Below are 72,089 nucleotides of genomic sequence, written 5' to 3' on the forward strand. Positions count from 1 at the left end.
ACAATTTTTACACCTTCTTTAAACAAATGCATTATTTATGAACGATGCAAAATAGGTAAAATTTGTTCATTTTTGATCAAAAAGCATAGGCTATAGGCCATGGTTTTGATCGATTTTGAACAATTTTCGCACTTCCTTTGAACATATGCATTATTTATGGAGGATGCAAAATAGGTCATTTCTGGGCATTTTTAACCGAAAAGCATGAGCAATAGCCCATGGTTTTGATCGATTTTAAATCAATTTCATACCTTCTAAATAATTATGCATTATTTATGAAGAATGCAAAATAGGTCATTAGTGGCCATTTTTGATCAAAAAGCATGAGCTATCGCCCATGGTTTTGATCGATTTTGGACAATTTTCACACTTTTTTTAAACATATGCATTATTTATGAAGGATGCAAAATAGGTCACTTCTGGCCATTTTTGATCAAAAAGCATGGGTTATAGGCCATGGTTTTGATCGATTTTGGAGAATTTTCATACCTTTTTCGAATATATGCATTGTTTATGAAGGATGCAAAATAGACCATTTCTGGTCGATTTTAACCGAAAAGCATGGGGTATAGCCTATGGTTTTGATCGATTTTAGATCATTTTCATACCTTCTAAATAGTTATGCATTGTTTATGAAGGATGCAAAATAGACCATTTCTGGCCGATTTAAATCGAAAAGCATGGGCTATAGAACATGGTTTTGATCGATTTTAGATCGTTTTCATACGTTCTAAATAATTATGCATTATTGATGAAGGATGCAAAATAGATCATTTGTGGCCATTTATGATCAAAAAGCATGATCTATAGCCCATGGTTTTGATCGATTTTAGATCATTTTCATACCTTCTAAATAATTATATGCATTATTTATGGAGGATGCAAAATAGGTCATTTCTGGGCATTTTTAACCGAAAAGCATGAGCAATAGCCCATGGTTTTGATCGATTTTAAATCATTTTCATATCTTCTAAATAATTATGCATTGTTTATGAAGGATGCAAAAAAGACCATTTCTGGCTGATTTTAACCGAAAAGCATGGGCTATAGACCATGGTTTTGATCGATGTTAGATCATTTTCATACGTTCTAAATAATTATGCATTATTTATGAAGCATGGAAAATAGGTCATTTCTGGCCATTTTTAGCCAAAAAGCATGAGCTATAGGCCATGGTTTAGATCGATTTTAGATCATTTTCATACCTCCTTTGAACATATGCATTATTTATGAAGAATGCAAAATAGACCATTTCTGGCCATTTTTAACCAAAAATCATGCGCTATAGCCCATGGTTTTGATCAATTTTAGATCATTTTCATACCTTCTAACTAATTATGCATTATTTATGAAGGATGGAAAATAGGTCATTTCTTGACATTTTTAACCAAAAAGCATGAGCTATAGGCCATGGTTTAGATTGATTTTAGATCATTTTCATACCTTCTTTGAACACATGCATTATTCATGAAGGATGCAAAATAGGTCATTTGTGGCCATTTTTGATCAAAAAGCTTGGGCTATAGCCCATGGTTTTGATCAATTTTAGATCATTTTCATATCTTCTAACTAATTATGCATTATTTATGAAGGATGCAAAATAGGTCATTTCTTCCCATTTTTATCCAAAGAGCATGAGCTATAGCCCATGGTTTTGATCGCTTTTGAACAATTTTCACACCTCCTTTGAACATATGCATTATTTATGGAGGATGTAAAATAGGTAAAATCTGTTCATTTTTGATCAAAAAGCATAGGCTATAGGCCATGGTTTTGATCGATTTTGAACAATTTTCGCACTTCCTTTGAACATATGCATTATTTATGGAGGATGCAAAATAGGTCATTTCTGGGCATTTTTAACCGAAAAGCATGAGCAATAGCCCATGGTTTTGATCGATTTTAAATCAATTTCATACCTTCTAAATAATTATGCATTATTTATGAAGAATGCAAAATAGGTCATTTGTGGCCATTTTTGATCAAAAAGCATGTGCTATAGACCATGGTTTTGATCGATTTTGGACAATTTTCACACTTTTTTTAAACATATGAATTATTTATGAAGAATGCAAAATAGCTCATTTGTGGCTATTTTTGACGAAAAAGCATGTGCTATAGCCCATGGTTTTGATCGCTTTTGAACAATTTTCACATCTCCTTTAAACATATGCATTATTTATGGAGGATGTAAAATAGGTAAAATCTGTTCATTTTTGACCAAAAAGCATGTGCTATAGCCCATGGTGTTGATCGCTTTTGAACAATTTTTACACCTCCTTTAAACAAATGTATTATTTATAAACGATGCAAAATAGGTAAAATCTGTTCATTTTTGATCAAAAAGCATAGGCTATAGGCCATGGTTTTGATCGATTTTGAACAATTTTCGCACATCCTTTGAACATATGCATTATTTATGGAGGATGCAAAATAGGTCATTTCTGGGCATTTTTAACCGAAAAGCATGAGCAATAGCCCATGGTTTTGATCGATTTTAAATCAATTTCATGCCTTCTAAATAATTATGCATTATTTATGAAGAATGCAAAATAGGTCATTAGTGGCCATTTTTGATCAAAAAGCATGTGCTATAGACCATGGTTTTGATCGATTTTGGACAATTTTCACACTTTTTTTAAACATATGAATTATTTATGAAGAATGCAAAATAGCTCATTTGTGGCTATTTTTGACGAAAAAGCATGTGCTATAGCCCATGGTTTTGATCGCTTTTGAACAATTTTCACATCTCCTTTAAACATATGCATTATTTATGGAGGATGTAAAATAGGTAAAATCTGTTCATTTTTGATCAAAAAGCATAGGCTATAGCCCATGGTGTTGATCGATTTTGAACAATTTTTACACCTTCTTTAAACAAATGTATTATTTATAAACGATGCAAAATAGGTAAAATTTGTTCATTTTTGATCAAAAAGCATAGACTATAGGCCATGCTTTTGATCGATTTTGAACAATTTTCGCACATCCTTTGAACATATGCATTATTTATGGAGGATGCAAAATAGGTCATTTCTGGGCATTTTTAACCGAAAAGCATGAGCAATAGCCCATGGTTTTGATCGATTTTAAATCAATTTCATGCCTTCTAAATAATTATGCATTATTTATGAAGAATGCAAAATAGGTCATTAGTGGCCATTTTTGATCAAAAAGCATGTGCTATAGACCATGGTTTTGATCGATTTTGGACAATTTTCACACTTTTTTTAAACATATGAATTATTTATGAAGAATGCAAAATAGCTCATTTGTGGCTATTTTTGACGAAAAAGCATGTGCTATAGCCCATGGTTTTGATCGCTTTTGAACAATTTTCACATCTCCTTTAAACATATGCATTATTTATGGAGGATGTAAAATAGGTAAAATCTGTTCATTTTTGATCAAAAAGCATAGGCTATAGCCCATGGTGTTGATCGATTTTGAACAATTTTTACACCTTCTTTAAACAAATGTATTATTTATAAACGATGCAAAATAGGTAAAATTTGTTCATTTTTGATCAAAAAGCATAGACTATAGGCCATGCTTTTGATCGATTTTGAACAATTTTCGCACATCCTTTGAACATATGCATTATTTATGGAGGATGCAAAATAGGTCATTTCTGGGCATTTTTAACCGAAAAGCATGAGCAATAGCCCATGGTTTTGATCGATTTTTAATCAATTTCATACCTTCTAAATAATTATGCATTATTTATGAAGAATGCAAAATAGGTCATTAGTGGCCATTTTTGATCAAAAAGCATGAGCTATCGCCCATGGTTTTGATCGATTTTGGACAATTTTCACACTTTTTTTAAACATATGCATTATTTATGAAGGATGCAAAATAGGTCACTTCTGGCCATTTTTGATCAAAAAGCATGGGTTATAGGCCATGGTTTTGATCGATTTTGGAGAATTTTCATACCTTTTTCGAATATATGCATTGTTTATGAAGGATGCAAAATAGACCATTTCTGGTCGATTTTAACCGAAAAGCATGGGGTATAGCCTATGGTTTTGATCGATTTTAGATCATTTTCATACCTTCTAAATAGTTATGCATTGTTTATGAAGGATGCAAAATAGACCATTTCTGGCCGATTTAAATCGAAAAGCATGGGCTATAGAACATGGTTTTGATCGATTTTAGATCGTTTTCATACGTTCTAAATAATTATGCATTATTGATGAAGGATGCAAAATAGATCATTTGTGGCCATTTATGATCAAAAAGCATGATCTATAGCCCATGGTTTTGATCGATTTTAGATCATTTTCATACCTTCTAAATAATTATATGCATTATTTATGAAGGATGGAAAATAGGTCATTTCTGGTAATTTTTAACCAAAAAGCATGAGCTATAGGCCATGGTTTAGATCGATTTTAGATCATTTTTATACCTCCTTTGAACATATGCATTATTTATTAAGGTGGAAAATAGGTCATTTCTGGTAATTTTTAACCAAAAAGCATGAGCTATAGGCCATGGTTTAGATCGATTTTAGATCATTTTCATACCTCCTTTGAACATATGCATTATTGATGAAGGATGCAAAATAGGTCATTTGTGGCCATTTTGAACCAAAAAGCATGATGTATAGCCCATGGTTTTGATCGATTTTAAATCAATATCATACCTTCTAAATAATTATGTATTATTTATGAAGGATGGAAAATAGGTCATTTCTGGCCATTTTTAACAAAAAAGCATGGGCTATAGCCCATGGTTTTGATCGATTTTAGACAATTTTCACAACTCCTTTTATTTGAACATATGCCTTATTGATGAAGGATGCAAAATAGGTGATTTCTGGCCATTTTTAACCAAAAAGCATGAGCGATAACCTATGGTTTTGATCGATTTTAGATCATTTTCATTCCTTCTAAATAATTATGCATTATTTATGAAGGATGAAAAATAGGTTATTTCTGTCCATTTTTAAAGAAAAATCATGGGCCATAGCCCATGATTTTGATCGATTGTAGTCCATTTTCACAGCTCATAACAAAAAATGCATTATTTATAAAGGATGCAAAATAGTTCATTTCAGGCCATTGTTAACCAAAAAAGCATGGGATATATAGACCATGGTTTTGATTGATTTTAGTCCATTTTCACTCCTCAACAAAAAATGCATCATTGTTGAAGGATACAAAATAGGTAATTTGGAGCCATTTTTGACCAAAAAGCATGGGCTATAGCCTATGGTTTTGATCGATTTTGGACAATTTTCACACTTCCTTCGATCATATGCATTATTCTTGAAGCATGCAAAATAGGTCATTTGTGGCCATTTTGACCAAAAAGCATGGTCTATAGCCAATAGGTAATTTTCGGTCATTTTTGACCAAAGAGCAAGGGCTATAGCCCATGGTTTTGATCGATTTTGGACCATTATCACATATTTTCAAAACGTTGCATTGTTTTATGAAGGAGGCATAATAGGTGATTTATTTCCATTTTCAGACAAAAAAGCATTTACTATAGTGCTTGGTTTTGATAGATTTTGGACCAATTTCAGACCTTTTAAAAAAATCATGCATATTTTATGCAGAATTTATTTCTATCTTTAGCAAAAAGCATATATTATATCACATGCTTTTGATAGACTTTGCACCATTTTTACACGTTTTCAATAATGCTGCATTATTTTTGAAGGATGCAAAATAGATCATTTCTTCCCATTTTGAGCCAAAAAGCATGTACTATAGTGCATCGTTTTGATCCATTTTGGACCATTTTCACACTTTTTCAATAATAATGCATGATTGAAAGTAATGCAAAATAGATCTTTTGTGACCATTTTCTGCCAAAACGTAAGAGTGGATTTTTAAAAGACACATTAGCTAGTCTACACCATTTCCTGATGAAGACTAGCAGCCGGTTTACAGGCGAAATTTTGCGGTTACTCTACAAATGACCCTCGATCGTGTCACACATGAAGAAGTATAATTTATCAAAAATTCTAAATTTTCAAAAATGTCCAGAAATTTGTCATATTTTTAGTATTTTGCATTAACTGTTTCGATTTCTTAGAGGAAAAGAGATACAAAAAAACTAGCTGTCCTGATATCAAAGCCGCAATAAAAATAAACATAATTAAACATTCTTACAACCAAATATAGTTCGCAGCACAACTGTTTCGATTCTAGGATAAGTTCCTGCTGCTGAAATACTGGCCGTGACATTTGGTCATATTTTATATTACAGAAGAGAATCACGATGGGTGGTGTATTTTTTCTTACCCTAGCTTTTTGTTGGTTACCTTTTGTCATAAGAGGAGAAAATTCTGGTAAGTATAATGATAATTATTAATGTTAAAGTGTTACATTCTGATTTCTAATTCGGACTGCTGAAATTTCACTTAATGTATGCAGCACAAAAAGTGCCGGAAAACGCTGAAAAAAGTATGATATGACCATATACGATTTCAACTCATAGATCAAGAGGGTAGAGTGATTTTCACTTTCCGAGAAACTAATTAACAATGATAAGTTAGTAAATCTTCTGTTTATTGTTTAGCTTTTGTTTCTATTAGACCACTTTTGTCTCAAGTATGCATGGTTTAAAGCTGACCATTGTTATGCATACATGTGCAGTGCTGAAATTCAGAAGTTTTGGTATGAAAATAAGGAATTTTGACTAGTCACTATGAGAAAAAAAATTGAAAACACTATCAGCACGCCAATACCGTTTGCTTGGATAGTATATAAGAACAGAAAAGAGATTTCTCATACGCTTTAATTTGCCGCCCTGAAAGCTGGCACGTTATCGTATTTGTTCGTTGTGCCAGCATATATGGCCTCTATCTTTCCTTCCTTGCTTTTGTTTTCTTTCTTTCTTATTTAACTTTTATCTAAGTGGAACTGTACAACATACCCTTGCCTAGCTGTTTGTATCGGTACAAATGGCTTTTACCAAAAGAACATTTCAGGGGCGGTCACCAAAGGTTGGGAGTTTTACAAAAGAGGGTCATAAAGTTTTTGAAAACGTTACTTAAAAATATATAACCTTTGTTATCATCCTGTACATGTTTTTAAAGGTTAATAAATGGTCCATCGATAATTTAAAACCAAGTTATCATACATACATTTTTGGATTGGGTAATTCGTGCTAATTCATGTTAATTATTGCTAATCAGATCAATGTTTTGATAAAATGAAATATAACTTTGCTCCTACACACAATTTTGGAAACAGTTGAAAGTAAAGCTGAAGCTTCAAATAAAATGCAAGGAAAAAATTCGGTGGAATACAATATATTTGAGCATTGTAATGGTACTATCAAGGGCGGATCCAGGGGGGGACAAAGGGGGGGGGGGGGGTGAAGCCCCCGCTTCAGCAGAAAAAAACCGATGCTTTTTTATATTGCTTTTCGTTGTGTTAACGGAAGAAACTCAATTAACCCCTCCCCCCCTAAACTCAATTAGCCCCCCCCCCCAAATTTTGGCTGGATCCGCCCTTGACTAATGGGACACTTAATAGTTCAGGCCGGTTTAAATTTGAATCCTTACTTTGTATGTTACTAAAAAGGTACAAAAATATTAATAACATCTCAAATTCTCAAATGATTGACAACACTCTACTGCTTTCATGAATATATACATTATACATGTCATTTTTGTGCTCACAATTATTACCATTACATTCACACTTCAAAATAGCTTTTTTGGCTGTAGTGCAATTTAGTATGACACGACGTTCAAAACTTGCTTGTTCAGTGTTTTTGTAACACACCTTACAATTCCTTTTAGCTATTATGAAGGAAGGTTATTCTTCTTCGTTATTAAAAAGGTCCTAAACAAAACAAAATAGGCGGTTACCTCTTCTTTTAATATATTTTTCCTATCCCGTTTGATAAGATGGGCAGGGTGTCGCAGGAGACATATGTCTATATTTAACTATATTACGCATTAACGAGTTCCCTTTTGGTTTCATAGTTAAGTAAAACGTCACTCTATTTTTTGAATGACATTAGGCTGCGTTCATTATGCATACCGCAGGGGGGGAGGGGCAGAGGAAATTTCAAAAATACTCCAAAATTTCAAGATCCCCCCCACTTAATGTCAAAAAAAATTGTGCCCCCCCCCTCCTTTAGCAGGAAAAAATTGTACCCCCCCCCCCCCCCATATACCTAAATACACACACTTCTTTGTCCTGATACCTACACATTCCTATGCAAGCCATTGCAATGACTGCTAACGAGAGTTTCCATTTCCTCCTCACTGACGAATATTTTTTTGAAACTTTTTGAAACTTTTTTGAAAGGAACCAGTGAGCAGCACTTGATGCTAGGTTGTAAAACTTTTTTATTTTATATCTCCTACGCATTTCGTCTAACTCTGTACACTTCTTCAGGAAGTTTAAAAAAAGACTATCCTTATCTACATATAGGAAGTAGGGCATGTAAAGGAAACGCGTATACAGGACTCTAACAAGGGAGTAACATAGCTTACGGATGTTGAATAATTTTTTGATAATTTCGGGGGCGAAGTTATAGCTATAACGTGTTTCCTTTACATGATAATGATGATGACAATAGTGATAAAATTGAAGAAGATGATGGTGATCAAGATTACAATGTTATTTAGATAGTGGTGTACAATTATCCTGTTCATTAAATTCCTTGTTGAGTTTTATATGTTAGTTAATAGTCATTTGTTGTTGACAGAAAAATTAGCATCCCCCCTACCATTACAAAAATATTTTAACATCCCCCCTTGAAGACCTGAAAAAGTTCCCCCAAATTTCCCCTCCCCCCCCCCCCCCTGCGGTATACATAATGAACGCAGCCTTACCATTTTTATAATTATTAAATAATTTTAACTAAATCTTATACATGTATGGTTCATTGTTGTTTAGATTGTGTAGAGAGGTCTCTTGTAGGAAGCAACAAACTAAACATACCAGATAGCAGTTACACAACTTCTTCATATTATAAAAGTCTAGGCAACCCAGACGACGTTCGATACCAACCTCATAACGCCAAACTGAATAGCAAATATGGATGGGGAGCAAGAGATAATAATAATCCTGATGATTACCTACAGATTGACCTCGGTACTCCACGTATTATCACTGCTGTAGCAACACAAGGAAGTGGCTTATTTGATGAATGGGTGACAACGTATAAAATCAATCATACCAATAACCTTACAAAGTGGACAAGTTATATGGAAAATATTGGTGGGATTAAGGTAAAGTTCAACGCTTAATTTTAATTTTACATAAATCAAAAACGATTAGAGGCTTAAGCAATTCATCTACCCATCGAGTATAGTCTGAATAATAGCCCTATTGTCAACTCCCACCGCCATTTAAAGATACATGGAAACAATGACAAGGGTGGAAAATCATCGGGGGGAAAAGGAAAAAGTTCGAACGGGCGAATATACATAAGCAAACGAGTTAGCACGCATCAATTAGTAATTATTTTAATGAAATATAAGTAGAAGGATGTATGCAGTGTGTAAAGAGAAACGTACGTTTACCCTGTACTGCTTGTAATCATTTGTATTTAACGTTTGATCTGTCTCATTGGTTCTACTGAATACGATAGCAACGTTCACTTTACTGCGAGCAGACTAAAATGGCAAAATCGCTTCTTTAAAGAGTGTACTTTGGGGAAATAATTCGCTTCTTTCCAAATTATAACGCCATATCTTTTTAAAAGACTTGTATATATTAGCTGAGTGGATATTGTGACTATTTTAATGTTAATTATAAAGCCCTATTTGACACCTCGTTTTCATGTATGTTTTCAAAATGGCGGAGGGAACTGTGATTAGGGGTATTGACGTGACGTCAAATGAAACACGAAGCAAACGTTTTGACAAAATGTTAATTACATACCTACGTCTACCACTTGTGATAAAATCATTTTTTCTTTTCTTTTCAGCTCTTTCGTGGAAATTATGATCAAAGCCATGTCCAGAAACATCCATTAGATAATTATATAAAAGCCAGATACATTAGGTTCATACCAGTGCGGTATCATAAGCATAAAACAATGCGAGTCAATGTCTACATTGTCAAAACAGGTAAATAATTCAAATCAATTATTGGTTTAATTTTAATTTTTATATAAAACTGAATATGCTTTACTCCATTAGCAAAAACAGAATGGCTGCGATTGTTAATGTAGATATTTGATATTTAATAAGAACATGCGTAATAAGTAAATTACGAGCCTTAGATGAAACGACTGAAGAAGAGTGCCATACAAGCCTTTCACAACTTCAAGTCGCGTAAAAAATGAGCCAGCTCAACTAGAAACTGTGGACAGCTGTTTCGGCCTGTATTGGGCCTCGTCAGCACAGTGTATCTAGTGATCTAGTACTACTTTTTCGTGGGATTGCCAGCTCATTAGATACACTGTGCTGACGAGGCCCAATACAGGCCGAAACAGCTGTCCACAGTTTCTAGTTGAGCTGGCTCATTTTTTACGCGACTTGAAGTTGTGAAAGGCTTGTATGGCACTCTTCTTCAGTCGTTTCATCTAAGGCTCGTAATTTACTTATTACGCATGTTCTTATTTGATATCCGAGCCCATCCCACACGGCGCACTGCCACATCTATCTATTTGATATTTAATGATATGAGATAAATAATGGAATTATTGGCGTTAATTAAAGACGGCTGTTGGTCCATGATAGGACCATTAGTAAAACTAGGCTGCTCACTTTGGCACAGTTGGAGGTCCTAGTGAGTTAATTAATTACTATCTTGGTGCATCTGTGGAATCGTCTATCACTTTGGTGGTAAGTTAGGGCAATCCCTCCTAAAATGCCCATTTTGACCTTAAAACCAGAGCATGAATATAAATGTTTTAATGGCAAAAAAGAAGAAGGAAAAAAAACTAAAATAATTAACTAGTTTCTGTATACAATAGAGATGCCAGTTTTGAAGCAATTGTCGTGACAACAATATCTTTGAGAGCAAAATAAGTTAGTTGAGATACCACTAACACCAAAGGAGACTCTAGGCTAGTAAATAAGTTACTAGCTAGGACCGTACCTACAACTGTGCCAAGTTTGAACAAAATCGGCGAATCCCCATATACATGTATTACACCTTAACTGGTCCTGTCAAGGACACACCTTTAAATTATCAACTCATATACTTATTCTTAGAGCCTCTACGAATTACATCTGTTGTTCCGAAAGAAAGGTCTATAGAACTGCAATGGATGATTAGCCCATGCAGACGTGATGATCCCATTAAAGGGTTTACTGTCAAAAATGGAAGACGAACTTTCGACGTAACTTACAACAGCAGCAAAAGTTATACTATACAGAACTTAAAACCATACACCGATTACGAAGTGGAGGTTATAGCCATCACGAACTTAGGATACAAATTTCGGAGTGGAACGAAAAAGACTAAAACAAAGATTGCAGGTATTGTAATGACAAGCAATTTAGCAACTAACTAGGACTCGATGCTCGATTGAAATGCTGCATGCATTGATAAATATGTAACATTGCTTTTGGGTCATTAGAATTATTATTAACAGTTTTTTGTTGTTGTTTTACTGATCACATGTAAATTAAGCACCAGAGGCACATCCAGTAATAGAAGTTCTTCAACCACTATCATCACAATCAGTACTTATTAAATGGAAGGTAGGTATAACGGTATACCGGCGTGCGGCAAATGAAATAATCAAAACTTAGCTCATTATATATTGATAAAATAAGAATAGACCTACATATAACAAAGCTCTGCTTCGTAATTATAGGTTGCATTCATTAGAATTTACGTTGGTTTTGTGATACTAATTTTGCTAATTTCTTTTCTTATTACCGTTTTTCACATTTTTCCCCCTACTTTTTTTATTTTTCTTTATTTTTCTCTACTTTTCTTATCTTTTCTTTTCTACTACTACGGCTACTACTACTACTACTACTACGGCTACTACTACTACTACTACTACTACTACTACTACTACTACTACTACTACTACTACTACTACTGACACTTCTACGGATCCACTTCTACTAGTAACATTACTACTACGTCTCAATGCAACTTAAATTCAACTTTTTGTTTCTCCCAATATAACGAAGCTACAAAAATCTGAATTGGTTAACGGTCCTCTGAAAGGATACAACATAATCTACACACCAAAGGGAAGAAAGACCAAGACAGTCGACGTGGGTAATGTTACGACATGTACCCTGACGTCACTACTCAAGTATACAACTTACGTCATCTCTATAGCAGTCAGAAACACAAAGTACATTGGTCCGCTAAGTATGGAGCGAAGAGTAAGAACAATGGAGGACGGTAAAAAGCATATAATAATATTTAAGTGTTATTTTATCTTAGGCCTTGGCTAAACGAGGAAACATGCTTCCAGAAATATGTTTTCTTAAATGTTTCAAAAGATAGCAATTTTTTTCCCCGATAATATAAAATGAAACGTTTTTAACCCGTAAGCTTAAAATACTTTTCGTTGAAAGAAGCGGAAAAAATACATTATTAATTAAAATGATTAATTAACAGTAGTTAGTTTCCAGTCAGCATCGAAGAAAATAACTCGGAACGATAAAAGAAAATATGCCTCTCGCAGTCCAGTCTCGAAGTTATTATGAGGAATTCGAAAAAAAGCTAGCTATTGCTGTTCTAGACGTGTCATCATCAGTTTATCACAGGTCGATTAGAAGTTTCCGTTTCTGAACAACATCTCCAATCCATCAACGTCAGATATGCGAAGAATGTATACAACGAGTGGCAGCCATAATATGAACCTACTGTCGAGTATTCGTATTTTTTGCAGTAATTATGCAAAGAGTTGCATTCCACACGGAATATTTCCACGTCCTGTAGCTTTGAAAAGTAAGTGTGTTCTCAATTTTTTTTAATTTATTTTTTTGATGTATTAATTAATTAATTTTTAATTTATTTATTTACTAGCTCGATCATCACTCCTAACAAAGGTATACAGTAAATTAACAAGATATTTCTTTTCGAGGATGGGATGTTCTGCCCTCTATATATCAAATATATAGATATCATTACTGAAAACCCAGGCATGTGACTCATCTATACTACTTGTATGCCTGTACTATACAATGCAGGATATGTGCATTGTAAAATTATTTGATGACAAACGAGGTCATAGTGGTATAATATTCAGCGTAACAACGTTTCGTACAGCCGAGCTGTTTCTTTAACTTGCAGCTAGGGTATAGCCTGGGGAACACAGGCTATCAGTTGTCGTGCATACACTGTACGTAAAAGAATAGGACATCCAGCCCAGGCATTTTAATAGAGTGATTGGTAAGTGACATCATCTACGCTAATAGATATAATATAATATACTAGATATAATATACTAAAAGGGAATGGATACTTTGACGATGCGGCGGCAATCTTGAATCACGTGTGCAAAGTATCGTGGGTCATCCAGCAGGTGGGAAATAGACAAAGTTTTCTTGAAATAATGGCGTCGATTGACATTTACAGTTCGATCATAACAAGACCATATAAGAAGAGATGAATTTCATAAAATGCACAGCTCCACAACTGAGAACATTTTGCAAATATCGTGGGGCAGTCATTTCAGCATCTTGATGCATATTGAGTGTATTATGCTGACAATGATTTTGCAATGGCGGAGTACAAGCATTACGACAACAGACTCAGGTATTATTGAAAGTGTGATAAGTACATGTGACTCATCCAGCATTTTGTGCCTGTGGATCTCATCTATATTAGGATAAAGTTCAGAAGACAGGAGACATAAATAGAATACATATACTCATTTGGTATAGACATCCATTTCAGAAATTACCATCCCCCATCCCCCATCTCCCATCCCCCATCTCCCATCTTCCATCTCCCATCCATCCCCATCTCCCATCTCCCATCTCCCATCTCCCATCTCCCATCTCCCATCTCCCATCTCCCATCTCCCATCTCCCATCTCCCATCTCCCATCTCCATCCCATCTCCCATCTCCCATCTCCCATCTCCCATCTCCCATCTCCCATCTCCCATCTCCCATCTCCCATCTCCCATCTCCCATCTCCCATCTCCCATCTCCCATCTCCATCTCCCCATCTCCCATCTCCCATCTCCCATCTCCCATCTCCCATCTCCCATCTCCCATCTCCATCTCCCTTCTCCTCTCCCATCTCCCATCTCCCATCTCCCATCTCCCTCTCCCATCTCCATCTCACCATTCTCCCATCCCCATCTCCCATCTCCCATCTCCCATCTCCCATCTCCCTTCTCCATCTCCCATCTCCATCTCCTCTCATCTCCATCTCCCATCTCCCAATCTCCCATCCTCCCATCTCCATCTGCCCATCTCCTCCCATCTCCCATCTCCCATCTCCCATCTCCCAGCTTCCCATCTCCCATCTCCCATCTCCATCTCCATCTCCCATCGCCCATCTCCCATCTCCCATCTACCATCCTCCCATCTCCCATCTCCTCTCCATCGGCCCATCTCCATCTCCCCCATCTCCCATCTCCCTCTCCCATCTCCCATCTCCCATCTCCCATCTCCCATCTCCATCTCCCATCTCCCATCATCCCATCTCCCATCTCCCATCTCCCATCTCCATCTCCCATCTCCCATCTCCCATATCCCATCTCCCATCTCCAATCTCCCATCTCCATATCCCATCGCCCATCTCCCATCTCCCAAGCTCCCATCTCCCATCTCCCATCTCCCATCTCCCATCTCCCATCTCCATCTCCATCTCCCATCTCCCATCTCCCATCTCCCATCTCCCATCTCCCATCTCCCATCTCCCATCTCCATCTCCCATCTCCCATCTCCCATCTCCCATCTCCCATCTCCATCTCCCATCTCCCATCTCCCATCTCCCATCTCCCTCTCCCATCTCCCATCTCCCATCTCCCATCTCCCATCTCCCATCTCCCATCTCCCATCGCCCATCTCCCATCTCCCATCTCCCATCTCCCATCTCCCATCTCCCATCTCCCATCTCCCATTCCCATCTCCCATCTCCCATCTCCCATCTCCCATCTCCATCTCCCATCTCCCATCTCCCATCTCCCATCTCCCATCTCCCATCTCCCATCTCCCATCTCCCATCTCCATCTCCCATCTCCCATCTCCCATCTCCCATCTCCCATCTCCCATCTCCCATCTCCCATCTCCCATCTCCCATCTCCCATCTCCCATCTCATCTCCCATCTCCCATCTCCCATCTCCCATCTCCCCATCTCCCATCTCCCATCTCCCATCTCCCATCTCCCATCTCCCATCCCCCATCCCCCATCCCCTGGGGACTTTCAATCTGAGTTTGACCTTTCGCTGTTTTGCTTTTGATCGTTTGACAAATCGCCTGAAAACAAAATGTCGGAGGCCAAACGGAGAGATGTCAAAAGCAAAAGTCTTTCATGACAAAATGCTGGACGACAAAGTCGCTTGAGACGATATGTCAAAATGTCTTGTGACAAAATAACAAGAGGAAATTGATCAAAAAGACAAACTCACCTTGTATTATTGTCCTAAATCACTTTGACTTTTGAACTTTTGACATTTTTGACTTTGGCTTTTTTATGTCCGCTCTCGGCCACCGTAGGCTCACTAGTCAGTGATCGAAATATTTAGTAAAACATAACAAAAAGTAATTTGGCTTATACGTTTTTATTTTAGGCACCATGCAATTTTGGACCATACATTACGGTCTTTTCTAGTTTCCGTACTACGTCAGCTCAAGTGAATAAAGTCAAACTCTTTGATTTACAATCTTTGCCAAGGAAATAAAAATACTGAACGGGAGTCAATTTTAAGAAACAATCCATGATAAACCGTCTTTATATGAATTTTATCTTTTATAAGCCAGATATATTTAGCAATTATTCGCCGAGGGCGAAGTGAATATCGGGGAATATTTACCGGGACGCGAGTCTTCGAGCGGCGAGGTAAATATTCTCCATATCCACTGAGCCTGAGGCGAATAAATGTTTTAGCATATACCAACTTGTGTAAAGAGTAACTTAGTTTTATATACAATAATTCAATAAAAACAAACAAACAGAAACTTTTAGTTTGCGTGACCAATTCACGCTATACTTTTAGCAAAACTTTTAGCAAAACCTTTAGGCCATACTTCGTTGGCTTTTTAGTATTGATAGGAATGGCATTTACTTTCATTATTTTCAATTTCCTCATCGAAAATTGTAGCAAAACGATTGCCGCCAGTTGCCATTTTGTTGCCGACTCAATATTCCCAGATTCAGAGGTGAATATAGTAGAATATTCACCTCCAATTAAGCAATGAGCGCGCGCGTTCTTGCCGGGAAGTACACAAGTTGGTATATGCTAGACAACCGTATACACGATCGCGAACCACATGGTGACCAGTTTCGAAACCCTATAGTAACCCAATTTATTATATAATTACCAATGAAATATCTATTTCGCTGCGCTCACTCGTGAGAGATCTTTTCAACACCAGAAGATAAATTGCGTATCTCCAAGCGCCCATGTAATATCCTCTATTTATTTGATTTACGCATACAGTTTTTCATTCGTATTTTTGTATCTGAGGTTTTGTATCTGTTTCAGCTGCATTTTAATGATGACTCTCCTTATTGGAATAGTAACTATTGTCATTCTTAGACTAAGGCACTAATTATAATGCATCATGTTGATGAGCAAGCCTAATTTTGGGCTTTATCTTGAAAAGTGAAACGACTATTTCTCCCTGTTAAGGTGAATTTGAAAATCATTGCTTGATAGTCGGACATCGGATCAGCCATAAAACAAGATTCAATTTACTTGGTCCGTTTCCTTTTTTCAAAACCACTAAATTAAGGAACTTGTCTGTTATTCTAAGATCTTCGTTGTGACACAACTGAATAATGCACAATAAGTTTCCATGCTAAGATCAAAGAGCATAAAAAATAGTTATTTTGTTTTTCGGTTGTGTTAGCTGTTTCGATTCCTCACATGGAAAGAGTAAAACTAGGTGCTCCGGGAAAAAAGCCAAAATCAAAATAAACATTTATTCTCTACAACCAAATATAGTTCGCAGCACAACTGCTTCGGTTCTACAATTATTTTGTGCTGCTGAAATACTGCTTCGTGACATTTGGTCACTTTGTATCGTACAGAACAGTTTGAACATGGACAGGATAATTTTTCAGGTTACACTGACGTTTTGTTGTTTGGCTTTTGGCCCGAAAGGAAAAATTAATGGTAAGGATAACTATACCATTGTACTTATTACAGGGATTTTGTGATAAAATAGCTATTAATGCTAATCATTTATGTCAATAATATTCATTTGTGTCTTTTTGATCATTATACACTTAAAACTGAAAAAAAATATGGTTCCGTGGGTTAAGTAAAATCACTTGTCATATGACCCGTATCTGCCCGGGCGCGCGCTCTTAAAAATGCTGCGCTCGGTCCGTACTGCATCACCTCGAGCCAAATATTTTCCCGTACGGCCATCCCACTCAGTCAATATATAAGTACATATTATCGCTTATTTATGATAAGGATTGGGTAGTATTATGTATTATTAAGCATGGTTAATTTTGATTATTACTACACACTAAAAACTGAAAAAAATTGTTTCGTTGGTTAAGTAAAATCATTTCACTTACTATTATTAAGTAATAATTATCATTAATCATTATTATCTTTGAACATTACACACTAAAAACTGAAATTAAATAAATTAAAATCATTTCACTTATCATTATTAAGCATTATTAATTAATACATTAATCAGATAAATACTTCGTGATTATATCTTTAGGTTGTGTAGAGAAGTCTCTTTCAGGAAGAAACAGTCGAAATATATCTGACAGCAGTTACACAGCCTCATCATCGTTTGATTATCGCTATGTACCTCATAACGCCAAGCTGTACGGTAAATATGGATGGGCACCAAGGTATAATAGTAATCCTGATGATTACCTACAGATTGACCTCGGTACTCCACGTGTTATTACTGCTGTGGCAACACAAGGAAATGGTGGTGATCTAGAGAGCGACGAAAACAAAGAAAAAAATGAGTGGGTGTCAAGTTACAAGATTAATTACTCAGATGACTCGTCAAACTGGATAAGTTATAAAGACGACGACGATATACAAAAGGTAATGACAAGCCACTGGAAGAGAACCCTGATTTTAGGGATATTGCTTATTATTCAAGTACATGTCATAATATTAAGCAATGATTGGATAATGATCATTCTCGCAGTCATAGCTCCGGAGATTTCAACAGTGATTACCTCACTAGCGAGACTTCAAATCGCATATGCTAACAATATCGAGGTTTTCAAAATTTAGATTCGGCTCTAAACGCCATAAAATTAGTGGTTGTACCAAAATTCCATTGTGTGAACGGGGCCTTGGGTAAGTATTATGCTATATCATAATTTCATTGTGTTGCAGATCAAGTATAAATGTTTTTCAAATCTAGCCCATAATTAAGCTATACGAATAATTTACTAAATATATATACGGAGAAAAATAACTATGTATACACGTGGATTTAAGACTAAACTAAATCGTGCACCATTTAAGGTGGAACCAAAATAATTCAGAGCGAATTTTGGACAATTTTGTTCTCGCTCCCTTCGCAAAACTATTGCGTCAATTTAATTGTATTTTTCATATAATGTACTTGGATTATCCTAGATTCTAACAGTGCCTATTTTATTTTAAGATGTTTTAAATGTTTAGCCTATTACGGCCGAAAATCAAACAGTGCTAGTTTTAGTTTTTGGCTTTTTTCTCCTCATCCCCAGGTACGATTGTTCTGACATTTTTAGAATCTTATCATCTAGTACTATTGCAGTCTGTGTATAAATTTGGATGGAAAGTCTTGGGCAGAAAAAAAGTTATGACGCTGCTTGAAAATTCGATCCAAAATTTGAAGCATATGAAACATCGCGCTTTAGAAACTTTACCATTGAATGGATTGCCTTGAAGTTTTCACATACCTATTTCCTAGTATTGCGGATGAGCCTTACGAAAAATCAGCATCAAATCTTAAAAACGCATCGAATAAATGATTGTTTACTAATTGTCGTTGTAAACCTCAAAAATGAGAGTTTTGCTAAAAATCACTTTTTCGCCAATTCCACAATGTTAACTTCGGGACAAGTGATTTTTCGTAAGGCTCATCCGCAATACTAGGAAATAGGTATGTGAAAACTTCAAGGCAATCCATTCAATGGTTAAGTTTCTAAAGCGCGATGTTTCATATGCTTCAAATTTTGGATCGAATTTTCAAGCAGCGTCATAACGTTTTTTTCTGCCCAAGATTTTCCATCCAAATTTATACACAGGCTGCAATAGTACTAGATGATAAGATTCTAAAAATGTCAGAAAAATCGTACCTGGGGATGAGGAGAAAAAAGCCAAAAACTAAAAATAGCACTGTTTGATTTTCGGCCGTAATATGCTAAACATTAAAAAAATCTTAAAATGAAATACACTGTTAGAATCTAGGATAATCCAAGTACATTATATGAAAAATACAATTAAATTGACGCAATAGTTTTGCGAAGGGAGCGAGAACAAAATTGTCCAAAATTCGCTCTGAATTAGTTTAGTTCCACCTTAAATACAGATTTCTTTATAACATAGCGCAACCTGAGTTTTAGCAAAGATTCAGGCCCAAGTGGAGGGTGGGGGGAGAAATGATGAGAGGAGCACATGACTCTACTCATGTTGCGAGTCCATATTCTGGACGTATTTCTGATTGGACAAAGAACAATAGGGTTTTACTCGAAGTCAAATTACAAATATGTCAATATACTATAATATACTATACGAGATATATATTTTGTATTTTTAAAATCAACAATCTAGTTCAATGGCTAATTTCATTCAACTATTCACTCAAATGAATCATAACGTTTCGAGACGAGGGATGAGTTTGAAAGAGCTTTGTGCACTGCTCTATGAGATACTTCTGAAACCTCTATCAAGGAGCAACAGTAAACTTGTACCGATTTCAAACTGTTCAGTGGTGGGCAGACTGCGGTAATTAGAACCCGAATAAATCGAATTAACTCCCGCTAACTGGAAGCGATTCTCGTTTCTTTTCAGGTTCGCTTTCTATATGAGTTGACCCTCGATAACTCGAACTTTGTTTCAAGACGAGTCAAAACATACGCTAGAATATCTTTAAATTAAAAGTGTTTAAAATTTTAAAGCAACAGTTAATTTGCAAAATACAAAACGTGTTTAGTTCATTCCTGTGAGAACACTTTTTTTGTACACGCCATGAAAGTGCACTATGAATCGGAGGAGGAAGAAAGTCCTTTCACCTTGTTTTTATCGACCTTTGCTGCTTAGTTCTGTGTATAAGCCAAATAAATACTGGAAATCTTGTTCGTTTTTAACCTTTCTCCGTTATAAATCTGATTAAAACTCAATATGTTTGAATAAAAGCTAAAACACGGTAATTTATTCTCATTTCCCGATACCTCGAACCGTTCGAGTTACCGGGATTCAACTGTAATTTACTGCTGTTTATGAACAACACTCCGGTACACTACTACGCTTTGGAATCACGCGCGTTCAATTCGAATGATGTACGCGATAAACTATGCACTATATAAATACTTATATATAGTGTCGTTCGCGGTTAATTACAGAATCCCGGTAACTCGAACCTCCAAGAAAAAAAAATGGTTCAAGTTATCTGCACTCATCTGCCATATCTCCCGTTGTAGTGACTATACTAAAGGCGTAAAAATCGTTTGTGCAGACTCTGCTAGCATACATTCGCTTCTCTGATGATGGTTCTAATGGTCATTACGATGATTTTTATTACTACTTGCGGTAAGTAATAACGATCCGGTTAGAAGTATTATTTAATGTATACATTTTTAGATCTTTGAAGGCAATACAGACAGTAATGGAGTAAAACATCACGATCTTCGTCAAAACCCAATAACAGCGAGGTACATCAGGTTTGTCCCGGTTACCTTTCATAATTACAAGACGATACGCGTTGACATGAACATTGGTGTTTTTTACCAAGGTATGTATGTTCCAGCTAGCTTGGTCCAGTATGTTTTGTGTTGGTTTTTCTATTTAATCCTGCATATAAAAATAAACGATTCGAAGAGTGCATTTTCCTTGACTTTTCGTAAAGGTGTTTTTATCTTTCTCTCCAGAAGCACCCGTGGTATCAGCAATCCCTCAACAAAGGTCAATCCAAATAAGCTGGACTTTCAAACAGTGCAATCCAGCAGACCCCATAACTGGATTTGTCATAAGCAATGGAATTAGAGATCCGATTTACGTAAGCAGCAGTGACAGGCAGTATCATATAACGGGTCTGAAGCCATACACAGAATACAACGTAAGGGTGTTAGCAAGAACACGACGTGTAAATGGATCATGGAGTGAGACAACAAAGATAAGAACAAAGGAAGATGGTAAAATATTGTCCACTACCCTGCTGGCATAGTCTCTTCTTAATGATCCTCCTTACCTCGTTCGTAATGTTTTCCATTTCAGATCACGTCGTTTCATGAATAATAATAATAATAACGGTTTATTAGCAATATCCAAACAATAAATTTGGCTCTTACAATGCTAAATATCTACAGTAATAGACAAATGTACACACTTATATAAAAAAACTAGCAAGCTTGAGTCATAGTAAAGTACAAAGAAAAGAAGAGGAAGAGGGCGAAGAACACACTGAACCGAAATTCACACACGCAAAAATTCTTCTTCCTCCTCCTCTTCCATTCTGAAAATATATTAATACAAGAAAACTTGTAATAATAAAACAACAACAAAACAAAAGCAAAAACAAAAACAAAAAATACTATGAATTTACAATAAATGAATAAGGGAATGTCCTTAAAAGACTATGAGCGTCTAGCTGTTATGTGCTTGAGCATAAAAGAATTGTTTACTAAGACTAAATTAATCATTTAAGTTGGTACAGTTTCTAATGTCTTTTGGAAGGGAATTAAATATCTTGGATGCACTATCCTGAAATGTACCTGATTCGATTAACTGTTTCCTTGTGTGAAATGGAACAACGTTTTTCAGTTTTCTAAGAACATTTTAAGTCACATAGCAACTAGAGATCGTTGAGTTGATATCATTGTTCCACTTAAAATGTTTATAAATCTCAGTACCAAGAAGACGAGTTGAAGTAGTCATTTCTAGCACTTGTCCATTGACAAACAGGCTGGCTTGGTAGTCATCTAGCTGATGAGCACGCGCAAGTTGTTGAGTGGACATTAGCACATATTTGGTTTTCTGTAGGTTTAAGGTAAGGTTGTTGTCGTGAGACCAAGAAGACAGCTGATCGAGAGCATGTTGTATGTAGTCTCTCCTCCCAGACATTTATGTCACCAGGGTTGGCATGTGCATAGAAAGTTTTATCTTCAGTAGTTTCATTCTATAGCGTATCATTTCTCAGTTGTTTAATGGTTGCGCTCGGTTGCACATGAGAAGACACATGAATGTGAATTTAAACAGATAATCTTATTCTAAAGAGAATGAAACGTGGTCTGAAACGGGAAAACTTTACGCCCGAGCAGAGGACTTTTTCCCTCAAGCGAAAGAAAGAATGGAGATTCTGTTAGATAATAGTCTACTAAAAGGCTGTAAACAAAATCAAGTGGCAAAAATAAAACAATTTTAGAAGTAATGTATTTCTTTCTTTAAGCTCCTTCTGCTCCAGTAAATGTCACTGGTGCTTTGATACCTGCACAAGGCTCCTTTGGACCACGTGCTGTTATCACGTGGGATAGACCACGAGAACCTAATGGCATCATCAGGAAGTACACCATCGTATACTACTACAACATGGATACATCCAATAGCAAGACAGTCACTATCAGTGGATCAGCTGATCTCACCTACACTATCAATGGAATAAAGAATGGAATACTATCATACAAGATAACTGCGACTACAGTCAAGGAAGGACCTTATGCAGCTGGGAAAGACATTGAGTATGGTAAAATACAACAGAAATAAATCACTTATGTTTGCTCTACAGCTATTATTCAATCGTGTAGCGCCCAATAAAGTAACAGTAGTTTAGCTAAGGGAAGAGGGAAGGGCGCGCCTGATATCAAATAGGATAGCTTATCGGTGAACGTGTCTTCATCATCTTCAATCAGCAGCTGTATCCAAGAAAGACATCTTCACGCAGTAGAAATCTAAACACCTAGGTAATCACGTAATAAGTTCACTCGACTTATAATTACCGATGTTTTGAAAAACAAATTTTATAAGGAAGTAGTTAACGCTGTTCGGTAATCAACAAATAACTATTTTAAACTACCTGACAGAGGTTACACAGCCCCATCATCAACTAGGCTACGATCAGTACGCTACGTTGTTTTTTTTAATGAAGGTTTTATGTTTATTGGTTGCATTAGGGTGTCCAGAGCAATCTCTTGTTGGAAAGGAGAGAAATCTGAAACTATCAGACAGCAGTTACACAGCCTCATCTTATTTTAAAAGCCCAGACATCCCAGATGATGTTCGATATGCACCTTACAATGCCAAGCTGAATGGCAAATATGGATGGACAGCAATAACTGCACTTAATCCTGATGACTACCTACAGATTGACCTCGGTACTTCACGTGTTATTACTGCTGTAGCAACACAAGGAAATGGTTACACTAATGAATGGGTGACAAAATACAAGCTGTATTTAGCAACAAATAACATAACACTATTGTATACTTACAAAGATGAATTTGGAAATTTAAAGGTAATTTCAAAAACAATACAGAAAACTAAAGAAATTTGTAAATGTTTGACATGGGTCTTAGAATTAAATATGAAAAAAAAAAAATAGTTGTTTTCGATCTTCGCCAAAATATTATTCTTAACAAAGGATTCTTGGCCGGGATGCTGGCCATTTATAAATTTACTGCATTAAAAACAAAGCAAATCTGTTTCTTGGATCACTTCTATTCATCCCAATTTCACAATCTTTTTAGTGATGGTTTTACTTTTCAGTTCTTCAAAGGAAACACCGACTCTAACAGTGTAGTACGTCATGATCTTACAAACCCTCAACTTGCAAGGTACATTCGATTCGTACCAGTGGAATATCATAATCACAAGATAATGAGAGTCAACGTTTACGTTACTAACCAAGGTAAGTATTTTGTCTCGGCATTCTAGTGTTTTAAACAGTGATCGGCTACCTCTATCCGTTTTCGTTGTTTTCCCTTTCCTCATTTTTGTAAAGCACTAAAATTGTACAGTAGTGGCTTAGGCGCACATCAGTATGTATGGACTTTTAGATCTTAGTCAAATTTCTGAGAGGTGTCGGTCGATGCGCATGCCATTAAAATACTTTCAAGCTAAAATTAAAATAATAAGCATAAAAACTAAAAACTCGTCATCGCTTATCACCACCGCAAAGACAGCAGTGGCGCAGCTCAACAGGATAGAACTGAAAGCATGTGAAGGCGTTTCTAGCAGCTGCTATACAGTCCATGTATGATGGCGGATCACAGCTCTAACCGATTTGAATTTGTCAGGCATATGTGTCCTATCTTCCTGTACGCATTTTTCTTTAATGTGTGTTGACTTCTTTAGACTGGAAATACTAACATTTTTAAATGGCTCAGCAAACAAACTGAACGATAATGACGGTGATGATTCTATGCCAACATATTTTGGCCATTTTACGACATTCTCTGGATGATAATCAAAGAACGTCGTAAAAAAAGGTTTTAAAGCAGCCATTTCTTTAGATATTAAATATTTGGAAGTTCAATTTCTTTTTAAACTGAAGAAACAATGAAAAAAGAACCAACTTTATTAAGATTGAGTTTCAAACTTGTTAATGTTTTCCCCCCAGAACCACCTCGTATGGAATTTATTCCCGACAAACGTTCATTAACATTGACATGGACCTACGAAAAATGCAGTCCTACTGACCATATCACTGGATACCTAGTGAAAGTGGGAAACACAACCCATAAAGTTATTGGTGATTACCAGAGTTATACTGTGACCGATTTAAAGCCATACACTGAATACAATGTCTCAATTAAGGCCATCAAGCAAGTAGGGTATGGAGTATGGAGCAACGTCACAACAATCAGAACTGCTATTCCAGGTGCATATTAACCCCGTATTACTTTCATAACAGCTTATTTCATGTGAATATAATAGAATACATTCCTGTTCTTTGGCAGGCAAAGAATCGAAATAGCCAAATATTTGCGCCAAAAATGTGAATGTTGGATACTGTGCATTGGTTGAAATTAAACGACCAATATTAATGGTCATAACCATTTCAAATTGGTTGAAACTACCAATGTTAATTGGTTATTTTTGACAAGTACAAATGTGAAAAACTATACCAAAATAAAATGGTTATAAGAACCGATTGTTAATGATATACTCATAAGTACCCATTTTCATTGGTTAATATAACCATTTCCGGCACAAAATTGGTTGAAACTACCAATGATAATTGGTTAGTTTTTGACCAGTGCAAATGTGAAAACTATACCAAAATAAAATGGTTGTAGTAACCAGTTGATGATGGTATACTAATAAATATCAATTAATTCTTATTGGTTAATTTAACCAATAATGAAATGGTTGATATTTTCATGGCAAGCCCAACAGGTCAAAAGAACCAAAAAAAAATTGGTTAAAACTTATTTTTTTCATAATCAAGATTTGTTAGATCAATGTTCAGTCTTAGTCAGCGGTCGGAGGTGATTCTGTAAAGAATACAATCGCTGGAAAATCCAGCGGCTTCACATGTTCTTTTTATATTCTCGTGAATTGTACTTTAGCAGCATGTTAGTATAGTCAAGAATATATAGTTAGTTAATTTCAAATAATAGCTAGTTATTGCAAATAGCATTTATTCCTGTCAATTTGTATTCTTTTTTATGTGGTGTTTCTTTTTCTTTTCTTTTCTTTTCTTTTCTTTTCTTTTCTTTTCTTTTCTTTTCTTTTCTTTTCTTTTCTTTTCTTTTCTTTTCTTTTCTTTTCTTTTCTTTTTTAATCAGAAAACATACGATACAGCTTGGTTTGACATTTTAGGTATTTAAAATTGAAATGGTTTCATAGTGCTTTGAGTTAGTTTTAAATAAAAGGTTCGTTATTGTAAATAATATTTATTCCTGTCAATCTGTATTATTAAAAAAAATTCAAGAAAAGTCTCAGCTTCAAGAAAAATGTCCTGTGAACTTGTGCTCTATGTTTCATCTATATCTAATAATTTTTCAATTGACGTGGGTGATGTTGGAACTATACTCTGACGTCACTACTCAAGTATTCAATTTACAACATCGCTATAGCAGTCAGAAACACTAAGTACACTGAGTGGTCCACCAAGTACAGAGCGATAAGTGACAACGATGGAGGACGGTGAGATACTAAAAGCTGAAAAAAAAAGTGCAATAAACATATTATGCGTACACCGAATCGAAACATGGCAACCAGTTTGAGTAACCATATTGTTTTGAACTGACTAACCTCGGGTTCGCGTGGAAAAATATATAACATACAATAAACATATGCATGTGTACACCGAATCGAAATATGGCGATCATTATTACTAGTGTTTTGAACTAACTAACATCAACTGACTTAAAGCGTTTTCAAATGAAAGAGAGGCTAGTTAGTTCAGAACAATAGTTATTCAAATTAGTCGCCATATTTCGATTCGGTATATTGCTGTGTTTGGGAATGAATAAAGTACTGTCATCCAAGCTTCATGGTTAGTTTGCGCACACATGAATTTTAGGACTTCATGTCCAGCAGGGCAAGATTGTTTTGGGGAGGGGGGCTACTTGCAGTATTGAAGTAATAACATGTTTACAAATTGTATTACTTATCTTTTGTCTAAAGCTCCTTCTGCTCCAGTAATGTCACTGGTACTATGATGCCTACACAAGGTTCCTTTGGGCCACGCGTTGTTATTACGTGGGATAGACCACGTGATCCAATAACAAGACAGCCACTATCAGTGGATCAGCTGATTTCAACTACAGTATCAATGTTAAGTAATATAAACAGTATGAGTGGCCGTGTGGTATCAGATATACGAACTCGAGGCGTAGCCGAGAGTTTGAATATCGGATACAACACGGACACGAATACTGTATATGACTTATCAAACGTCTCGGTTAGTTCCTTTGTGTTTCACAAAAATTTTGAAAATTAAAGTGAATCTGGCCAAGAAAATCCAACTTAAAGTTTATGCAAATGAACACAATTTTGTATCAGATTTACAACACTTTTCACGGTCGTGACTTCTGTTGTAATTTCGTCATGAATTATTAATGAGTTTGATAAAAATAATTGAATTTTATCATACAAAATAAGTGCAACTACAATCAAGGAAGGACCTTATGCAGATGGGAAAGACATTGAGTATGGTAAAATACAGAACGATATTAAAATACTTATTTTTTCTCTATTTTTCAGCTTTATTAGAAAATAAAAGATGTCCAAACAGCCAATCGGATTGAAAGACGTTGTAGCTAACGTTCTACCTAAGTTATTGATTGCACTGTTTTGAAATTATTCATCGATATTGTAAAATGAAACGGTTTTAACCCGCAAGCTTAAAATACTCGTCGAAAGAAACGAAAGCTAAACCATTATTAGAATCATTAACAAATTACCAACAAAGAAAGCTACAGGTCACGATGGTCTGAGCGCCCGAATACTAAAGAAAATAGCACCACCGCTTATAGCCCCACTAACAAAATTGATGAACCTTTCAATCGAGAGCAGTACTTTCCCAAACCAATGGAAAATAGCAATAGTCACACCGCTACATAAAGATCGTCCACGACATGATGTGAACAACTACAGGCCAATTGCAATTTTACCAATTCTCCCAAAGATTTTCGAAAAACATGTGACTAACTTTTTAACAAATTATTTAAAACGATGAAGACAAAAAAGTCTTTGACCTGGTAAACCATGATATCCTGTTACAAAAATTGGAACTATATGGACTCAGTGATGCAATCTTATCATGGTTTCAATCGTATTTATCAAACACAAAACAGTGTGTCAAAGATACTAAATACATACATCATCATTACCAATAGAACACGGCATTCCTCAGGGAACAATAGCTGGACCAATGCTCTATCTACTCTTCATTAATGATTTACCTCTTCACATCAGTATATAACTCAAATCTCGATATTTATGCAGACGACACAACACTGACATCTTGCGCATACGCGAAATGGAAAAATCCAAGAATGGACGGAGATGAATAAGATGATAATAAACGAATAGAAGACGAAAGCACTCGCTCCTCATTTCTGGAAAACGACTAGAAAAGCGTATATGAACCAATTAAACGTTGAAAAACACCTACATATTATTTTATACAACACATCAATCGATCAAAGAAGTAAAGTTACACAAAATACTTGGAATCGAAATCGATGATAATCTGGAGTTCAACTCTTATATAGAAGCACTAATGAAGAGAGTGTCTAAAAGAATAGGTCTCCTAATGCACCTTAATAAATGACTAACAAGATATATTACAATACAGTTATTAAAACAGTGTTTCTCTATGGAGCTAATGCATGGGCATCTACATCAAAAGAGGACTTCAACAGTATTTTCAAACTTCAGAAAAGGGCCGCGAGAATAATTACGGATGCTAAAAATCGGGCAAGCTCTGTTTTCCTGTTTAACACACTAAACCGGAATGCCTTCTACAAAGATGCGTACATAAACAGATGTACCCTAATGCACAGAAGAACACACAACAAGACACCAGGATACTTAAAAATCAAAGCTAATGCTAAACAGTGACATACACAGCAGAAATACTCGCTTCAGTAATCTAAGTCTGATTTGCCAGAGATATACGAAGGAAACAGAAGGTCGGTGGACGTACATTTGCTGTAAGATCGATTAAAGAATGGAACATTTTACAGGACATGAAACTTACAAAGAATAATAAGACGTTTAAAAACAAACTTTTTAATGGTATTTTAACTAAACAGAAAGTAGTGAAATTCTCGCTCGAATGTAAGCAATGAACATTTATTTATTATATAAGAAATGAACATCTATTATTATTTAACATTTATTTCATAAATCGTTGTGTACAGTTGTTTCTGTAGCTTGGACGGTATAGCTTGGGGAACGCATGAGCATGTACGTACAAGAAGAAAACACTCGGGCCAGGCATAATAACATATAGCACGGGGCAACATAACTTAGTTTAAAAAATGCATTTTTCCACGTCCAAGAGTAACTACTGATTCTAATGAAGAAATTCCAAGTAAGAAAGTAGGAAAGGTTATGCAAAAGAACATGCATGCACAACGAATGGAATCACTCAAAGATCAAAAGTGGCAAGGAAAGTTAATAAAGACCCGATGGATGGATACAGATCTTGTGGACTGCTTTAGCTGCTTATACAGATGGCAGTTAGTCCCCACAAAACCATCGCAGGATTATACGAACTATACCAACAACTAGTACCAACAAAGTTGTACAACCAGAACAAGACAGGAACAGACACCACAAGCGATGTGAAGTGCCGAATGTGTCATGAATGCCCAGAAAGTGTACCACATATAATTGCTGGATGTAATGCGTTTGTTCAAACTAAGTATGTGACAAGGAATAATGCAGCCCTCAAAATTTTATCTTTTGAGCTGCTTAATGACCTTGATCTGATCGAGTGCGTCCCAGAATTGGTATTCATCCACAACCCCTAAACCACAGAGTACCACAGCACCAAGGCAGGCACCTATTGGGATGTACCAGTGTTTGCGGAGAATACTGAAGTGAGAGCCAACCGAATAGATGCTCGAGTAGTTGACAACGAGACGAAGACAGTAAAGATCTGAAAGAGATGAGTTGTCCTTGGATAGAGAACAGGAAGCAGAAAGACAAGGAAAAGACCACCAAGTACGCACCCTTAAGATTGAAACTCAAGGGTTATACCATCAAGCAATATAACATTATTATAGATGTACCAGGAGGATACTTATCAGAAACCAGAGAAAATGGGAAACTACTCCTTGGCAAGACAAAAGCTGACAAGACTTTATATAACATAAAAAAGTCATTGAACATTACAAGGACCTTTTAAAAAGTTCTTTCATAGAATAGTTCATCTCAACCGAACACTATTTATTAACTGTATTAATGAATAATGAATAATGAATAATGAATAATGAATTTTAGTTTATAATTTCTCGTTTTAATTAACATAGTAATTTAGAGATATCACATAATATTTGAAGTCTTACAAATACTTAATATGGACAATAGTGTAAATATATCTAGTATAGGTTTTGTTTAGTCGGTCACAGCTAGCCTGCTCGACTGAATGTAATTATGTCTAGGCATCCTTTTAAAAGTATACAACTGCCATAATAAAAAACTTTATTTATATATTATCTATATCAATAATTGTTCTAGGCGCTTTACAATACTAAAAAAATGTAATAAGTTAAAATATATAATAAAACTAGTAGAAAAAAGCAAAATAATAAAATAACTATAAAATATATGTATGATCAAAAAATATATAAGAATATATGTATGAACAAATTTTCTGGAAAACTACATAAAAAAAGGCTTGCCTAAATAGGTATGTCTTCACATGCTTTTTAAATTCATTTAATAACGTGGCAGTGAGTAAAGCTATAGGGACACTACTCCATAATCTAGGTCCTCCTATACTAAACCTACGATTACCATATGTAACCAATTTGGATCTAAGAAAAGCAATAGCTCTCGGAGAAAAGAAATAGCTCAAGGAGAAAAGAAATGGCCTAATGAGAGACCGGGAAAGGATTATCGCAAAGCATCTTAGGCTATAAAATGGCGGCCTTTTTCACCCCAGGCATACCACCCTAAGTATTAGTTATTTATGGGGTTAAGGGTTCCCTGTGAAAAGTGCCCCAATTAGTGCGAAAGCGCTAGAACGACTAAATAAATAAATTTATTTATTTATTTTTGTTCAAGGTCAAAGTGACGGGATCCGGGCTTTTCTTTTCATTTCACAAATATCTTAACGTTCATAGATAGTACAACGACCAAATAATAAAATCCGAGTGTTAATTGTGAGCAAGTAAGTCGTAACAACATGAAAATTTGAACTTTGTTCTAAAATTTGCTCATTTTGCTACAATTTAGGGCTAAAATTAGAGGGTCTGGGACCGATTTCCAAAAATTAGAAGCAAATGTCCCGAATATTTTGCCCATTGGAAAAAGTAAAAACTAGAAAATTAGAAAGCTATCTTTGACAGCTCGAAATCTATTTCATATTCTGTGCCGCGGTTTCATACTCATTGTTGTAGCAAACCATTCAAATGTGTTTCATGATTTTAGAGAAAATTTTGAAAGATTTGAACCAATTTCTGTAACAATATTTTTAAAAAAAATTAGGGATCTGAATTAACTACAAAAAAGATAACAAGAAGCCATCTTACTTTGAGTGTCCTTTTTTACTTAATATTTCGATAACTGATTAGTGATTATCGTAAGCAAACGGTTTTTTTTTGTTTGTTTTATTTTTGCGTGATCTACAATGCAAATGTTGCACGTTGCAATTTCAGGTTGCTCTTGTTATGTTTATTAGAATAAATTTTGAATTACATTTGAATTGTAGATTACAGTCCGTTTGCTAATGATGTTCACTTGTCAGTGATCGAAATATTTAATAAAAAAATGACAAAAACTAATTTGCCTTCTCGTCTTCACTTTTTTGCTTTAACAATATAAACTGTTTTTATATGAAATTTTTTTAAGCGTAGATGGAGGCTACCAAACAATAAAAATAATATAAAAGGCAAAGTCTACAAATAAAATGAATGTATTTATGTTTCAATGCATGTTATATAGCTGGCTGAGAATTCAGAACTTCCATCTTATATCATTAATTATTCATGAGCTCAACGACCAACCAGGGTTTCTTATTTGTACCACGTGCAGTAGTTTGAAACCCCCATCAAATACGACCGCACCCATTTCAAAGTTCTAGTACTTTGAAATATTTCAAAGTCCTACTACTCGGACTTTGAAATATTTCAAAGTACTAAAACTTTGAAATAAAAACAAACATAACAAAAAGAGTATAAGATGTCGTGTCGAATACTCGTCACTGTATTTTATTGGGGTTTATTCAAGATCCGAGTGGAATTTCAATTACCGAGGCGTACAACTCGTATTTGAAACATTACATCATTTCCGTTCCGCGACTGCCATGACATGTCTGTGGCAGATATTTACAACAATATACTCCTACTACATGGTGACCAGTTTCGAAACCCTATACATCCAACATATTTGATTTACTCATACAGTTTTTCATTCGTAGTTTTGTATCTGAGATTTTGTATCTGTTACAGCTGCATTTTAATGACTCTCATAATGTTTTTTATTCGTAGTTTTGTATCTGAGATTTTGTATCTGTTTCAGCTGCATTTTATTGACTCTCCTTTATTTGAATGGTAACTATTGACATTCTTAGAATAAAGCACTAATCATGTTGATGAGCAAGCCTATTTTTGGTCTTCATCTTTGGGCTTCATCTTTTATAAATTCAATAAATATAACATATAGAAGAGAAAATATATAATTTAGTTCTACTTCAAGGAACTTTTCCTTATATGTAAGTATATACAAATTCAGATGAGGGAGTAAAGCAACAGTTATATCATAGGTATTTTTAAAATTCATGAATGAAAACGTAACGGGTATAGAGAATCGAGCGATTCCAAATTCCCATTAACCAAGCCAAGGATTGAAACTGAAATGACAAGCCAAGGATTGAAACTGATATGACATTGTTTAACCGTGGATAAAAAAGCGGGTTCCAAACTCCTATCTTACGTCTAGCAATCTCAGACTGGTTGATAACGTTTGAATGACGAACGAGGAAGAACTTCAACTCTATATAAGTTTATGACAAAATAGTAGTCTGAACATATTACATCCGTTTCTCTCCATATCTGACCGCCGTACCACTGTAATTTACATGTCCTACACAGAGTGAAACGACCATTTCTCCCTGTTACGGTGAATTTGAAAATCATTACTTGATAGTCGGACATCGGATCAGCCATAAAACAAGATTCAATTTACTTGGTCCGTTTCCTTTTTTCAAAACCACTAAAGGAACTGGTCTGTTATTCTAAGATCTTCGTTGCGACATAACTGAATAATGCACAATAAGTTTCCATGCTAAGATCAAAAAGCATATAAAAATGGGTTTTTTTTTTCCGGTTGTGTTAGCTGTTTCGATACCTCACATAATCAAAATAAATATTTATTCTGTACAACCAACTATAGTTTGCAGCACAACTGTTTCGATTCTAGATTAGTCACCGCTGCTGAAATACTGGTTCGTGACATTCGGTCATATTTTATTGGCGTACAGAACAGTTTGAACATGGACAGAGTAATTTTGCAGGTTACACTGACATTTTGTTGTTTGGCTTTTGGCGTGAAAGGAGAAACTACTGGTAAGGATAACGATAACATTGCACTTATTACAGGAATTTTATTATTTTATTTTTATCTTGTGATAAAATAGCTATTAAACTAATACTAATCATTGATGTCAATAATATTCATCTGTGTATTTTTTCATTACACACTTAAAACTGTAAAAAAAAAAAAAAATTGTTCCGTGGGTTAAGTAAAATCAATTTATTGCTTATTTATAATAGGTATTAGGTAGTATTATGTATTTTTAAGCATTGTTAATTTTGATTATTACTACAGACTAAAAACTAGAAAAAAAATTGTTCCGTTGGTTAAGTAAAATCATTTCACTTACTATTATTAAGTATTAATTATCATTGATTATTATTATGTTTGAACATTACACACTAAAAACTGAAAAATAAATTAGAATTACTTCACTTATCATTATTAAGCATTATCAATTAATACATTAATCAGATAAATACTTCATGATTTTGTCTTGAGTAGGTTGTGTAGAGAAGTCTCTCTGAGGAAGAAACAGTCTAAATATACCTGACAACAGCTACACAGCATCATCACAGTATGATACACGCTATCCACCTCATAAAGCCAAGCTGTACGGTAAATATGGATGGGCACCAAAGTATAATAGTAATCCTGATGATTACCTACAGATTGACCTCGGTACTCCACGTGTTATTACTGCTGTGGCAACACAAGGAAATGGTGGTGATCCAGACAGCATAGGTTATAAAAACATATATGAGTGGGTGAAAAGTTACAAGATGAATTACTCAGATGACTCGTCAAACTGGATCAAATATAAAGGCGACAAAGGTACACACAAGGTAATAACAAGTTACTAGAAGGGAGCCCTGATTTTAGGAATCGACTCCAGAAGTACATGTCGTATATGTTTCTAAATATTATCTATTATCCGAGTACATAACATAATGCTAAGCAATGTTTGGATAATGATCATTCTCGCAGTCATAGATCCAGAGATTTCAACAGTGATTACCTCACTAACGCGACTTCAAATCGCAAATGCTAACAATATCGAGGTTTTCGAAATTTAGATTCCGCTCTAGACGCCATAAAATTAATGGTTGTACCACAATTCCCTGGTGTAAACGGGGCCCTTGCCTGTGTAAGTATTATACTATATTATAACTTTATTGGGTTGAAGATTAAGGATAACTTTTTTCCAATGAGGCCCATAAACTATACGAATAATTTACTAAATATGTACCGAGAAAAATAACTACCTATGTATACACGTGGATTTAAGACTAAACTAAATCGTGTACCATTTAAATACAGATTTCATTATAACATAGCGTAACCTGAGTTTCATCAAGATTCAGGCCTAAGTGGAGGGGGAAGGGAGAAATGATGAGAGGAGGACATGACTCTACTCATGTTGCGAGTCCGTATTCTGGACGTGTTTCTGATTGGACAAAGAACAATACGGTTTTACTCAAAGTCAAAATTACAAATATGTCAATATACTATACTATACGAGATATATATTTTGTATTTTTTGTAAGTCAATAATCTAGGTCGCTGGCTAATTTCATTAAACTATTCTACTCAAATGAATCATAACGTTTCGAGACGAGGGATGAGTTAGAAAGAGCTTTGTGTACTGCTCTACGAGATACTTCTGAAACCTCTATCAAGGAGCAACAAAGTTGTACCGATTTCAAACTGTTCGGTGGTGGGCAGAATAGGCTGTGTTCAGCCGGTATCGCAGGATAGGGCAAGAACACTTTGTGTAAATGTCAGGCAGTTGAACACTGTTTTGAAATAATAGATGTCCTGCAGTTGAAATATTTTTATAATCCTTAATAAGATTAGCTTAGCAGATCCAAGGTATCCAATCTTTTTTTAATAAAAAAAAAGTTTTCTGGCTTCCAAATACATTAATACAAGCTCCCTGGATTTGGATTCCAAACATTCCCCACTAAACGGCCTCAAATTGCATTGGAACTTCGCCAGAAGCGGACTGAACAAGGTACGAGCAACGACTGCAGCAAGTTTTGAAGCAAATCGTTGACTGAAACATTTTATTGTTATATCCGTTGATCATAACTCCCATACATTGCCTTATCATGAACCATACGCAGGAACCTTGTGGGGTTGCCTGTGGTCAGGATCTCCTGTCTCTCTCCTTTCTCCCCTTTCCTCTCCTCCCCTCCGCATTTTCTCGGGCCTGAAACTTAGGCTGTAAGTTGGTAACGACAACACAATGCCTTCTCTTTTATACGTTTCCCCCTACCGTATTTTTGACAAATAAAGAAACCGCTTCTTTTTCAGTACCACCAAATGCTATGAACGACCTGACCTGACTTACTTTTTATTTTTGAATTAATTCGAATAAAATATAAATAATCAGTTATTGATCCTATAGAAATAGATAATTATATACAGCCATTTGCAAAAATTATGGCCGTTTCAAATATAAATACAAGTATATCGAAAGTATATCAGACAGGACGGGATATCTTTCTTGATATTTTTTTCACAAAGCCCTAGTGATAGACAACTCTAAAAAAATATGAGGGAGAGGATATCCCATTAACAAATCGCACATAGATTTCCATTGTCTGTCCCCTTATTGATCATAGATGACGTCTTAAAATGTTCAAAACTAAAGTGGAACCACGAGCGCAGCGAGTGGTTTCACTGTAAAGTTTTGAACATTTTAAGACGTCATCTATGATCAATAAGAGGACAGACAATGGAAATCTATGTGCGATCTGTTTTTTACAAGAAACTGCGAAATGTCTACAAAATAAAATAAGCGAAAAGTTTTTCGAAAATTTGTCATTCAAGGATTGCAAGTCGATAGACCAAACAGTTCCGATAATTGTGAGCTTTTGAATATTTTCGCTAAGACAGTTAGTTTTTATGATCATTAGAGGACAGAGTACAGAAAGTAAGACGAAGGATTTTCGGTTATTTACTTTTGAAAACTTCAGAGGTTATTTTATAACTTACAAAAGTTTTTTTCATAAAACACGTCAACATTTCACAACCAAACTTCCTACACGGTGATTGGCTAATTTTGACAGTTCTTTGACAGCCACTGTGAAAGAATGCTTGCTATTGGTCAAAACTTTTGACATTTACTTGTAAATGGCTTTTTTAGCTAAGTCGAAAAGAGTTTGAGTCAGAACTCAAAGGTTCTAAAAAACGAAGCTTACTAATAAGTTCAGCTAAGAAAAGCAATGTCAATTTCGCTTGACAACATAGACATTCACGTTCTGGATGGAGCAGCCATTGAAGATCGACTCTGGAATGGAGTTAATGGCCATCTCAGATTGTACAACCTGTACAGAAGTGGAAGCAGACGAAAGAGCCCTGGGATCTCGATCAAGCCTTCTACTCTCGCCCTCTGAATCGGTCAATGCACTGGAAATCACGTCCGAGCAGGTCTTTAGTTGCTGGACCGATGGTCTTCTGTTATAAGATAGAATACTCTGTTCATTGGTATGTCCAGAGATGCTCATTATGTGACGAGTCGGGATTTCAGCATTTGACCACATGGTGATAGCTGTTACTCTGACGCTGTGGTTCGTGTAGACTTTTGACAAGCCGGCTCCGATAGAGATTGACTTCATCATATCACCCAACTTGTTGACACCTAGAGGCTTGTTTTCATACCACACTGGGTCCTCTGGTGTAAAGATTGGCACTGGTCTTTGAAAGAACGTTTGTTGTTTGGGGTTAAGTTTGGAAAGATAGTACTTCAGGCACCACAGCGAATCGCCAGTTTCACCTGTTGAATACAACCGTGTTTCATTTTCATAACTCTGCTTGTCACAAAAGCCACCCTGATGGTTTTTGGTCTGCTCCTCGTGAGTCATGGTTGCATATTCCTTTCCTTCACCGTCAAGATCAAAAGTAAAGCTTTCTCGGCGGAGCTGTCTTTGGCCCTCACAACCCCGGCGGCACCAATACAGGGTCACTATGAACCACACTCGCCGAAGGAGGCCGTAAGGATTCTCGTGGCTCAAAAAAGGATTTTTCTTGACTTTACTCACATCGGCTGGATCAATGACTGGTTTGTGTTTGGTATTTTGTTTCTGTTCTCTTTTGTTGACCTTCAGCTTGCTCTCCAGTATCTTGTTAGAACTGTAAAATGCTGGGTTGCTAGTGAGCTTCATTGCTTTACCATTGACTGCAAAATGGCGTTCAACAGCATTCCTGAACCCAAGCAGCGAGGAGCGGCTATACTCTTCACCTTTCTGGTTTCTGGCCTCTGCATAAAACCTCCTCAGGATGTCATTTAGCTCGGCCTCTGTTAGATCCAACAAGGGCTTGCAAATTTTTCGCTCATGGCACCATTCTGAAAATTGCATCAACAACTCGTAAGTAACTAAAAGTAAAAGTAAGATTATTTCTGTAGATTTCTTTATCCTTTTCAATATTAGCTAGGTTTTAACGCATATTTGCTTGAAAAAAATGAGCTGACCTACCTTGCAACAGTTTTAATACCCATTTGGTGTTTCTTTTTGTGCCCTTCGCGTTAGCACTTGACACAAGCTCATTCAAGTCTTTTTCTTCGCAAGTTGCAAAGCGGGATGAATTTTTCACGTCTTCCTCTATCTTTTCTGCCTCCAGAACTAAATATTCGTCGGCAAGACTATCAGCAAGATTAAGTTCAAAGTTTGGTTCCTCTTCTGGTTCCATTATCGACTTTTATTAGCCAAATAAATTCGCAAAATCACAGTCCTTACGATAAAATCCTACCGGCGAGTCTTGGCTTCAAAAACATTACGTCATCCATGTGTCTGTCCTCTTATTGATCATAGCTCTCAGCCAATCAGAATGTGTTATTTACGTGAGTTGTTGTAAAATAATCAGTTGACATGCTTTTGATATACTTGTATATATATTGGAAGCGGCCATAATTTTTGCAAAAGGCTGTATATATATATATATATATAAAATAATAAATAAAAATAAATTCAATAAGTCTAACTTGTTTGTCTAAAAAATTAAAACCCCTTTTATAATGTTTCATTGACCTAGTACGGGTGGGTTAGTGAGCTTTTGTATTCGATAATATTGACTTAGTATGCCCCATAGTAGCCCCATTTAGACGTACTTTCCTCCAAATAATGACAAAACCAATCTTCCTTCACGTGTGGGTTCATATATTTAAAGACTAAGCACCGTAAGAGTGCTAATGGTCGCGTGGTTATAGGCCGTATCCCTTTGATTTTCTATACTATTTATGCAAACGCTCCCGGTGTCATCTACGCGCATTTGCAGCTTTACCTTCCCATGGCAATCGGCGACCATGTGGAAAGTCCAAACCGATAAATTCTCGCTGCTCAGGGGGTTGGGCTCTGTGGAAAAATGCACAGGCTCCCTGTTGTTTGTCTTATTTCTCATAGGCTGCAGTACGCCATTCTCATCCAGGAACCTAAAGCCGACGTTGGCATGGCTGCTCGTGCCAATGCAAATACTACAAAGGATCAATTTCTTTCCTGAGTAGTTCAAATTCACGGACATGCCCGTGACATCAACCCAAGATGCCTGGGTGTATTTTTTCTCGCCTGCGTAAGTCGTATAAACACAATCTACTCCAGCTACGTAGGGGTTGTTCATCGCCATATATAATAGCTCAAACCAACACCCGCGACTGCTAGGCCGGCTTTTAATAAGTCATGGTCATATTCCTCGGCTATCGTAGGCAGGACCTTCTTCTTTACGTTCTTTGGTGCGGGCTTTTCTACGTGCTCCTTCTTAGGCTTCTCCACGAAATGGGGAATGTTCCTAAGAGTGTCAGAGTTCACGTCATTCACCCCAAACTTCATATCCTTAGTAGCTCGTTGAAGTTTGTTGTTATAACCCACGACGGAATTGGCGTTGATAACCAAATTACTTGGCATCAACCAACAACCAGGCGACAAAGCGTAATCCAGTCGCACTTTAGACTGCTGCACTGCAAGTTGATATCTTTGAACTGACTTAGAAATCTCATTCTCGATAACAGCGCTTTCGAAGAGGACAAGGAATACTTGTTGCGTTTCCTGTGACGCACCACTGGCATCTACGATGGGGCTGCGAGTGCTAACCTGGGCCCCTAGAATGCAGTAGACAAAGGCTTCGATGCTTCGATTAATCCTTGCTAGGTTTTTCAGTCCAATGCCCTTTGCGGCAAAGAAAGGCGCCCAAGGGTATTTTTCTTTACTCTGAATAAAGTAAATTAGATTACCCTTCGTTCCGCTGCCTCCTAAATCTGAGAATTCGTAGGAGCTAGGATACCCCATGCCTGGAGTTTCTATGCTGGCATCAACATACGAAGCATAGGTGTAAGTCTCTCCTAAACCATGGGCGGTACCCTCTTTGTTACGAAAATCGGGGTTGGTAAGCTTAAACTCATTCCTTAATCGCTCCCATGCAACTTTGTCATACTTGTTATCCTTTGGGTTAAAGATAGCGTCACTAGGAAGCGGCGCTCCTAACTCAAACAATATCCTGCGAATAGTAAAGGCAACGTGGAATCTTAGGAAAGGAATATGGAACATATCCGCGGCTATACCGCATCCTTTAGTAGCAGCCCACACAGCAAAGTTTAACTGCTGCGGCCAATACCGCATGTTGGGACCTGATAACCATTCTCTGGATTCTTTCCCTGAGTTATGTTTCATGGCAGTTTCTCTAAAGATGTCTCTGACCTTTGTCTTGAAAGTCGTAGGACCCACGGGGATTTCTAAGGAGGTAACCATCTTAGCAAAGTCATTCGCTCCACCTTTGTTGTCGTAAAATGGGTAATTCTGGGTTGCCGGCAATAGATTCTCTGGAAAATTAGGTTGCCTTTCTTTATGCTCGGGTTTTGGTTGTAAAATCTTAGGATGCTTTGGCTCCAAGTCCGCATTGCTGTACATCCTAGAGCCGTTATAGTAAATACCATCGGGCCTTCTTTCGAACTTACTAGGGTCTGCATGCGGAAACATCTTCCTAAATGCTCTCCAATTCCAGTAATCTCGATTATCGTGATGTGGCTGCTCCTCAATATCATTCCCAAAAGCGTCGTACATTAGTATATATAATGGATGTTATACCTTCAGCACCTCCACTTTATCCTGATTTACCTAGGGAGGGACCTAACGAAATGAATGCCGAAAACTTCAGGCTCAATAAAGCAAATTTAATCCTGGCTTACTTGGAAGGGCAGGCAAAACACTACGAAAAAGTCCGAAAAAAATACGTTAGAGCCCGGAGTACGCTACATAAGATTGCGATAACTTCAGGATCCATATCCGTTGTGTTAACGGGCTCTGGCGTTGCTACTTCGCTTACCGGACCGGGAATAATCGTTGGAGTTCCTTTGGCCGGCGTTGGGGCAGGCTGTGGTATTATTTCTGCTGTTGCTACGGGTATTATGAAACAGTTGTCAAGCAAGATATCCAAGCATGACACGACAATAGCTCTGTCAAGGGCTAAAGTAAATACAATTACCGATCTTGTCTCAAAGGCTTTGCGTGACAGAAAGATAGACGACGTAGAATTTTCGCTTATTCTGACCGAAGAGGAAAAGTACGAGAAATTAAAGTCGGACATAAGGAATAAAAAAACAGTCGTCAAAGATCTTTCCGAGGAATCTCGCAAAAAGATCTACCAGGAGGCAAAAGAAGAGCTTCAAAGAAAGCTTGCTCAGTAAATATTTACTTTGAAAAAAGCAAAACAGGATTCTATTTACATATTGAACGCCGGCTGTCTGGTTCATATGCAAATTAAATATAATAATTTTCACATACATAAGCGTCCAGATGTGTCTGGCGTTCGCTTGTGATCGTGGACTTTGGAGCTGGGGAGGCCTAAAGTCCCGAGTTCAAGCCTCGCTGTAGACGCATTTGGACCGGTTGCTGTGAGTGAAAGAAAAGCCTCCCCCACTCACAGCAACCGTGGGGGGAGGGGTAGAAAGTGCGATTCAACCCCGCGATGGGGGGTTTCGCAATTGGAAAAGTCAGGGGGTGTCTCGGGACGCTGTCCGGAGTACACCCTCTGGTGGGTCGTAAGAAAGATATATGTGTATGTACTAGAGGGCCTCTGGCGCGGGATGAAATAAGCCCCGTAAGCCCAAAATGCAAAAAAACCCACTGGGGATAGCTTGGTGTTCTGCGCGATGCATTCCCCAGTGGGGTTTCTGACAACGCCAGTTTTGCATTTTTATTTTCTCGGAATCCATCCTAACAGGGGGTGGTTGGGGTCGATTTCGTGAAATATTTCGTAGATTACGTCAGGGTAATAAGGAATATCCTTATCCAGCCGACAAAACATCCACTCGGCTTTTGTCATATCAGAAACCTCGGGAATAGACTTACCGGTAATTTCAGACAAAAGATAAGGAATAGCTTTGTAATATTTCCCTAGTTTTAATTTTTTCAGCGTTTTCCGTAGACTTTGCGGGGTTGGCTCTTCTAAGTGGTCTATGATTTTCTTCTTTACTTCATCGTCTAAATATACCGGTCGATAACCTTGGATATGACTCATCCAGTCTCTAAAGTATTTTATTCTCTTATAAGGTGTTTTCTTACGACCTCCGTTGGCATAATACTGCTCTCTGGTAGCATTTGGTACGGCATTACGAATATTCTTACCACACTCGTAACACTGTGCTGACGTGTCGTCTTCTATTTCCATTTTCTTACCACAACACCAGAAACCCTTGGGTTTTGGAATGTTAACTTTGGATCTTAGGCAAATTATACAGAAGTCATTGGTGAACTTTTTACATTCGTGCATCGTATATCCAACAAAATATCTTAACCTCCATTTACGGTACCCATCGTTTCGATAACTAGCAGCAGTAAGGGAATCAGCGCGCGGGTAATACCCGACTCGGACGCTGTTACGTGAGCACGGGGAATATCCGTGTAATTCCGAGGGGTGACCGCGAGTCCCCCTTACTGCTGCTTACACTCACCGCCATACCTCCCGTTGTAGTGACTATAGTAAAAGGCGTAAAGCCCTGGGTAAACGAGGAAACATGTTTCAAGAAAGATGTTTTCTTAAATGTCTCCAAAGGTGGCAAAACTGTCAGGAAACATCGGGAAACATGTTTGCTCAACATCGGTTAGCGCATGCGCACTTTCAAGTTAGAGCTAGCGTTGCTAAGTAACGAACTTTTAGAATGTTGGCTTTCGTGGCTAAACGAGGAAACATTGGGAAACAATGTTTCCATGCTGCACAGTAGAAACATTTTTGCGTCTTGGAAGCAAAATTTGATGCACGTAGCAATGTTTCGCATGTGGCTAAACTTTGAATCATCGGGGAACATGCGCTCGGCCGGGAAACATGTTTCTGGAAACTTGTTTCCTCGTTTAGCCAGGGTCTAATGATACCTGACGATGATTCTTATTACTACTTGCGGTACGATCCGGTTAGAAGTATTATTTAATGTATACATTTTTAGATCTTTGAAGGCAATACAGACAGCAATGGAGTAAAACGTCACGATCTTAGTCAAAAACCGATAACAGCAAGGTACATCAGGTTTTTCCCGGTTGACTTTCATAGACACAAGACGATACGCGTTGACATGAACATTAGTGTTTTTTACCAAGGTTTGTATGATTCAGCAGCATGGTGCAGTATGTTTCGTGTTGTTTTTCCTATTTAATCCTGCATATAAGAATCGAAGAGTGCATTTTCCTTGACTTTTGTAAAGGTGCTTTATCTTTCTCTCCAGAAGCACCCGTAGTATCAGCAATCCCTCAACAAAGGTCAATCCAACTAACTTGGAATATCAAACAGTGCAATCCAGCAGACCCCATAACTGGATTTGTCATAAGCAATGGAATTAAAGATCCGATTTACGTAAGCAGCAGTGATAGGGAGTATGATATAACGGATCTGAATCCATACACAGAATACAACGTAAGTGTGTTAGCAAGAACACAACGTGTAAAGGGATCATGGAGCGAGACGACAAAGATTAAAACAAAGGAGGATGGTAAAATATTGTCTACTACCCTGCTGGCAGAGTCTCCTTTTAATAATCCTGCTCAGCTCGGGCGTAATGTTTTCCATTTCAGATCTCGTTTCATTTTATAGAGTATCATTTCTTGGTTTAACGGTTGCACATGAGAAGACACATGAATGAGGATACCATTCAAAAAAATAATCTTATTCTCAAGGGAATGGAAACGTGGTTTGAAATGGGAAAACATTACGCCCGAGCCGAGGAGGACTATTTCCCTCCTCAAGCGAGGGAAAGAATGGAGATTCTGTTAAGTAATAGTCTACTAAAAGGCTGTAAACAACTGATCAAGAGCCAAAAATAACACGATGTTTAGAAGTACTGTATTTCTGTCTTTAAGCTCCTTCTGCTCCAGTAAATGTCACTGGTACTTTGATATCTGCACAATATCCACTTGGTCCAAGTGTTGTTATCACGTGGGATAGACCACGAGAACCTAATGGCATCATCAGGAAGTACACCATTGTATACTACTACAACCAGGCTACATCCAACAAGAAAACAGTCATAATCAATGGATCAGCTGATCTCACCTACAGTATCGATGTTACAAAGAATGGAATACTATCATACAAGATAAGTTCAACCACAGTCAAGGAAGGACCTTATGCAGCTGGGAAAGACATTGAGTATGGTAAGATACAGCAGAAATAAATCACTTATGTTTGCTCTACAGCTATTATTCAATCGTGGAAAGAAAAAGTAAGAAAATATTGACTTTCAACAATTTTGGAATCGTCAGGTTGAATATATATATTTTTAAATTTAAACATATTAAATCTCTGTGTTCTCTCCAAGAGCTAGGCTCATCGTGGGAGATTACACAGTTAACAGTAATTATAAGGTTTCTGGAGTTTAAGGAAAAAGGAAAAAATATAGTTTAACATATTAACAAAAAAACAAATATATATAGAAAAGTTGCAATTGAGATTACACCGTGGGAAATTGCATGTAATAATTAGAAAGGGGAAAAAAAGCATATATATATATATAGAAAAAGTACAACGGAAAAGAAAATATATCTGCAAAATCAAATAAAGCTTTCTTTACTCTATCTAAATCTTTTGGTGTCTGCCAAATATTGTTGGACACTCAAGAACAGTTTTTGATTTTGCTTAAAAGTTAAATGTGGAGAACCACATAGAAAAAAGTTTACTTTATCACACTCTGAAGTATATTGTTGGAAAAGCTGTGAGGAAAGCGAAAGCAGATTTTGACGCTGGACGGCATATTGGGGACAGTGTAAGAAATAGTGAGAGATGGATTCAACAGATTCATCATTACAGTCGCAAAGCGGTGTTAAATTGCAAGAAATTTTAAATAAGTAAAAATTTAAAGCATAATGACGAAGTCTAAGTCTGGTGTGTAATATAGATCAGTTTGTCTATTGAGAGTGGTATCATATAATCAATTGTATTTAGTACAAAAATTGCCACGAAGTTTAGATTTAAAATCATTACTAGGACAAGCGGTTCGAATAGCGTTGCCTAATTTATTCCATTGTGGGATAACCGATGGTAGAAAGGATCTTTTAAATCTATTGGTACGAGTGGGGATTAATGAAAAATCCTCACTAGATCTCAAAGAATAAGTTTTGACCTTTGACCTATTTTTAATGGCAAAAGATTGAAAAGCTATGCCGGAGTTATGTGGTAGACCATTTTATAGAAAATGCATAGTTTATGAAAGGATCTTCTATTTTTAAGATCTTCTTATGTTGAATATCAACCAAACCTAGCCACTGTCTATTTGTAACGGGCAGCACCTACTCATTCATCTCCAGTCTATATTCATACATATTGATGCTGATTAAAGTCTATACCTACTCATTCATCTCCAGTCTATATTCATGCATATTGATACTGATTAAAGTCTATACCCCCCTACCCTTTTACCCCCTCCCTCAAAGGCAAAATTCTGGCTACGCCCATCGTGAGTAAAAAGAATGAAAGTAAAAATATGAAAAACAACTTTTATAATGAATTAGCCAAACGCTGTTCGGAAATAAACATATAGCTATTTTAAACTACATGTATACCTGACAGAGGTTACACAGCCTCATCATCAACTAGGCTACGATCAGTACGCTACGTTGTTTTCTTATGAATGCTTTATGTTTATTGGTTGCAATAGGGTGTCCAGAGCAATCTCTTGTTGGAAAGGAGAGAAATCTGAAACTATCAGACCGCAGTTATACAGCCTCATCATATTATAAAAGACCAGACTTCACAGATGATGTTCGATACAAACCTCATAATGCCAAGCTGAATGGTAGATATGGATGGGCATCAAGTGATAATAATAACGCTGATGATTACCTACAGATTGATCTCGGTACTCCACGCGTTATTAATGCTGTAGCAACACAAGGGAATGGTATCGCTAATGAATGGGTGGCAAAATACAAACTGTATTTAGTAACAAATAACATGACGCAATGGTATACTTATAAAGATGAATGTGGAAATTTAAAGGTAATTTCAGATACAATGAAGAAAACTAAAGAAATTTGTAAATGTTTGACATGGGTTTTAAAATTGAATATGATAAAATAATAGTTGCTTTCGATATTCGCCAAAATATTGTTCTTAACAAAGGATTCTTGGCCGAGGTGCTGGCCATTTATAAATTTACTGCTTTAAAAACAAAGCAAAACTGTTTCCTATTTTCTATTCATCCCAATTTCACAATCTTTTTATTGATGGTTTTACTTTTCAGTTCTTCAAAGGAAACACCGACTCTAACAGTGTAGTACGTCATGATCTTACAAACCCTCAACTGGCAAGATACATTCGATTTGTACCAGTGGAATATCATAAACACAAGATAATGAGAGTCAACGTTTACGTTACCAACCAAGGTAAATATTTTGCATCGGCATTCTAGTATTTTAAACAGTGATCGGCTACCTCTATTTTTCGTGGTTTTCCCATTCCTCATTTTTGTAAAGCACTAAAATTGTACAGTAGTGGCTGAGGCGCACATCAGTATTTGTGGACCTTTAGATCTTAGTCATATTTCTGAGAGGTGTCGGTCGATGCGCATGCCATTATGACACTAAATAATAAGCATAAAAAATAAAAACTCGGCATCGCTTATCACCACCGCAAAGCCAGCAGGCGCAGCTCAACGGGATAGAACTGAAAACATGTGAAGGCGTTTCTAGCAGCCGCTGTACAGTCCATGTATGACCCCGGAGCACAGCTCTAACCGGTTTGAATTTGTTAGGCATATGTGTCCTATTTTCCTGTACGCTTTTTTCTTTAATGTGTGTTGGCTTCTGTAGACTGGATATACTAGCGTAGTTTAAAAGGCCCAGCAAACAAACTGAGCGATATAATGACGGTGATGATTCTATGCCAACATATCATGGCCATTTTATGACATTCTCTGGATGATAATCAAAGACCGTCGTAAAAAAAGGTTTTAAAGCAGCCATTTCTTTAGAAAATAAATATTTGGAAGTTCAATTCCTTTTTAAACTGAAGAAACAATAAAAAAAGAACTAACTTCATTAAGACTGAGTTTCAAACTTGTTAATGTTTTCCCACCAGAACCACCTCGTATGGAATTTATTCCTGACAAACGTTCAATAACATTGACATGGACCTACGAAAAATGCAGTCTTACTGACCATATCACTGGATACCTAGTGAAAGTGGGAAACACAACCCATAAAGTTATTGGTGATTACCAGAGTTATACTGTGACCGATTTAAAGCCATACACTGAATACAATGTCTCAATTAAGGCCATCAAGCAAGTAGGGTATGGAGTATGGAGCAACGTCACAACAATCAGAACTGCTATTCCAGGTGCATATTAACCCCGTATTACTTTCATAACAGCTTATTTCATGTGAATATAATAGAATACATTCCTGTTCTTTGGCAGGCAAAGAATCGAAATAGCCAAATACTTGCGCCAAAAATGTGAATGTTGGATACTGTGCATTGGTTGAAATTAAACGACCAATATTAATGGTCATAACCATTTCAAATTGGTTGAAACTACCAATGTTAATTGGTTATTTTTGACAAGTACGAATGTGAAAACTATACCAAAATAAAATGGTTATAAGAACCAATTGTTAATGGTATGCTCATAAATACCCATTTTCATTGGTTAATATAACCATTTCCGGCACAAAATTGGTTGAAACTACCAATGATAATTGGTTAGTTTTTGACCAGTGCAAATGTGAAAACTATGCCAAAATAAAATGGTTGTAGTAACCAGTTGATGATGGTATACTAATAAATATCAATTAATTCTTATTGGTTAATTTAACCAATAATGAAATGGTTGATATTTTCATGGCAAGCCCAACAGGTCAAAAGAACCAAAAGAAATTGGTTAAAACTTTTTTTTCATAATCAAGATTTGTTAGATCAATGTTGTTAGTCAGCGGTCGGAGTTGATTCTGTAAAGAATACAATCTCTGGGAAATCCAGCGGCTTCACATGATCTTTTTGTATTCTCATGAATTGTACTTTAGCAACATGTTAGTATAGTCAAGAATATATAGTTAGTTAATTTCAAATAATAGCTAGTTATTGCAAATAATATTTATTCCTGCCAATTTGTATTCTTTTTTATGTGGTGTTTCTTTTTCTTTTCTTTTCTTTTCTTTTTTAATCAGAAAACATACGATACAGCTTGGTTTGACATCTTAAGTATTTAAAATTGAAATGGTTTCAATGTGCTTTGTGTTAGTTTCAAATAACAGGTTCGTTATTGTAAAAAATATTTATTCCTGTCAATTTGTATTATTAAAAGAGTTCAAGAAAAGTCTCAGTTTCAAGAAAAACGTCCTGTGAACTTGTGATTGGTGATGTTGCAAACTATACTCTAACATCACTACTCAAGTATTCAATTTACAACATCGCTATATCAGTCAGAAACACTAAGTACACTGGTCCACCAAGTAAAGAGCGAAGAGTGAGAACGATGATGGAGGACGGTGAGAAACTAAGAGCTGAAAAAACAGTGCAATAAACATATGCGTACACCGCGGAATCGAAACATGGCAACCAATTTGAATAAGTATTGTTTTGGACTGACTAGTCTCGTGTTCGCGTGGAAACATATATAACATACAATAAACACATGCATGTGTACACCGAATCGAAATACGGTGATCATTACTACTAGTGTTTTGAACTAACTAACATCAACTGACTTAAAGCGTTTTCAAATGTAAGAGAGGCTAGTTAGTTCTGAACAATAGTTATTCAAATTAGTCGCCATATTTCGATTCGATATATTGCAGTGTTTGAGAGTGAATAAAGTATTGTCATCCCAGCTTCATGGTTAGTTTGCGCACACATTAATTTTAGGACTTCAGCAGGGCAAGATTGTTTTGGTGAGGGGGGGGGGGGGGGGGGCTACTTGCAGTATTGAAGTAATAACATGTTTACAAATTGTATTACTTATCTTTTGTCTAAAGCTCCTTCTGCTCCAGTAATGTCACTGGTACTTTAAAGCCTGCACAAGGTTCCTTTGGGCCACGCGTTGTTATTACGTGGGATAGACCACGTGATCCAATAACAAGACAGCCACTATCAATGGATCAACTGATTTCGCCTACAGTATCAATGTTAAGTAATATATACAGTATGAGTGGTCGTGTTGCATCAGATATACGAACTCGAGGCGTAGCCGAGAGTTTGAATATCGCATACAACACGGACACGAATCACTGTATATGACTTATCAAACGTCTAGGTTAGTTCCTTTGTGTTTCACTAAAATTTTGAAAATTAAAGTGAATCTGGCCAAGAAAATCCAACTTAAAATTTATGCAAATGAACACAATTTTGTATCAGATTTACAACACTTTTCACGGTCGTGACTTCTGTTGTTATTTCCTCATGAATCATTAATGAGTTTGATAAAAATAATTGAATTTTATCATACAAATTAAGTGCAACTACAATCAAGGAAGGACCTTATGCAGATGGGAAAGACATTGAGTATGGTAAAATACAGAGCAATATTAAAATACTTCTTTTTTCTCTATTTTTCAGCTTTATTAGAAAACAAAAGATGTCCAAACAGCCAAAATCGGATTGAAAGACGTTGTAGCTAACGTTCTACCTAAGTTATTGATTGCACTGTTTTAAAATTATTCGTCGATATTGTAAAATGAAACGGTCATAACCCGTAAGCTTAAAATACTTGTCGTCGAAATAAACGAAAACAAAACCATTATAAGATTTATAACAAAATACCAACAAATAAAGTCACAGGCTACGATGGTCTGAGCTCCCGAATACTAAAGACAATAGCACCACCGCTTATAGCCCCACTAACAAAATTGATGAACCTTTCAATCGAGAGCAGTACTTTCCCAAACCAATGGAAAATAGCAAGGTCACACCGCTGCATAAAAAAGGGCCACCACATGATGTGAACAACTACAGGCCAATTGCAATTTTACCAATTCTCTCAAAGATTTTTGAAAAACATGTGACTAACTTTTTAACAAATTATTTAAAACAATGAAGACAAAAAAGTCTTTGACCTGGTAAACCATGATATTCTGTTACAAAAATTGAAACTACACTATATGGACTCAGTGATGCAACCTCATCACGGTTTCAATCGTATTTATCAAACGCAAAACAGTGCGTCAAAGATACTAAACAAGAGAATATGAACATTTATTATTATTTAACATTTATTTTATAAATCGTTGTGTACAGTCGTTTTTGTAGCTTGCATGGTATAGCTTGGGGAACGCATGCGTATGTACGTACAAGAAGAGAACACTCGGGCCAGGCATAATAATATGTAGCACGGGGCAACATAACTTAGTTTAAAAAATGCATTATTACATTATGAAGACTACTAGATTCAAATAAAGACATTTAAGTGCAACGTACAGCTGGAAATTTGTCCACGTCCAAGAGTAACTACTGATTCTAATGAAGAAATTCCAAGTGAGAAAGTAGGAAAGGTTATGCAAAAGAACATGCATGCACAACGAATGGAATCACTCAAAGACCAAAAGAGGCAAGGAAAGGTAATAAAGACCCGGTGGATGGATACAGATCTTGTGGACTGCTTTAGCTGCTTATACAGATGGCAGCTAGTCCCCACAAATACCATCGCAGGGTTATACGAACTATACCAACAACTAGTACCAACAAAGTTGTACAACCAGAACAAGACAGGAACAGACACCACAAGCGATGTGAAGTGCCGAATGTGTCATGAATGCCCAGAAAGTGTACCACATGTAATTGCTGGATGTAATGCGCTTGTTCAAGCTAAGCATGTGACAAGGAATAACGCAGCCCTCAAAATTTTATCTTTTGAGCTGCTTAATGACTTTGATCTGATCGAGTGCGTCCTAGAATTGGTATTCATCCACAACCCCTAAACCTGAGTACCACAACACCAAAGCAGGCACCTATTGGGATGTACCAGTATTTGCAGAGAATACTGAAGTGAGAGCCAACCGAAGAGATGCTCGAGTATTTGACAACGAGACGAAGACAGTAAAGATTATAGAGATGAGTTGTCCTTGGATAGAGAACAGGAAGCAGAAAGACCAGGAAAAGACCACCAAGTACACACACTTAAGATTGGAACTCAAGGGTTATGCCATCAAGCAATATAACATTATTATAGATGTACCAGGAGGATATCAGAAACCAGAGAAAATGGGAAACTACTCCTTAGCTTGGCAAGACAAAAGCTGACAAGACTTTATTTAACATGCAAAAGTCTGTAATATCAAGTACATTGAACATTACAAGGACCTTTAAAGTTCTCTCATAAAATAGTTCATCTCAATCGAACACTATTTATTAACTGAATTAATGAATAATGAATTATTAATTTTAGTTTAGTTTATAATTTCTCGTTTTAACTAACATCGTAATTATTGGGATACCTGTGATATCACAGTCATAAAATGTCTTTGAATATTTTTTTCTGTCTTCTCCACGACAAAATGGGAAAGTTGCGCAATAGTACCCAGGGGTCTTCAGAAACTTACACAAGAGACCTTTCCATAGTCCAATTAATTATCATGTACCAGATGTCAATCAATGTCACTTTGTTGTCAAGTGATTAGGAGAGGGCGGAGCACGTAGCACAGGTTTATGTCTAAGCATGCTCTATTTCGTTGACTGCTGTAATTCAGGACAGCCAAACTAGAAATATTAATTTATCAATTTCGTAAACAGAGATTTAAAGGCAAGAAGATACCGATGGTTATGAAGCGATTATAACTTCATGAGCAATAGCTTGTTTTGGTTTACTCTTCATGATTCATCTACTCGAGCAGTATTTTCTGCACGAACGAGCGAAGATCGATAAGGAGTACAGGGTTTCAAAAGTCAGAATTTATACGATAAACGATACTGCAAATTCATTAAGCATGACAATATAGATATTCTTATAGCCTACATTTATGTATTTATATTAACTCTTTTGGCTTCAAAGTCTACTCACAAAGGAACATGAGGTACATAGCAATATTTATCTTAAGATTCTATTTGATTTAAGAATCAAAATAATTTGCTAAGTACATTTCAGGGTTTGATCTTTGCCGTTCGAAGCGTTATGATCTCCTTTAATTTTTCTTCGAAAAAATAGTGATTCATTAAAAAAAGTCGATAAATTATGAAATTATGAAATGTAAAGCAATTATGAGAGAGGTCTAGGGCAAAAATTAGCCCGTATTTACGTTTTAAATGAAGCATTTTGATTTTGAAGCGAGCTATACAATGTCCGTGCAAATGTGCACGTTTATGCTCGAACAACAACCTAATTACGTATGCCAAAATCCGGACCGGAACTGGAATTGCAGTTCCAAATTGAGTTATTTATCAGTACTACTTTATCAGTATTTTTGGAAGCTCAACCAACTAAATACTCCATGCATGTTGAAACCAGGTCCTCCACTCTCCCCTTCCAGGTATCCCAGTCAACGCTGCCTACAGCGTCTAGTTTAAAGGTATCATATACACCTTTTGCTGTTCATTAACAGAAAATGTACATTCATTTGTGCCAATAGTTGTATCAATAACGTGTAATGTACTTTCATCAACACCACAAGTAACATCATTAGCGCGGATCAACTTTCAATAACGACAATTGAATATGCGTGTACATTCATAGGCATCAATGGACAATCAATATCGCGTTTGTACATTCATATGCGCGGAATGTATTTTCTTGTGCGCGAAATTCAACTGCAATAACACCAAATGACAAACAATTGCATTTATGGACAATCATTTACCCAAAAGTGAAAATTCATTAGTGCTATTAGCATAATCATTGACAATCTATAACGCGCTTGGACAATCATGAGGGTCAACGTTATATTCTATAGCGTGGTTCGATAAACATTTGCATGATTCGAATAAACAATAAGAGAAATAAAACAATCATTAGCGGTTTTTTTTTAATCACTTTAATACATATAAAAAACTCAGGAAACTGCCTCCATAATAGCGGCTGCGTAGGAGAATAGCAATTAGCTCACTTAAAGCAGCAATTAAAGCCGACATCAGCCGTCCAGAGATCCAACAACATACGAACTATTGGGCTGAGGCAAGACGACAAGGGATTGCTCTAGGCCTCTACAGAAAGCAGTTGCTAATGGAAGGGTTCCAGAGAAATGTGGCAACCATCACTATCGCTAAATGTGATCAGTGGTTCAGATATATGCAAACGTATTTACCACGATGTGTAAATGGCGAAGAAATTGAAGGCTAAAATAGTTTTTTTTAAAATCGCTAATGATTGTTTTATTTCTTTTATTGTTCATTCGAATCATGCAAATGTTTGTCGAACCACGCTATAGAATATAACGTTGACCCTCATGATTGTCCAAGCGCGTTATAGATTGTCAATGATTATGCTAATAGCACTAATGAATTTTCACTTTTGGGTAAATGATTGTCCATAAATGCAATTGTTTGTCATTTGGTGTTATTGCAGTTGAATTTCGCGCACAAGAAAATACATTCCGCGCATATGAATGTACAAACGCGATATTGATTGTCCATTGATGCCTATGAATGTACATGCATATTCAATTGTCGTTATTGAAAGTTGATCCGCGCTAATGATGTTACTTGTGGTGTTGATGAAAGTACATTACACGTTATTGATACAACTATTGGCACAAATGAATGTACATTTTCTGTTAATGAACGGCAAAAGGTGTAATATTTGAAGTCTTACAAATATTTAATATGGACAACAGTGAATAGTTAGCGACAATTATTGTTAATGAATGTAGATAGAATTTAATTTACAGTTTTGATAATGTTGTAAATATATCTAGATAGGTTCTAGGCGCTTTACAATACTAAAAAAATGTAATAAGTTGAAATATATAACAAAACTAGTAGAAAAAAGCAAAATAATAAAATAACTATAAAACATATGTATGATCAAGAAAAATACAAAAATATATGTATGGACAAATTTTCTGGAAAACTACATAAAAAAGGCTTGCCTACATAGGTATGTCTTCACATGCTTTTTAAAGTGCCTATCACCCTTCTGACAATATTCACAATATTGATTCTACATGGGGTAAGATGTGGAATAACCCGAAAATATTTCATAGTTTAAGTGCGGCTTCTTGAAGTTATAAAGGTTTTTCCATGCCGTATGCTAATGTTTTGACGTATGAGAAGTAATCATTTAATATAAAAAACCTTACTGGAACAGATAAATTACATTTGAAATACGTCATTGTTTTGCCCATTGCTCTTATAGAAATTATTGCAAGCTATTTTTCCCATAGAAGCCGGTGTTTCGAATTACAAGGAACAACAAATAACCATAAATGCCTCCTCATACGTCACCGCATTAGCATATGACATTGAAAAACCTTCATAACTACAAGAAGCCGCACTCAAACTATGTAATTTTTTTGGGTTATTCAACATCTCACCCAATGTAGAATCAATACTGTAAATATTGTCAGAAGGGTGATAGGTACTTTAAATTCATTCAGTGATGTGGCAGTGCGTAAAGCTATAGGGACACTACTCCATAATTTAGGTCCTCCTATACTAAACCTACGGTTACCATATGTAACCAATTTGGATCTAAGAAAAAAATAGCTCACGGGGAAAAGAAATGGCCTAATGAGAGACTGGGAAAGGATTATTGCAAAGCATCTTAGGCTATAAAATGGCGGCCTTTTTCACCCCAGGCATACCACCCTAAGTATTAGTGGTTTCGGATTTATCTGGTTAGGGATCCCTGTGATAAGTGACCCCAATAAGCCTGAAGCGAGATGACGTTTTACCCCCGACTCTATACCATAATAGTTTTTAAAATTCTTTCATATTAAAATTTTTGATTCCTTAGAGAATACAGGAACAATAGTCATAATTAAAGAACAAAAGTAATGTGAAAAGGATTATGGTCTAGAGACGGGGGTAAAACGTCATCTCGCTTCAGGCTCATTAGTGCGAAAGCGCTAGAACGACTTGACACTAAATAAATAAATGTATTTATTTATTTTCATTCAAGGTGAAAATGACGGGATCCGGACTTTTCTTTTGATTTCACTAATAGCTTAACGTTTATTAATAGCACAATGACCAAATAATTAAATCCGAGTGTTAATTGTGAGCAAGTAAGTCATAACAACATGAAAATTTGTTCTAAAATTTGCTCATTTTGCTACAATTCAGTGCCAAAATTAGGGGGTCTGGGACCGAATTCTAAGCAAATGTCCCGAATATTTTGCCCATGGAAAAAGTAAAAACTAGAAAATGAGAAAATGAGAAAATGAGAAAGCTACCCTTGACAGCTTGAAATGTATTTCATATTCTGTGCCGCGGTTTCATTCAAATGTTTCATGATTTTAGAGTTATCTTTTGAAAGATTTGAACCAATTTCTGTAACAATATTTTTAAAAAAATTAGGAATCTGAATTAACTACAAAAAAGATAACAAGAAGCCATCTTACTTTGAGTGTCCATTTTTACTTAATATTTCGATAACTGACTAGTGATTATCATAAGCAAAGGTTTTTTTTTTTTGTTTTTTTGTTTTTTTTTGCGTGATCTACAATGCAAATGTTGCACGTTGCAATTTCAGGTTGCTCTTGTTATGTTAATTAGAATAAATTTTGAATTACATTTGAATTGTAGATTACAATCCGTTTGCTAATGATGTTCACTGGTCAGTGATCGAAATATATAGTAAAAAATGGCAAAAACTAATTTGCCTTCTCGTCTTCATTTTTTTACTTTAACAATATAAACTGTTTTTATATGAAATTTTATAAGCATAGATGGCGGCTAACAAACTAACAAAATAATATAAAAGGCAAAGTCTACAAATACAATGAATGCATTTATGTTTCAATGCATGTTATATAGCTGGCTGAGAATTCAGAACCTCCATCTTATACTCATTAATTATTCATGAGCTCAACGACCAACCAGGGTTTCTTATTTGTACCACGTGCAGTAGTTTGAAACCCCCATCAAATACGACCGCACCCATTTCAAAGTTCTAGTACTTTGAAATATTTCAAAGTCCTACTACTCGGACTTTGAAATATTTCAAAGTACTAAAACTTTGAAATAAAAACAAACATAACAAAAAGAGTATAAGATGTCGTGTCGAATACTCGTCACTGTATTTTATTGGGGTTTATTCAAGATCCGAGTGGAATTTCAATTACCGAGGCGTACAACTCGTATTTGAAACATTACATCATTTCCGTTCCGCGACTGCCATGACATGTCTAGCTGTGGCAGATATTTACAACAATATACTCCAACCACATGGTGACCAGTTTCGAAACTCTATAGTAACCCAATATGTTTGATTTACGCATACAGTTTTTCATTCGTAGTTTTGTATCTGAGATTTTGTATCTGTTTCAGCTGCATTTTAATGACTCTCATACAGTTTTTCAATCGTAGTTTTGTATCTGAGATTTTGTATCTCTTTCAGCTGCATTTTAATGACTCTCATACAGTTTTTCATTCGTAGTTTTGTATCTGAGATTTTGTATCTCTTTCAGCTGCATTTTAATGACTCTCTTTACTGGAATGAGCCTATTTTTGGGCTTCATCTTTCGTATTCAATAAATATTTCATTACCAACATAAGAAAGAGAAAATATATCAGTAAGTTCTACTTCAAGGAACTTCTCCTAAGATGTATATACAACTTCAGATGAGTAAGAATAGCAACCGTTAGATCATAGGTATTTTTAAATTCACTCTTTATAATTGTTTCTTTATAATCTGCTTCAGCTGCATTTTATTTATTCTCCTTTATTGGAATGGTAACTATTGTCATTCTTAGACTAAACCACTAATCATGTTGATAAGCAAGCCTATTTTTGGTCTTCATCTTTGGGCTTCATCTTTTATAAATTCAATAAATATTTCATTATAAAACCAAAATATAGAAGAGAAAATATATAAGTAAGTTCTACTTCAAGGAACGTTTCCTTATATGTATATACAAATTCAGATGAGGGAGTAAAGCAACAGTTATATCATAGGTATTTTTTAAATTCATGAATGAAAACGTAACGGGTATAGAGAATCGAGCGATTCCAAATTCCCATTAGGCAAGCCAAGGATTGAAACTGATATGACAAACCAAGGATTGAAACTGATATGACATTGTTTAACCGTGGATAAAAAAGCGGGTTCCAAACTCTTATCTTACGTCTAGCAATCTCAGACTGGTTGATAACGTTTGAATGACGAACGAGGAAGAACTTCAACTCTATATAAGTTTATGACAAAATAGTAGTCTGAACATATTACATCCGTTTCCCTCCATATCTGACCGCCGTACCACTGTAATACTACACAGAGTGAAACGACTATTTCTCCCTGTTAAGTTAAATTTGAAAATCATTGCTTGATAGTCGGACATCGGATCAGCCATAAAAGAAGATTCAATTAACTTGGTCCGTTTCCTTTTCTCAAAACCACTAAAGAAACTGGTCTGTTATTCTAAGATTTTAGTTGCGACATAACTGAATAATGCACTATAATTTTCCATGCTAAGATCAGAGAACATAAAAAAAATAGCTAGTTTGTTTTTCGGTTGTGTTAGCTGTTTCGATACCTCACATAATCAAAATAAATATTTATTCTGCACAACCAAATTATAGTTCGCAGCACAACTGTTTCGATTCTAGATTAGCTACCACTGCTGAAATACTGGTTCGTGACATTCGGTCATATTTTATTGACGTACAGAACATTTTAAACATGGACAGAGTAATTTTTCAGGTTACTCTTACTGTTTGTTGCTTGGCTTTTGGCGTGAAAGGAGAAATTACTGGTAAGGATAACGATAACATTGTACTTATTACAGGAATTTTATTATTTTATTTTTATCTTGTGGTAAAATAGCTATTAAACTAATACTAATCATTTATGTCAATAATATTCATCTGTGTATTTTTTCATTACACACTTAAAACTGTAAAAAAAAAAAAATTGTTCCGTGGGTTAAGTAAAATCAATTTATTGTTTATTTATAATAGGTATTAGGTAGTATTATGTATTTTTAAGCATTGTTAATTTTGATTATTACTACACACTAAAAACTAGAAAAAAAATTGTTCCGTTGGTTAAGTAAAATCATTTCACTTACTATTATTAAGTAATAATTATCATTAATCATTATTATCTTTGAACATTACACACTAAAAACTGAAAAATAAATTAAAATCACTTCACTCATTATTATTAAGCATTATTAATTAATACATTAATCAGATAAATACTTCGTGATTATATCTTTAGGTTGTGTAGAGAAGTCTCTCTCAGGAAGAAACAGTCTAAAGATACCTGACAACAGCTACACAGCATCATCACAGTATGATAAACGCTATCCACCTCATAAAGCCAAGCTGTACGGTAAATATGGATGGGCACCATTGGATAATAGTAATAATGATGATTACCTACAGATTGACCTCGGTACTCCGCGTGTTATTACTGCTGTAGCAACACAAGGAAATGGCGGTGATCCAGACAGCAAACATTATGAAATCATATATGAGTGGGTGACAAATTACAAGATGAATTACTCAGATGACTCGTCAAACTGGATCAGCTATAAAGACGACAACGGTACACACAAGGTAATAAAAAGTTACTAGAAGAGAACCCTGATTTTAGGAATATTGTTTGTTTTTCAAGTACATGCCATAATGCTAAGCAATGATTGGATAATGATCTTTATCGCAGTCATAGCTCCGGAGATTTCAACAGCGATTACCACTCTAGCGCGACTTCAAATCGCACATGCCAACAATATCGCAGTTTTTAAAATTTAGATGCCGGTCTAAACGCCATAAAATTAGTGATCGGACAAACTAAGAACAATAGGTTTTACTCGAAGTCAAAATTACAAATATGTCAATATACTATACTATACGAGATATACATTTTGTATTTTTTTAAATCAACAATCTAGGTCGCTGGCTAATTTCATTAAGCTATTCTACTCAAATGAATCATAACGTTTCGGGACGAGGGATGAGTTTGAAAGAGCTTTGCCTACTGCTCTACGAGTTACTTCTGAAACCTCTATCAAGGAGCAACACTAAACTTGTACCGATTTCAAACTGTTCGAATTCGGTGGTGGGCAGAATAGCCTGAGTTCAGCCGGTATCGCAGGCTAGGGCAAGAACGCTGTGTGTAAATGTCAGGAAGTTGAAACTCAGGTAGCCCAGGCTTACCGTTATTGTTGAATAACTGAATCGATCGAGAGACAGACAGACAGACAGACAGACAGACAGACAGATAGACAGACAGACAGACAGACAAAGATTATATAGGTATCATATGGGTATTTTGAATCCTCATTTTTACGCTTTAATATAATTAAAATCAAATAAAACTCCCACCGTGTGTTTTTGATATATTGAACAGTCCCATGGTTTAATTACAGCTCATTTCGTTCGGGTTAAGATGACGCTTCCCCACCACACACTAAAGAGGAGAAGGTAGGAAACGACTCAGGAAAAACGGCCGTAGAACGGTCGAACTCTTTGCCAAATATTTTGCCGAAAAATGCTTTCAGTTGAAACTTTCTTTTTCAGGACTTTGGAGAGATAACTAAGCTACGCTATCACCTTAACAGAATTAACAAAACCATTATTCTTGAGAAGCAATCCCCAAATTAGTATCACAATCCGGCTTTTTCATCCGTGACTCTCGAGGGTAGCCTCGGGTGATATACACAAACCAAAACATGACACATGATCTGGTGTCGTTTTTTTTTTTTCGAAGGCAGTGGAAATACATTGTTGTTGTCTTCGACGGATGGAATTCATTTCAAGACAAATACAAATTAAAAACAATTAAAGTCTAGTGGTTTTCCCGGTGTTTGAATACATTAAAAAAAAAATTGAATACGCTTTCACGGGTTGCTCAGGTTTTGATTGGCCGAAAAAATACAATAGGTTTGAATCCAATTTGACGTGTGGGGGTAGTTGAGTGTCATGTTTTGGTTTGTGTATATCACCCGAGGCTACCCTCGAGAGTTTCCGATTTTCCTCTGTCCAGGCTCTCTCGAGAAAAAAAACGGTTTTCGAGTGGCAAAACATTCGAGTCACGGATGAAAATGACGTCCAAAGAAGCCGGATACTCATTTGGGGATTGCTTCTCAAGAATGATGGTTTTGTTAATTCTGTTAAGGTGATAGCGTGGCTTAGTTATCTCTCCAAAGTCCAGCAAAAGAAAGTTTCAACTGGAAGCATTTTTTGGCAAAATATTTGGCAAAGAGCTCGACCGTTCGACGGCCGTTTTTTCTGAGTCGTTTCCTACCTTCTCCTCTTTAGTGTGTGGTGGGGAAGCGTCATCTTAACCCGAACGAAATGAGCTGTAATTAAGCCATGGGACTGTTCAATATATCAAAAACACACGGTGGGAGTTTTATTTGATTTTAATTATATTAAAGTATAAAAATGAGGATTCAAAATACCCATATGATACCTATATAATCTTTGTCTGTCTGTCTCTCGATCGATCGATTCAGTTATTCAACACTAACGGTAAGCCTGGGCTACCTGTGGTTGAACTGCACTGTTTTGACATACTAGATGAACTGCAGTTGAAATATCTTTTGAATCCTTAATAAGATTAACTTAGCCGATCCAAGGTATCCAATCTTCTATAAAAAAAAGTTTTCTGGCTTCCAAATACATTGCTACAAACTGCCTGGATTTGGATTCCAAACATCCCCCCCTAAACGGCCTCAAATTACATTTGAACTTCGCCAGAAGACTGAACAAGGTACAAGCAACGACTGCAGCAAGTTTTGAAGAAAATTGTTTAATGAAACATTTTATTGTTATATATCCGTTGATCATAACTCCCATACATTGCCTTATCATGAACCATACACAGGAACCTTGTTGGGGTTGCCTATGGTCAGGATCTCCTGTCTCCCTCCTTTCTTCCCTTTCCTCTCCTCCCCTCCGCATTTCCTCGGGCTTGAAACTCAGGTCGTACGTTGGTAACGACAACACATCAATACCTTCTCTTTTATACATTTTCCCCTACCGTATTTTTGACAAATAAACAAATAAAGAAACCGCTACTTTTTCAGAGCCATCAAATGATAAGAACGTCCTGACTTGACTTACTTTTTATTTTTGAATTAATTCGAATAAGATATATATGCAGTTATTGATCCTATAGAAATAGATAATTATGAATCAATCGCGCTGGTTTATAAAAAAAGAAAAGAAAAGAAAAGGAAAAAAAATCAGTAAGTCTAACATGTTTCTCAAAAAGAACTCTTATTAAAACTCCTTTTATAATGTTTCTTGGAAACAGTAAGTGAAGGGACTATAATTTGTCTTTCGCATATCCCTAGGTACTCCCCTTAGGGCTAGCATTGACCTAGTACGGGTGGAATAGTAAGCTTTTATATTCGCTAATATTGGCTTAGTATGGGTGGATTAGTAAGCTTCTGTAATCGCCGAATGAAACCCTGGCAATATGAATCCAAAACTCTTCCGAAAACTGCGTATCAGTGAACCATGCTTGCTCTATTGTTTTCCCCAAAGCAACCAAACAATGGGCATATCACTGGTTTCTTCTGTTATTCATCAGTCAGCATTCGTCAAAGTAATTTGAAACTACAAACTTCAAACTAGTACACATATTTTCGCCTTTTGACTTAAAGTTGAATCCCGCTAACTCGAAACCTCGGTAATTCGAACCTCAATAAATCGAACTCCCGCTAACTTGAAGCGATTTTCGACTCTCTTCATGTTCGTTTTCTATATGAGTTGGCCCTAGATAACTCAAACTTTGTTTCAAGACAACGGGTCAAAACATAAGCTAGAATAATTATAAATCTAGAATGTTTAAAATTAATTTTAAAGCAACAGTAATTTGGAAACCACAAAACGTGTTTAGCTCATTCCTGTTCGTTTTTAACCTTTCTTCCTTATAAATCTGATTAAAACGCAATAAGTTTAAATAAAAATGATTAGCATATACCAACTTGTGTACTTCCTAAGAACGCGCGCGCTCATTGGTTAATTGGAGGTGAATATTGTACGATATTCACCTCTGAATCTCGGAATATTGAGTGGGCAATGGCATAGGCCGGCAATCGTTTTGCTACAATTTCCGATGAGGAAATTGAAAAAATGAAAGTAAATGCCATTCCTATCAATACTAAAAAAGGCAACGAAGTATGGCCTAAAAGTTTTGCTAAAGTTTTGCGTGAATTTGTCACGCAAACTAAAAGAAGAAGACTCGCGTCTCGGTAAATATTCCCCGATATTCACTTCGCCTTCGGCGAATAATTACTAAATATATAAACAAAACACGGTAATTTATTCTCATCTCCCTATAACTCGAACAGACTCCCAATAACTCGAACCGTTTTCCATTCCCTTGGAGGTTCGAGTTACCGGTACTCAACTGTAATTGTTGTCAACATTAATGTATTGCGCTAATGAATGTCCAAAAACCGTTATTGAATGTGTGGTTTTGTCTATTGATTGCACAAAGGCGCTAATGAAACTTCGAAAACGCTAATGAACCTGCACAAACATATTCATGATTGTCCAATGTTATGCTAAATTCCTTAATGAAAGTTCCATCGCGCTCTTGAAACTCCGTTCGCGTTATTGTGTGCCTCTTCGCGCTAAAGATAATGCTTTTTCGCTTGAATGAATATTCCTTTGCGGTTAATGAACAGCAAAAGGTGTACTACTTGCGGTACGATCCGGTTATAAGTATTATTTAATGTATACATTTTTAGATCTTTGAAGGCAATACAGACAGCAATGGAGTAAAACGTCACGATCTTAGTCAAAAACCGATAACAGCAAGGTACATCAGGTTTTTCCCGGTTGACTTTCATAAACACAAGACGATACGCGTTGACATGAACATTAGTGCTTTTTACCAAGGTTTGTATGATTCAACAGCATGGTGCAGTATGTCTCGTGTTGTTTTTCCTATTTAATCCTGCATATAAGAATCGAAGAGTGCATTTTCCATGACTTTTGTAAAGGTGATTTATCTTTCTCTCCAGAAGCACCCGTAGTATCAGCAATCCCTCAACAAAGGTCAATCCAACTAAGCTGGACTATCAAACAGTGCAATCCAGCAGACCCCATAACTGGATTTGTCATAAGCAATGGAATTAAAGATCCGCTTTACGTAAGCAGCAGTGATAGTCAGTATGATATAACGGGTCTGAAGCCATACACAGAATACAACGTAAGGGTGTTAGCGAGAACACAACGTGTAAATGGATCATGGAGCGAGACGACAAAGATTAAAACAAAGGAGGACGGTAAAATATTGTCTACTACCCCGCTGTCAGAGTCTCCTTTTTGTAGACCTCTTCGGCTCTGGCGTAATGTTTTCCATTTCAGACCACTTGTCATTTTATAGAGTATCATTTCTTTGTTTAACAGTTGCGCCCAGTTGTACATGAAAAGACACACGAACGTGGATACCATTCAAATAAAGAATCTTATTCTCAAGGGAATGAAACGTGGTATAAAATGGGAAAACATTACGTTCGAGACGAGGAGGACTATTTCCCTCCTCAAGCGAGGGAAAGAATAGAGATTCTGTTAGGTAATAGTCTACTAAAAGGTTGTAAAAAATCGAGAGCGAAAAATAAGACAATATTTAGAAGTTCTATATTTCTGTCTTTAAGCTCCTTCTGCTCCAGTAAATGTCACTGGTACTTTGACACCTGCACAACATCCACTTGGTCCAAGTGTTGTTATCACGTGGGATAGACCACGAGAACCTAATGGCGTCATCAGAAAGTACACCATCGTTTACTACTATAACAAGGATACATCCAATAACAAGACAGTCACAATCAGTGCATCAGCTGATCTCATCTACAGTATCAATGTTACAAAGAATGGAATACTGTCATACAAGATAAGTGCGACTACAGTCAAGGAAGGACCTTATGCAGATGGGAAAGACATTGAGTATGGTAAGATACAACAAAAATAAATCACTTATGTTTGCTCTACAGCTATTACTCAATCGTGGTAAAAATATTAGCTGACAACAATTTTGAAATCGTCAGGTTGAATATGAAACAAACCTAGCCACTGTCTATTTGTAACGGGCAACACCTACTTATCTTTTCCAGTCTATATTCATGCATATTGATGCTGATTAAAGTCTATACATAAGCTTAAGATAGTCATCTCGAATAAAGCTTATCGATAAACGTGTCTTCATCATTGTCAATCAGCAATGTATCCAAGAACGTCATCATCACGCAGTAGAAATCTAAACACCTATAGGTAATCACGTAATAAGTTCACGCGACTTATAATTACCGATGTTTCTGGAAACGGTATTTGATACCCCCCCCTTCCCTTTTACCGCCTCCCTCAAAGGTAAAATCCTGTCTACGCCGATCCTGAGTAAATAGAAAGAAAGTAAAAATACGAAAAACAAATTTTATAATGAAGTAGCCAACGCTGTTTGGGAATCAACATATAGCTATTTTAAACTACCAGACAGAGGTTACACAGCCTCATCATCGACTAGGCTACGATCAGTACGCTACGTTGTTATTTTATGTATGTTTTATGTTTATTGGTTGCACTAGGGTGTCCAGAGCAATCTCTTGTTGGAAAGGAGAGAAATCTGAAACTATCAGACAGCAGTTATACAGCCTCATCATATTATAAAAGCCCAGACTTCACAGATGATGTTCGATACAAACCTCATAATGCCAAGCTGAATGGTAGATATGGATGGGCATCAAGTGATAATAATAACGCTGATGATTACCTACAGATTGATCTCGGTACTCCACGCGTTATTAATGCTGTAGCAACACAAGGGAATGGTATCGCTAATGAATGGGTGACAAAATACAAACTGTATTTAGCAACAAATAACATGACGCAATGGTATACTTATAAAGATGAATGTGGAAATTTAAAGGTAATTTCAGATACAATGAAGAAAACTAAAGAAATTTGTAAATGTTTGACATGGGTTTTAAAATTGAATATGATAAAATAATAGTTGCTTTCGATCTTCGCCAAAATATTGTTCTTAACAAAGAATTCTTGGCCGGGGTGCTGGCCATTTATAAATTTACTGCATTAAAACAAAGCAAAACTGTTTCCTATTTTCTATTCATCCCAATTTCACAATCTTTTTATTGATGGTTTTACTTTTCAGTTCTTCAAAGGAAACACCGACTCTAACAGTGTAGTACGTCATGATCTTACAAACCCTCAACTGGCTAGGTACATTAGATTTGTACCAGTGAACTATCAAACGTGGAAGACAATTAGAGTAAACGTTTATGTTACTAACCAAGGTAAGTATATATGTTGCATCATTCTAGTATGTATTTTAAACATTGCTCGGCTACCTCTATTTTTCGTGAATTTTATATTAACGGGATACATGCCACCGCTAATCACCGCCGCAAGTACAGCTGTGGCGCAGCTCAACGGGATAGAACTGAAAGCATTTGAAGGCGCCTCTGGCAACCGCTATACAGTCCATGTATGACCCCGGAGCACAGCTCTAACCGATTTAAATTTGTTAGAGATATGTGTCCTATCTTCACGTACGCTTTTTTCTTTAATTGGGACGCACGGGAAGTACGGGTGGCGTATCGGTGAGAGCACTCGCCTCTCACCAATGCGACCCGGTTCGAGTCCCTCTGAGCTCGGTGTCGTATGTGAGTAGAGTTGTTTGTTGGTTCTCCCCTGTGCTTCGAGGGTTTTCCGGGTTCCCCGGTTTTCCTCCCTCCGCAAAAATCAACTCCTAAATTCCAATTGAAATTACAGTGGATGAATATCTACTCTGTAGAAATGCCACTGCTAAATCCTATTTATTTATTCATTTATTCATTAATTATTTAATGCGTGTTGGCTTCTCTAGATGGGAAATACTAATATTTTTAAAAGGCTTAGTAAACAAACTGAACGATAATGACGGTGATAATTCTATGCAACATGTTTTGGCCATTTTACGACATTCTCTGGAAGATAATTAAAGACCACTGTAGAAAATTGGTTTTAAAGCAGCCATTTCTTTAGATAATAAATATTTGGAAGTTCATTTTTTTTTAACTGAAGAAACAATAAGAAAAAGCACCAACTACATTAAGATTGAGTTTCAAACTTGTTAATGTTTTCCCACCAGAACCTCCTCGTATGGAATTTATTCCTAACAAACGTTCAATAACATTAACGTGGACCTATAAAAAATGCAGTACCACTGACCATATCACTGGATACCTAGTAAAAGTGGGAAACACAACCCATAAAGTCGTTGGCGATGACCTCGGTTATAATGTGACCGACTTAAAGCCATACACTGAATACAATGTCTCAATTAAGGCCATCAAGCAAGTAGGACATGGAGTATGGAGCAACGTCACAACAATCAGAACTGCTATTGCAGGTGCATATTAAACACGCATTACTTTCATAACATTTTATTTCATTTGAATCTAATAGAATACATGCCTTAGCAGACAAAGAATCGAGATAGCTAAATATTTGCTCAAAAATATGAATGTTGAATACTGTATTCCATTTGTATTTTCGTGAAGTGACCTTTAGCAGCATGTTACCATAGTGTGGAATAAATAGTTAGTGTCAAATAACAGGTAGTTATTTTAAATTATATGTATTCCTGTTTATTTGTATTTACCATTGAAATGGTTTCCAAGTGCTTTGTGTGAAACAACCAAAACCAACCAACGTGCGAAACCCGCTCCGATTTCGATATATTTAGTGAATAAGACATCAAATTCATCAGTTTTGTAATTGGTGTTTTACTTAGAACCCGAATCGATAGCTTCTCTAAATGCTACAATAAAGTCATCTGAAACAATTTTGCTAAAATGGAAGGTAAGTATATGTTGATAATTTAACCAATGTCCTTTTTGTTGCATGTATAAGAGCTAACAGCCTGTTCCCCCTTCTAGTTTAAAGGGAAAAAAAACTTTTGGACAACAAAATATTCTGGTTGCCTATTTCGACTTCCTTTGAACATGTGCTCCATGTTACCACTATCTAAGTTTTTAACTTCTTTCCTAAAACTAAAATAATAATCATAGCTTCAAAATCAGTCGTTGATTCACGGGCAGCTCAAGGGATACAGGATAACCTATACACCACGAGGAGGAAAGCCTAATATAATTGACGTGGGTGATGTTGGAAACTATACTCTGACGTCACTACTCAAGTATACAACTTACGTCATCACTATAGCAGTCAATAACACAAAGTACATTGGTTCACCAAGTACAGAGCGAAGAGTGAGAACGTTGGAAGATGGTGAGATATTAAAACAAATCAAACCGTAAAATATACTAAACATCTGTGTACATCTTATCAAAATATGGCAACCAATTTGAATAATTATTGTTTTGGACTGACTAGACTCGTATTCACGTGGAAACATAAAAGAGGTTAGTCAGTTCAGAACAATAGTTTTTCAAATGAATCGCCATATTTCGATTCAGCATATGGCTCTGCTTCGGAATGAATAACTCAATATCATCCGAGCCTCGTGGTTGGTTTGCACACTTAAAGACACTTCATGCTTTTGGAAATTCCCAAACATTAACTCTAGGGCTTCATGTCCAGGAGGTCAAGATTTTTTTTGGGAGGGGGATTACTTTAAGTATTAAAGTATTGACATGTTTAAAATGTTATTACTTTTATCTTTTGCCTAAAGCTCCTTCTGCTCCAGTAAATGTCACTGGTACTTTGATGCCTGCACAAGGCTCATTTGGACCACGTGTTGTTATCACGTGGGATAGACCACGTGACTTGAATGGCATCATCAGGAAGTACACCATTGTATACTACTACAACAAGAACACATCAAATGTAGAGATAGTTACTATAAACGGGACAACTGATCTTATGTACGTCATTAATATTACCGGAAACGGAACGTTCTCATACAAGATTAGTGCGACCACAATCAAAGAAGGCCCTTACAAAAGTGGTGATAATATAACTATACTTTCACTTGGTAAGTGAATATTAAGTTTTTACTGGAATCTAAAAAATGGATGATTTTTTTTCTCTGAAAAAAATGTCGAGTTATTTTTGGCGTTTTCGATTTTTTCAGTTAAATCAAGACGTAATGCAGATGAAAATTCTACCTCTTCTTTCAACCGCTCGATGATAGCCGGATTCGTTGCAGGGTTTATTGTCCTAGTGCTGATTCTCATTGTTGTGATTACTTCATATAAACGGTAAATACGTATACGCAATCCAATAACGATTTTAAACATAAATGTTCGATAAAATCTAAAGTACTTTTTGTCCCATATATACAGTCGAAATCGCAATCGTAAAAACAAACACGAAGTTATAGTTATGGACTCAGTACCTGTACCATTGGCTGTCATTGACGATACACCAGTCCCAGAGAATAATGATTATATTGATTTCCTGGAGGTGTCTACAAAACGTTCTTTCGACACAGGTAAATGAATCTAGTTATAAATAATATGAAGCTAAGTTCAGCAGATTCATTCGCTTTATTGCGCCGCACCGCAGCCAACAGCTACACTAGTTTTTTCACATATTTTTGACATCCTTTTGATAAACTCTCATGTCTTCCTTTCTCAACTGAGTAATAGTCGGCACTGCGATGAAGCTCTGGAGATTGAGATTGCGATTTAGTCGTCATGGCAAGATCGATATCAGATAGACAATTAAACAATATTAAACAATTATTTTAGTAACTAATTGATTACATTTACCAAAAGAAAACAACGTAGAAGATCATACATATGAAGAAACTGAAAGCTCCATTCCTGATTTGATCATGATACCTGCCCAGAGTCCAATAGAATTTCTTCCGCCAGACAAAAGTAAGCTCACGGAAGAATTTAAGGTATGTCTTTGCCAACTTTAGTAAAAGTAAATCCTTCATATCTCCACTAATTTATCTATATATTATATATTTCAAACGTTTGAATGTAATAGAAACCATGTTTTTTTCACGAAAATCGTTACCGCCGTACGTCCGATTTTTTAGGAATACTTTGCAAACTTAGTTTGATTTTTTTTTTGTTTTGGCTGAATAATAACTACAGGGCATACCCGTGGAGCCGATGCATGAATGCAAAATGGCAAAGAGACCTACCAACAAGATAAAGAATCGTTACAAAAATATTGTTGCGTGTAAGTCATAAATGCCTATATCACTTCCCTTATAGCAGGTATCTCTCTGCTGATAAATTAGGTACATTCATGGTTAAGCAAATTCTGATTACCAATTACCGAGATCTTTTGCAGCTGCTTTTTCCTTCAACATATGAATGAATTTTTGCTAAGATGCCACAACGAGATTCACATTACGTCAGAATGGAGGTTCTATAATATTAGGGATAATGACAGGTGTCAATACTTTTTTGAGTAGGTGATTTGCGATAAGGAAATTGTTTTCATGAAATATATGTTCTAACTTCAGATGACCATTCGCTTGTTACTTTGGAATCAGTAAATGATGATCAAGACTCGTGTTATATCAATGCATCCTTTATTCGCGTAAGTTTCCCACCGTATCATAATATAGCTATGGTATGAATAAATAGTGATTATTAGAATGATAATTAGCTAGGTTTTCTATCCTTTTTCCATTTTATGAAGTTTTGCCATTGACAACGCTTGCTTATGCTTCTTTGACTCTATATGTACAGGGATATGACGGAGCTCCTGCAGCGTATATTGCAACACAAGGTAAGGAAAATTTAACGTGCAGAGTGATGCAAGATACAAACTAGAGTTGAATATTGCACTTGAAAGGCTATCTTCAGATTCCATATTATACCAAATAGCAATTTCTACGCTCGAAAGTGTCAGAAGCATTCCAAAACTTAAACGCTGCCTGTCAAAGACCTCTCCTTTCTCATTCGTAAATTCAAAATTTTCGAGGAACTCTATATGGTTTCATGCAGGAATAACAGAAAAACCTTTTCTTTTCCCAGTGCGCTCTCCCGGCCCTTACTCTGGCAGTTGGCGCCGTTCTGCCCATTAAGTATTCACTTTAGAGGTCTAGAACTGTAATTTACCAAAATCTTACTTATATAACTTTAGGTCCATTGAACAACACATTGGATGACTTTTGGCGTATGATCTGGGATCACGAAATATCTTCAATTATCATGCTTACCAATCTGCTTGAACTTGCAAAGGTATGTGGCATCTACACAATTTCCATTTTTAGGGCACATGACAATAAAAAGCATGTGAATTTTTGAAATGCATCGTTTTTGCTTTGTTTTGTTTTTGTTTTTGTTTCAGAGAAAGTGTCATCAATACTGGCCTGATAAAAACTCTGCTCGGTATTCAGACATCATTGTCACCAATCACAAGACAGAGGTTTTTGCAGACTTCACCATCCGTACTTTCTTTGTGTCGAAGGTAACCAAAATGAAGTTATGTTATAGTTTCAATTTAAAAAAAGGGATTTTTTATTAGAATGACCTCATTTCTACCTTTTTTCAAGGACGGCATGCCAAACCGAAAAGTTCTTCATTTCCATTTCACCGCTTGGCCTGATAAAGGGGTTTCTGTCCATGCAACGGCTGCACTTGCATTCAGGCGAAAGGTGCTTGCAATGTCTTCTGACGATAACAGACCAATGGCTATCCATTGCAGGTTAGTATCATAGCAGAAAATGAGAATTAAAACTATATTATTAAATTAATTATAGAATTAAAACTTGACTGAATTTTGATCACGTGGTGTAAAAAACTTGTCCTCGTGGTACAACATTGGCATCACGTGGTCGATTTGAAATGAACTTGCGGATAATATAACAGACGCTACGAAGGCGATTAAAAAAATACTACTACCTCGGTCTACTGGGAAGAGTAGTAAATGTTTGTCTGTATATGTGTTTAATTTGACAGTGCTGGTGTTGGAAGGACTGGTACCTACATAATGATTGACGCAATGCTTCGACAAGCCCAAACTGAACAGCAAACTCTGGATATTCCTGGTTATCTGCATGCAATACGAGACGACAGACCATACATGGTGCAAACCCTTGTAAGACATCTTACTTTTTTTTTGGACACTAAAACATAACTGCAACCATATTTTATCTCTTTCAGTATACACTAGGGCAGAGCCATAACCACAGTAAGCATACGACTAGTCCTCATAAAGATTAAACCCGTGACAAGTGACTATATTTTCGATCCGGTTTTATCATTAGGAAAATATTATCATATTAGAATAGATTAAATGACTTTAAAAAACTCATTAATAATTCATGAAGGAAACACAATAGAAATCATGACCATGAAGGAGGTTTTATATCTGATATAGATTCGTCTTCATTTGCATAAACTTTAACTTGGATTTTCTCTACCAAACTTGGTTCATTTCGTAAAGAATTCGGTACAGTATGAGAACATACATCTGGAGTTTTTTAAGCCGTTTAATAAACTCGCAGATCGTGTTTTATCGGCTCTAAAACCACTCGGCTACGCCTCGTGTTTTATACCCGATAAAACACTCCTGCTCGTTTATTAAACAGTACAAAACATCAGATCAACGTCCTAAATAGGTATCTAATTTGAATGCTGCTTTCACTCATTAGGAGCAGTACATCTTCGTGAACATGGCTGTTCATGAGGCTCTCACTTGTGGAAACACAGAAATACAGGCGCACGACCTCCGTAGCATCATGCATCGTTTGTCAACTGTCGATAAACGCCACAAACGTACAGGTTATGCGCTGGAGTTTCAGGTATAAAATTCATCCTATCAATCGTGCACTTGTTTAATGTCCTGACACAATCACCTAAAGATATTTTTATTCTGTTTTAGTTTCCTTCCATTTAGTCTGTGTAGCGTGTTTATTTGTTAGTATATTTCACCAGATTCTTCTTGGGGAAAAAATTATAAAATGGCATAAAAGACAATTGTATAACAAAAAGTTCATGTCATTGTAGCGTTTAGAAGCTGTTACTTCACAAAATAGTCAAGAGAACTTTGATGTTGGACTGGCAAAGGAAAACACGAAAAAGAACAGATATCCAAACATCGTCGCAAGTATGTGGAACTAACATCCAGCTACAGTTTTAGTGCAGGGTATTTTATTTCTGGTTGACGGAAAAAACGCTCAAATTCTGCATCCCCA

At 36.2% G+C, this 72,089-nt stretch overlaps 5 protein-coding genes across 9 annotated transcripts in view; 4 read left to right on the top strand and 1 right to left on the bottom strand.

The window, feature by feature from the left end:
* Positions 1-6,234: 6,234 nt before the first annotated feature.
* On the top strand, positions 6,235-16,037 carry LOC148906946 (uncharacterized). Its single transcript, XM_089036253.1, has 8 exons — positions 6,235-6,313; positions 8,883-9,217; positions 9,919-10,060; positions 11,153-11,419; positions 11,574-11,644; positions 12,089-13,304; positions 13,491-13,670; positions 15,661-16,037. Exons 1-6 carry the CDS (start codon positions 6,244-6,246, stop codon positions 12,359-12,361), a joined length of 1,158 nt encoding a protein of 385 aa, XP_088892379.1. The 5' UTR covers positions 6,235-6,243; the 3' UTR covers positions 12,362-13,304; positions 13,491-13,670; positions 15,661-16,037.
* A 46-nt stretch (positions 16,038-16,083) lies between these two features.
* Positions 16,084-28,347, top strand: LOC116286852 (uncharacterized). 2 transcript variants are annotated; one of them, XM_089036232.1, is made up of 9 exons: positions 16,084-17,208; positions 17,777-18,117; positions 20,872-21,022; positions 21,159-21,422; positions 22,676-22,969; positions 23,397-23,737; positions 23,989-24,130; positions 24,842-25,102; positions 26,857-28,347. In XM_089036232.1, the coding sequence occupies exons 1-9, from the start codon at positions 17,136-17,138 to the stop codon at positions 26,889-26,891; spliced, it is 1,902 nt and encodes a 633-aa protein (XP_088892358.1). In that variant the 5' UTR covers positions 16,084-17,135; the 3' UTR covers positions 26,892-28,347. The 2 variants fall into 2 exon arrangements, with proteins under 2 accessions (XP_088892358.1, XP_088892359.1); XM_089036233.1 differs by lacking the exon at positions 26,857-28,347 and adding an exon at positions 26,013-26,105.
* A 4,866-nt stretch (positions 28,348-33,213) lies between these two features.
* LOC148906947 (uncharacterized) lies at positions 33,214-50,135 on the top strand. Of its 2 annotated transcripts, none has more exons than XM_089036243.1 (10): positions 33,214-33,473; positions 33,946-34,275; positions 42,875-43,025; positions 43,151-43,414; positions 43,782-44,075; positions 45,575-45,915; positions 46,160-46,301; positions 46,996-47,256; positions 48,221-48,404; positions 48,891-50,135. In XM_089036243.1, exons 2-9 carry the CDS (start codon positions 34,237-34,239, stop codon positions 48,259-48,261), a joined length of 1,533 nt encoding a protein of 510 aa, XP_088892369.1. In that variant the 5' UTR covers positions 33,214-33,473; positions 33,946-34,236; the 3' UTR covers positions 48,262-48,404; positions 48,891-50,135. The 2 variants fall into 2 exon arrangements, with proteins under 2 accessions (XP_088892369.1, XP_088892368.1); XM_089036242.1 differs by having other exon boundaries at positions 33,225-33,473; positions 33,946-34,286.
* On the bottom strand, positions 36,501-38,136 carry LOC148906948 (uncharacterized protein KIAA1958-like). Its single transcript, XM_089036247.1, has 2 exons — positions 37,923-38,136; positions 36,501-37,792 (listed from the first exon to the last, which is right to left on the bottom strand). Exons 1-2 carry the CDS (start codon positions 38,134-38,136, stop codon positions 36,675-36,677), a joined length of 1,332 nt encoding a protein of 443 aa, XP_088892373.1. The 3' UTR covers positions 36,501-36,674.
* A 6,500-nt stretch (positions 50,136-56,635) lies between the features above and the next one.
* The window catches only part of LOC116289217 (uncharacterized), an 18,194-nt gene continuing 2,740 nt past the window's right edge, over positions 56,636-72,089 (top strand). The window contains exons 1-24 of one of the 3 annotated variants that reach the window (XM_089036209.1): positions 56,636-56,653; positions 57,669-57,753; positions 58,221-58,561; positions 62,710-62,860; positions 62,986-63,249; positions 63,622-63,915; positions 64,546-64,886; positions 65,130-65,271; positions 66,108-66,368; positions 66,753-66,820; positions 67,030-67,249; positions 67,653-67,955; positions 68,055-68,181; positions 68,266-68,414; positions 68,701-68,828; positions 69,031-69,118; positions 69,408-69,484; positions 69,637-69,676; positions 70,034-70,131; positions 70,241-70,360; positions 70,446-70,597; positions 70,852-70,990; positions 71,547-71,696; positions 71,902-72,001. In XM_089036209.1, coding sequence (XP_088892335.1) covers positions 57,681-57,753; positions 58,221-58,561; positions 62,710-62,860; positions 62,986-63,249; positions 63,622-63,915; positions 64,546-64,886; positions 65,130-65,271; positions 66,108-66,368; positions 66,753-66,820; positions 67,030-67,249; positions 67,653-67,955; positions 68,055-68,181; positions 68,266-68,414; positions 68,701-68,828; positions 69,031-69,118; positions 69,408-69,484; positions 69,637-69,676; positions 70,034-70,131; positions 70,241-70,360; positions 70,446-70,597; positions 70,852-70,990; positions 71,547-71,696; positions 71,902-72,001 — 3,826 coding nt within the window. In that variant the 5' untranslated portion in view covers positions 56,636-56,653; positions 57,669-57,680. Of the gene's footprint in view, positions 56,654-57,593; positions 57,754-58,220; positions 58,562-62,709; positions 62,861-62,985; positions 63,250-63,392; positions 63,540-63,621; positions 63,916-64,545; positions 64,887-65,129; positions 65,272-66,107; positions 66,369-66,752; positions 66,821-67,029; positions 67,250-67,652; positions 67,956-68,054; positions 68,182-68,265; positions 68,415-68,700; positions 68,829-69,030; positions 69,119-69,407; positions 69,485-69,636; positions 69,677-70,033; positions 70,132-70,240; positions 70,361-70,445; positions 70,598-70,851; positions 70,991-71,546; positions 71,697-71,901; positions 72,002-72,089 lie in introns of those variants that run through there. The other 2 variants (XM_089036208.1, XM_089036210.1) reach the window with 2 other exon arrangements.

The sequence above is a fragment of the Actinia tenebrosa genome, unplaced genomic scaffold (assembly GCF_029948245.1).
Source record: "Actinia tenebrosa isolate PJP-AT-01 unplaced genomic scaffold, QUT_ActTen_1.0 PGA_scaffold4__44_contigs__length_22323623, whole genome shotgun sequence".
Classification (NCBI taxonomy): Eukaryota; Metazoa; Cnidaria; class Anthozoa; order Actiniaria; family Actiniidae; genus Actinia; species Actinia tenebrosa.

Coding starts and splice junctions, on each gene's coding strand:
- LOC148906946 (XM_089036253.1), top strand. CDS start 6,244: ATGGGTGGTGTATTTTTTCTTACCCTAGCTTTTTGTTGGTTACCTTTT. Junction 10,061..11,152: donor TGTCTACATTGTCAAAACAG/GTAAATAATTCA, acceptor ACTTATTCTTAG/AGCCTCTACGAATTACATCT. Junction 11,420..11,573: donor GACTAAAACAAAGATTGCAG/GTATTGTAATGA, acceptor ATGTAAATTAAG/CACCAGAGGCACATCCAGTA.
- LOC116286852 (XM_089036232.1), top strand. CDS start 17,136: ATGGACAGGATAATTTTTCAGGTTACACTGACGTTTTGTTGTTTGGCT. Junction 24,131..24,841: donor CGTTTACGTTACTAACCAAG/GTAAGTATTTTG, acceptor TTTTCCCCCCAG/AACCACCTCGTATGGAATTT. Junction 25,103..26,856: donor AATCAGAACTGCTATTCCAG/GTGCATATTAAC, acceptor TTTTGTCTAAAG/CTCCTTCTGCTCCAGTAATG.
- LOC148906948 (XM_089036247.1), bottom strand. CDS start 38,136: ATGGAACCAGAAGAGGAACCAAACTTTGAACTTAATCTTGCTGATAGT. Junction 37,793..37,922: donor GGTATTAAAACTGTTGCAAG/GTAGGTCAGCTC, acceptor TGCAATTTTCAG/AATGGTGCCATGAGCGAAAA.
- LOC148906947 (XM_089036242.1), top strand. CDS start 34,224: ATGAATTACTCAGATGACTCGTCAAACTGGATCAAATATAAAGGCGAC. Junction 45,916..46,159: donor ATGAATGTGGAAATTTAAAG/GTAATTTCAGAT, acceptor TTTACTTTTCAG/TTCTTCAAAGGAAACACCGA. Junction 47,257..48,220: donor AATCAGAACTGCTATTCCAG/GTGCATATTAAC, acceptor TATTATTAAAAG/AGTTCAAGAAAAGTCTCAGT.